This window comes from Haemaphysalis longicornis, unplaced genomic scaffold (genome assembly GCF_048455015.1).
Source record: "Haemaphysalis longicornis isolate Haplotype H1 unplaced genomic scaffold, Haemaphysalis longicornis Haplotype H1 scaffold_10, whole genome shotgun sequence".
Lineage (NCBI taxonomy): Eukaryota > Metazoa > Arthropoda > Arachnida > Ixodida > Ixodidae > Haemaphysalis > Haemaphysalis longicornis.
Window position 1 is genome coordinate 63,893,178 of NW_027526204.1, and position 72,089 is coordinate 63,965,266.

The 72,089-nt window shown below is 46.2% G+C and overlaps 1 protein-coding gene across 2 annotated transcripts; it reads left to right on the forward strand.

The window, feature by feature from the left end:
- The first annotated feature begins 626 nt into the window (after nucleotides 1–626).
- Nucleotides 627–35,659, forward strand: LOC144157765 (thiopurine S-methyltransferase-like). Of its 2 annotated transcripts, XM_077688530.1 has the most exons (8): nucleotides 627–761; nucleotides 6,890–6,982; nucleotides 9,880–10,009; nucleotides 12,034–12,086; nucleotides 20,278–20,352; nucleotides 22,284–22,369; nucleotides 32,180–32,224; nucleotides 35,476–35,659. In XM_077688530.1, the coding sequence occupies exons 1-8, from the start codon at nucleotides 667–669 to the stop codon at nucleotides 35,580–35,582; spliced, it is 684 nt and encodes a 227-aa protein (XP_077544656.1). In that variant the 5' UTR covers nucleotides 627–666; the 3' UTR covers nucleotides 35,583–35,659. The 2 variants fall into 2 exon arrangements, with proteins under 2 accessions (XP_077544656.1, XP_077544658.1); XM_077688532.1 differs by lacking the exon at nucleotides 6,890–6,982.
- Nucleotides 35,660–72,089: the final 36,430 nt, after the last annotated feature.

Below are 72,089 nucleotides of genomic sequence, written 5' to 3' on the forward strand. Positions count from 1 at the left end.
CCGCCCGAGCGGCACCATTTCTACGTTATTCGCAGCCAATCATTAACGGTTGAAACAGGGCGCAAAAAACCAGGACAGAAAGAAGAGGACAACAACACGAGCGCTCGAACACGAACAACATCAGCGCTCGTGTTGTCGTCCTCTTCTTTCTGTCCTGGTTTTTTGCGCGCTGTTTCACCACTATGAATCTGTACCAACTGGCCCAGTTCGCGACACTTTTGAATCATTAAGGGTTAGAGAGGACAGTGTCCTTCAAAAAGTTTTGGAAAAGGGATAAGATGTACCTCCTAGCGATCCGGTGTCCTTTTGGAAATAGTATGCCCCCAAGGGCGAATAAACCCACGGTCGCTGTTCACAAAAAATGGTTTTCAGGAAAACTGGCTGAAAGTGAAACACACGTGCAGAGAAGGACGACGCGTTTCCGTACCCATTTTTCCTCTCTGGAAGCCGGTCTGGCAGGCATCAGCAGCCACATCAAGGCTTCCGGACCAGTTTCGGAGAGGCGGGCGCGCGCTGTGTTCCGTACACGTGTTCTGACTTTGAAAAGCGTACGCAGGTACCGGATGCACACAGCTGGCTGGCAAGCAGGTGCATTTAAAACTCATACAAATAGTCTGTTTGCACACAGTTTGAAGTCGCTCCGAGCAGGAGGCACTACAAGCAATCATGTCACGCCCGCACGAGAAATGCAGCCAGGAATATTGGCGAGAACTATGGACGACAGAGGGAGCCGATATCTGGCAACAAGAAGGTGTTTATAAGTAAGTTGACGCCGCGTTTATGGGCAATTACGTAAATGCCCTCCATACGAAATGTTTGTTGCCGTCTAACGGCCTAAACCTCAGGTAATTATTTATGTCTCCGAAAACAGTGACTCACACAAATTCTTTGCCGAGCGTTAAAAGTATGTATTCTTCGGTGACACCACAGTAGCCTATTTTGTTGCGACGTGGTTGATGCTCTGTTTTTCAGTAGACACGTCCTGCCGAACAGCGTGGATGTTAGGTACCTAGCAGGTCAGGTCTAATCCACGCCGGATAGAGTAATGTGGTTCTACCGTCCGCAGGAAAGTGTATATGTCATCGTAGACAATCCATGTTTTTGTTGTATTTGAGTGAACCAAGTCGGTTTTAATGCGAAACGTTTTCAAGCATGTAACAGCGATACAACACGTGTTCCAAACATTTTCGCAGCGCTACTAAGTAAGTAGCGTCGATGCCGGAAATTTCCCATTCTAAGCAAGCAGGGGGTATGCAAGTCATATTGTAGCGTAGATAGTAGGACAATCCGCCTTCGTGGGTATGTACAAAAATCCTGTGCCATGGCCTCGTGCTAGAGTAAGTCAGCCATCTTGGATGAGACGCCGTCCGAACACCCTTGCTGCCTGGCTTTAACTAGTTAAAGGAGCCATGAAGACAAAATACAAGTTTGTGTTATTCGAAAGATTTCGTGTTTGTAGTGCCCCCGCGCGTGTTCGAATGCAAACGCTGCTTTATTCACTGAGAAATTAGTCAATTTATGTTAAAATTTTGATTTTCCCGCTAAATTGTGGGTTTTCGTAGCTGCAATGACATCACAGACCGCTCTGCAGCCTAGGATCCCTTGATTCGCGCGTCCGCCGTAGAGGGTAGAGACACGTACACGCTGGGGCCGCCATTTTGGATCGCTCGCTCGCCGCCGAAGCAAGTCATTGTATCAAAATCACGCTAAAAGTATCGCCGCAACGCCGTTAACTGGCAAAGTTTGAATCAACCGATCTGTTTCGCGTTGCTGGGTCGCGTGGGAAACGAAACGAACAAAGCGCTGAGCACGTTGACCCAATCGCAGCGGCATGGGACCGTTCAAAGGGTGTCTCCACCCTGTACGGCAATGTTGGTAACGAGGTATTCGCGCGTTTGTTTACGTTACTGAACCTAGGTGGCACCACCATACCCTGGCGTGTCGTTTTCTGCCTTTTTTTCGTTCTGGGAGAAAATCGTTTCGTGAAACATACTGCTCGCTCGACAAATATGTTCACGTAAGACACCGTCGCGTCAATCAATCGACCAGTGTCGCCTGAGACAACCCTAAAGCCCCGCAGTCCTGTGCAGCTAAACAAGAATAGTGCGCGCAGCACCAACAGCAGCAGCACGCAGCGGTACTTCTATGTTTACATGTGCTTTCGTAACTTACACTTACCACCATTCTTACGGCTTTAAAAAGAATGTGCCCTAAATTTAAGGCGAATAGCTCGTTAGGCAGGCTTATACTCTGCCTAATTTTCGTTTGCTTTTGCCGCCCTCCGCCAATCGCAGAGCTGTCTCGTGTGACATCATAGGTTCTGTTGCGGGAAATGAGCTAGTGGGTCGCATGGTCATTCCATTTTTTCCTAATTATGTGGCTTATTCGACCGAAGTTTACGTTAAAAGTGGTGTCAGTATGATTCTAACGAGGCAATCTTTTGTATGAACCAAACTTGTGTTTTCTCTTCATGGCTCCTTTAAGGGCTACGTCCAAGAAAAGCGTGCATCGCCATGTTATCTACATATCTACGCAGTCTACACCTGGGTGTACTAGAATGCAAGACTATTTCACGTTAAAATCTAGCAACGCGGATGCAGGCAAACTTTACGTTCAAAACGGGCACGGTGGATGCAGGCACATTTTACTATCAAACCGGACAGGATAGATGCAGGCAAATTTTACACAAACGGGGCAGGGTGTATGCAGGCAAATTTTACCTTCAAACTGGTCAGGGTGGAGCAGTGAAGGGGTGGTGATAAAGTATTGTGGACAGGACACGAGAAAAAGGGGCAATTTGACATAAGTGACGACGTGGGTGGAGGGAGTGGATAGTGAGAGGAACAAGGAGCAGGAGAGCAGGGAAATAAAAGTCGGGAAATGGGGAGGTAGCGGATAAGGATTCACTACGTCATCGGAAATCCGTCGCACATTTCTCGCTCTAAAACTATTTTCTCCCTAACGAAAATTCCCCTACTGAAAAACGGGCTACCTCGGCCGAGTTAGAAGACTATGCCCGCCGGGGCTGCTCGGAATGCTAGGCTACTATGATGCGTGATTCTCCCACCACCCCGCAAGAATGAGCGTGGGACGGAATATACGGGAACGGAGAGCCGCCCACGAACGAAAAGAACGGGGCGGCGTTCTGAAGTAGCATTACTGCGTCAACGAACAGCGGAACACTTCACCAACAATCCCTTCAGAAGACCTTGTAGTGGTCGTGACAGGCTCTCCTTTTTCCCCAGCGTCTACTAGAACCGTGATTCATGGTCTCTTTACCACCAGAGAGTGTTCCACATTACAGTGCCCTAAAATCAAAATGTACTTAAGGTACCTCTACCTTATTTGGTCCGCAAAACGATTCAGCGTTTTTGGTCCCACCTTGTCGGGGATAACTGGTGAGGAATTCGAGGGACAATAGCCATCTCTTGTGGAGAAAGTAAGTCAGAACAATTGATGTTTCGTAATTTATGAGGGATCCTCAGGTTCTAACAGCACGGATCAGGCAGCGGGGTGCTACCCTATGCCTTCATATATGTTCTAAGTATCTAGGACAAATTCGTAAAATCAGCACATAAAAATAAGCAAACCACAAAAATTCCTAGTTCTTTTTTGAACGCTGCAAGAGTACGCGAAATACTGCAGAGATGGTTCGGGAAATCTGAACCAAGAAGCCTTCCTTAGAGGACAATCAATCGCAGAAATCGTGCAGGTGGAAAAACAGAAAAAACCTCCCCTTAAGGGGTGAATAGTTGCCTGTATGTGATCGGCATTTTATTTTTGGAGGGTCGTATGGTATTGGTGATATGACTTATTGTTGGGGTACATGTTATGGTGTACGAGGGGCTCAACGTAGTGACGACTGAGTGGCTGTCACGTAGGACGGGGATGCTGGAAGTTGCGGTGTGAGTTAACATGCTTTCGCATATAGTACACAGAGCTGCTTCAATAGTCGCCCGAAAATGTGAAGTTTAAATTTCTCATTGGCGGGAGTAACTATGACTGTATTGTTACTACGTCATTCGTTGCTACAACCCCTCACGTCTCTTCGGAGTCTTTCGGCCGGAGGCAATTGCACACCCCTGTGACCCATGCGGGGGCTGATTTCGTGGGTGTTGGTGCCATACCCCTGGGGGATGTGGTATCCCCCTGTAACCCTACGTCGGGGGAGGGCGGGTGACGACTGACCGTTAATCCGCGCGGAAGCAGGGATACCAAACAGATTTACCCAATGGCCGGGAGCAGTAACGCGCTCCTGTAATCCAGCGTGGGAGGAGGCCGGGGTGTCAAAGTTGCCTGTAACTACGTCACTCGACGGTACGCACTTGGTGTCTCATCGAGTTCTCTTTTGATCGAGACACGGGCCGGAGGCTGCACACCTCTGTACCCATGCGGGGGCCTAAAGGGCGCTGGTCCATTTCGCTGGGGGAGCTGGCATGCCCCTGTAACCCTGCTTCTGGGGAGCGCGAGTGTCGAGTTACGGAGGGTGGTAGAACTGGCCCTCCTGGGGGGCCCCAACCTCCACGAGGTTCCCGCTGGGAAACGGCGGAACTGCCGAAAGGGGGTGAAGTCGGCTAATAGGGGTCACCCACTGGCTGCGCGGCTTTGGACGGCAGTCGCAGGGTGGAAAGAAAGGTATCGATCCTTAAGCAGCCCGGGCAATTACCGCGGGTCTGCACACCCCCCTGCCGGGAGAGACGGGCGGTTTCGCTTTTCCGTCTCTCCGTCACACCGCGAGAGGAGACTGGTTGTATCTCTGCGAGTGGGTTGGTGGGCTGCTTCGGCGCCCCCCCCCCCTGCGATCCACGGGTGAACCCTGCAAGTCGGTCGCGGGTCTTGCGGACCAATCACCCCGGGGGACCTTATCACCCCTCGGACCGATCACCCGCATGACCTTTGGGATGAGGCCTTCTTGTTCAAGCCCGTGCGCCTGATGCGTGAGGAGAGCTTAACCCGCAGGTGGGACTTTGGGATGCCCGGAGGGACTATGCCCCTCTCCGGGCGGTCCGTTGCCCTGCGTCTCTCGGTTGCCCTCGGGCCGGTGGACGATGTGCAGACTGCCCGTCTCAATGACGAAACGTGCCTCGGACCGTTGAGGCGGATGACCACTTTCCTTGGTGATATGACATATTGTTGGGGTACATGTTATGGTGTACGAGGGGCTCAACGTAGTGACGACTGAGTGGCTGTCACGTAGGATGGGGATGCTGGAAGTTGCGGTGTGAATTAACATGCTTTCGCATATAGTACACAGAGCTGCTTCACTAGTCGCCCGAAAATGTGAAGTTTAAATTTCTCATTTGATCATTGTTAAGCTTGTGGTATAGTGTAGAAGATGTGTGTCCACAGTACCTTTTGTCATGCAATTATTTTAACCAAGAGAAAATAAGGAATATTCGTGATGCTGGCACACCTGCTTGTGCCCTTCTGTGTATACTTAGCAGAGCAGTTTTTTTCATAGTGGCGGAACAGTACTTGTGATGCCTAATCTTTTGCAGCACTTCTCGGGGGTTTTTCGACGTGGACGCAACCGTTAGCATAGTATGCGCAATAGGCGATGGCATGCGCCATTATTTATACATACAGAAGAGCTAAATTGTCGGTACCATTTTAACAAACCCTGCTGTTCACGATGGGCCCGAGGACATCTCTATTTGTTGGTACATGGTGTTACCGGTCTACATTCCACCATTCTGCATTCCTTTCACATGCATTTGAATCTCCTGTCTGTTACGTCCACTGTTTAGCAGTTCATACGACACTCTATGATTCTCTGGATTCAAACGATCTTGGATGACCAGTGCTACCTTCCCGGTGTTCCTCCTGCAACGCGATGTCGATGCGACTTCAATGCACCTAGCGTCACTAAATAAAGTCTTCTAGAGTATCGGCACTCTTTTCTCTCATTGGTATGTGCCGCCAGGATTTTCATTGGTCGGTCGGCACCACGTGATATTTGTTTACATATGGGCGCCGCCATTGTGTTTCTGGGCGTCTCTCCCACCTCTCCTCTCTTTGCTGCGCGGACGCTAGATCGGGCGGTCACACTCTGCCCGCCACAATCGGCGGCGGTTTCGTTGGGAGAGATGGCAACACTGCAAGCCAGAAACAAAAAGGCCAGAAATGGCCAAATGGCCAGAAACGAGTACTGTTAGGCGTATCTTATATAGTGACGCTAAATGCGCCCATAGTGCGCTAAATGCGCTAAATGCCCCCATTCCTTGTACGACTGTTCCGCCTGCGGCATACCACTCGACCGCACTCTGCGTCCGTTTCATGTTTGTTTTTGGGCGTCGAAGTGTGCTCACATCGATCGGGGTGTGAGGCTTTACGGCTGATGCCTGATACGGCTGATACGACCGTGAGTTAGTACCCGACAGTCAAACGGCTCACTCCCTCACCGGTGACGGTGAGGAGTAGCTTAGGGACTTCCAACGTCCGTGCGCGTCCATCCGTACGCACACCACAATCAAGCGAAAATCAAGCGAAATTAGATTTGAGCCGTGAGTTGCGGTTTCACTTAGGGAATAATCAAGGTGCAACTCACAGCTCAAATCGAATGACCGTCGGGGCGCAAATCGGATGTCACTCGGGGCGCAACTTGGGTGTCATTTCGAGCCCTCGTACTCCGCACCCTCCCCATCATCCACGGAGTGGAGATGCTGCCATTTTTTTCCTTACCACGTATCTTTTTCCCGATCACGTCTTCTTTCACACCACAATGTGTGTGAATGGTGAATGGTGTAACAAGAAAACGATTAGCTTTGACAAATTTTGCATCAAAAGGACCCATTGTTGCGTACCGTAACAGGTTTGGAATAACGGCACAATTTGCTATTAGTTTCGTTACAGTGTGTTTCTTCATGTATTTCTTTTACACTTTATGCAGGCCTCTGCTCAAACACAAGGACTTAATTCTTGCCGGAAGAAAGGAGGCGCGTGTGTTCATTCCACTTTGCGGAAAAGCACACGAACTGAAGTGGTGAGTAGCACATGTTTTGCAACATCCCATGCAGGTAGGTCAATGACAATCCTGCCTATATTTTTTTTACAGCTGATTGTCAACCAAAATTGTCAATGTCGCTAATTGCGCGCTACTTCTCTTACACGTCTCTATTTATTTTTGTTTTGTACTTTTTTTCCTTTCCGGATTGATGATTGCGATACTAGGTAACGTTTGAAGCGGATGCCCTTGAGACGCACACGTGCCCTCGTGATTTTGCTTAGGTTTTTTTTGTGCGCAAGCATTTTGGCGCCCGCCACAGTGGTTCAGCGGCGGTGATGGCGACGGCGACGGCGACGGCGGTGTAATTGAGCTAGCGAAGGCAGAAAGAAAACGGCGGTGGAAAGTGCAGGGAAAGGGTGAGGGAAGGGTAGTATGCTGAGCCTGCACGAGACGCTGGTTGAAGCGTCGGACAAAGGTGGGGGGCGGAGGACAGCACCCGCTGCAATGGCGTAATCTCTCTCACTGTCTCCCCCTCCCAACGCTACTCCTCCCTCCGTGGCTCATGCCAGCCATCTGACATTTCCGCGGGAGGTTCAAACACGACGTGCAACAACACGCTCGCCGGCGGGGGCAACGCGCTGCGACATAACAGCACAGGCGCGCGCGCCACCGTGCGTTCACTGGTCACGCGATCTCTTTTCGAGACGCGGCAGATATTCGCCGAGACCGAGAAGACCGCAGCTCGCTCTGAGCACAAATTTCGCATTCGGGAGTATATTAGTTGGCAGTGCATCTTTTGTTTCCATTTTGACGTCGCGACTTGCGCGCATGTGTCCACCGTCATCAAATTCTCTCTCTTTGACTGCAACGGCTATGCACGAATTTTGGATTTTGAACCTTTACCTCGACTCAGGTTTTATGGGAGAAAGCTTTGTGTATTAACCATCTTTCTCTATGAAAGGAAGGACGGATGTAGAAGGAAGGCAGGAAAGGTAACCTGGCCAGATCGTAATTTGCTATCCTGCACGTGGGAATGGGAAAATAGGCAAAAAAAAGAGAGGAGAGAATGAATAAAAGTTGGAGTAGGCGGATATTCCCAGCACTGAAGCACTAAATGTTTAAGTTCAGTAATTGCCACTGGAGGCTTTTAGTCTAAAGTCTGGTATTTAACTTTGTGGCCCGTGGAAAGCGTAACAGTTCCTGAGTAGCCTTCTGAGCGGACGACAGAGAAGACCAGTGACACAGAATGGCCGCCGAGAGTCCAGGTTCCTCAAGTGCTGACGACCTTCTTTTTTTCAAGGGAGTAGCTACTCGCATAAAACGTGGCGTATAGTCTCCGGCGTGCCACATGTTTCTCAGTCCGCACTTGTTACCATTCCTATTAATGAGTAAGCATATGTACATACAACTCCCAGCTAGCGACTGCAAAGAAGAGTTTCGTCAGATCATGGGAGGCTTAGTGCAAGGGGACGTTGCAGGTGCAGGTCAAGGGCACCAATACGTGCAGATGTGAGTTGTTCTGTAGACTACTCCGAGATTGTTTTTTCCCGGGCAAGTATGCGAAGTGCCCTAGCTACGTCCGTTCTAGACAATAGAATGTGTACAGTCATCGCTGTTTGATGCTCCAACCGGGCAGCAGTGTCCGCAGTTTCGTTGCCGACAATCCCGCAGTGACTGGAAAGCCACTGCAGGGTGGCATCATGACCCGCCTGGGCAGCATGGTCGTACAACATTCTTATTTTTGTCAGTAGCTGTTCGTGAGGTCTCCGGCACAGGGCTGACTGGAGTGACAGAAGTGCAGAATTCGAATCACAGAAGATAGCTGATCTCCAGCATGAACTTTGCTCGATGGTGTGAAGAGCTCTACGGATGGCCGTATGTTCTGGAGCCGTGGAGGTTGTAGGATTGGTTATCTTGAATTCACTGGGCAGTGACATACTGAAAAACACCAAGCCCCTTAAGAAAGGGGATTTGTGTTTTCTAGTGAACCATTTCTGGACCTTCAAAAGAACTCTGCAAGGACACGTATCTTAACTGAGGAGAAATAGAGGGAGAGGATCCTCGAAGTAGCAGGAATATTATCCGGAAAGAGACTCCTTTCTTAACTGCGCCAATTTGCATAGATATAGAATGCTCAAAGAGCCGGAGTTCTATGGGTTCACTGTGCTCCTAAAACTCATATGAGACTTTGCAGCGCGCTGTTTGGCGGTAAGATTTAAGCAACACTTGAAAGTATCCTGATTATGCATAAATAAGTTAAACTGTGTCTTTTTTAAAGCTTTCAAGTTGTGAGCTGCCATTGTTTTCGTTTATTAGTTGCGTGGCAGACTAAAAACAAATCAGCTATAGCATTACCATGAAGAGATGGCAGTACCTCATATCTAGCCGCGATATGCATTCAAATTGTTAACTTAAATTGCTCACGATAACGATGTTGCTATTTGAGCTATGGCAAATGTTAAAGGGCTCTGCAACACTTACTATTAGCACTTGTACTCTTTATATTGCGTCTGGAAGCCGTACGAAAGCTATAGTTATCGACAGCAAGGAGCGGCAGTGTGTTATTTGCTCCTCACAGCAGACGCGCCTTCGGTTTCTGATTTGTTTCTGTTGCTTTCTTTTTAAAGTGGCTATCGAATGCCTTCATTAGTGCAACTGAAGCAAAGTCAGCCAGTAGCCGCGACACCGCCGTAATGACGTAATTCCGGTGGTTCAAGAACGCTAGGACCGGGAAAGAGAGAAGAGCAATTTGAGCCAGTTTTTAAGGTATCTGATGGGTGTAGAGGAGTTTTTATCTCAGGTACTTTGCAACAACCTAGACCAAGTACTGATGTGATGTTTTGATGCGCGCTGCAAGCGTTAGATTTACAAAAAAGTTGAGAAAGTCTTGGAAGGTCCCCTTAATTGCCGACTATGATCTCTGCTACGAGCAGGTTTCTTGACCTGGGTCACACCGTGGTTGGCGTAGAGTTTGTCGAGGAGTGCATGCGGGCCTATTTCTCGGAGAACAGCCTCCAGATGGAAGAGACCACGTGTCCGGTCACCAAATGCAAGATCTTACAGGTAACAGTTGCGTGGATGTAGCAGTTTTTTTTTTTGCTTTGTCGCTTCACTAAAGAATTCCTTATCTGGCTCATTGTGGCTGTTAACAAATGAGGCCTTGTGACAGTCACCTTATGTACCAAGCTTAAATAGTTTCCACCTTGTAGAATTACTTCGTAATGAGCGAGTTCCATCACGTTCGCTGAAAATGTCACCTTGAACAGAAAAAATCCGCATGGTAGAGAAAAACACGGACACGGAGGGCATTGTGTCTGTGTTTTGTTTTCAACCGTGGATGGCGTTTACGTTCAAGCTGAAATTTCCAGCCACCGTGAAGCCTGTAAGGTCCCTTTCTCTTTATCTTCATTAGCGAGTGCACAAGCGCGTTTGTGTGTGGTTGATCATTTTAATTATTCTTCTAAATTTGTGTGTAGCAAGAAATTTTGTAAGTTATCGTGCATTTGGGCCCAAATTCACACATTGACAATTCTGGCCCGTCTGTTTTAGAGCATAAGCTATGATCATGGTTTTCAATAATTGTATGCCAACCAGTACCCTATCGACACCTTTCTAAACAGTGATGAAGTGCAGCGCTGCTTGATGACCAGTAAAAACTTCACCATCACTTCCTAAGCAAAGGCGAGAGAAGCGCGAAAGCCTTTTCATACCAAAACTGCGTCCAAAGTGCGCCAAAATCGTCACTAAAAGTGCGTCCAGCCTTCGCTGGAAGTGCATCCAAATGGTCGTCTAAACATCAAACACCCAATTCGCAAACGAAGACCGAACACAGGCGATGATTTTTCGAGCACTATGTAAACGAATCTACGAACGAGGTAAATGTATAGAGATACGCAGTTTATGAGAAAAAGGTATACTGTGTTTCATTTCGGTGTGTTTTGCTTTGTTTAGAACCGTTAATTTTTCGTAATTTTCAAGTAACCGTTCTGGCACAATGGAAGCTCGGTTCCACGCACACGCCATGTGTCCAGGGATCTTAACAGCTTTTCGTTCAACCAACCGGTCTATCAGGAAAGGCATTCGTTTTTGTAGCGTAAGCTACACTGGCCGAGGTTGGGCAGTTTCGCGTGGGCCGTGAAGGGCCGTACTGCGCAAGCGCGAAGGGCATGAGATTAGATAGGATTGGATTTGGATTAGGTTGAATTGGCTTGGCTTGGCTTTGTCTGGATTTGAATTGAATTAAATTGGATTGTATTGGAAATCCAATTAAATTGTAGTACGGGTGGGTAGAGAATTGGGTCTCCAGATTCGCCAGTCTGCGCATTAAAGAGAAGTGACGTCAAAGCCGCGGCAGACGCACTGGCGCCCGCGCGTGCCCAGCTGTCGGCTCCGTTGCGCAGTAGCCAAGTCTGTCACTGCGCCGGAGCTGCTTTATAGCCGTTTTGCGTGGCTCCTGGATTGCCGTGCTTCTCATGCGCGAGGAGCAGTGACAGGACTGAACTGGATTGGGTTGGATTGGATTGGAAATCGTTTTAGCAGCAGTAAGCATGATAATCAGCTAATCCTAGAAAACCAGGAAACATAAGAATATACAGCTGAACATTAGCTGACGCTACGTATATCCTGGCATAGCCGAGCTAAGCCACTGCTAATTTTGACAGCACGCCATTCGTAACACTCAGAATGTTTCCCCGTATAAAATACTTTCATCATGAAGCGAACGGCCCCAATATAACCATTAAGGATGTTGCGTTATACGAGTACTGCCCTACATGTGGAGAACACTTGAACGATTTTAGAATTGGTGCACAGTCGTCATTCCACAAACAAATAAACCTTCCATTCGGTGCCTGACCTAGAGCAAAAAATGTCATACGGGACTGTATCGTGCATTCTAGACTGGTTCCTCTCTTCGTTATCTTTCCCCGCGAAAAAGAAACGCAGCTGGGACACCAGTAAATTTCCTTTTCTGACTGTGTGCAGGTATCAATGTAGCAGGCGCAAATATCCCCGGCCTTTAAAGCCTGAAGGCTTCATAATTAGTGGAAATTAATATTCTGCCAATTTTCTCATTCTCCTCTACTCAGACTCCTGACAAGCGACTGCGAATATTTATCTGCAGCATCTTCGATTTCCGAAGGTAAGGAACCCCGTCTGGTCGACCCATTCCTCGTCTTGCTGCTTTCTCCATCTCCCTATAACGCAACCTTTCGTACTAGAAAAAGAGAGGGAAAGTGAACTTCGTAAACTTACTGAGAGAAAGTGAACTTACGGAAAGTGAACTTATTGGGAGCATCAAAATGTAGGGACTCCTTCTGCAATGGCCCTTTGCACCGGCCGAAGCGGGGAGTCCTGACCGGAGCTGCAAAGCTCCTTCTCTTACTGCTCATGGCAGGGGTGCGGGAATCTAGGAATTTCGAAACACTCCTGCAACATATTGTGCAGGGTGCCGTGGCAGCGCTAAATTTGCAGAGAAGGAAGTACTGCGTAAGATAAAGGAATTGCATTTTGTCCAAATGAGGAAAAGTATTTGTATAGAGGAGCCGTAGGCAGTGTTCCCTTCTCTTGGTCAGGGATGCATGGGTAGGAGGACAGGTTATATGATTTTAATGCTTTGTTATTTCTGGGTAGGTAAGCAAAGCATAAGCACTCTCTAACCAAGGTCCTCGGGTTGCTTGGCGGCATATATCTCGCGCGATTTCATGTGCGGCCGTGTTGACCTGGAGGATCGAGTGGGGTGGTGTACAAACATTACTTTTCCTTCGGGTGGCTGCTCCAGCAGGATGTCCAGAGCTTCCTTGGAAATTCTACCAGAAAGTTTTGACAAGCCTGTTGCGAGCCCGTAATAACGGTCTTCACATTTGTCTGGAAGACGACCCGCGCAATGAACGTATCATGAGCCTGCGTATTGGTTGTGAAGGGCAAGGTTGTAATGTGCTTTCCGGTTGAACTGGCTCTTGGCATACTTCGCGGGGTCAATGTAAACAGTGCGATCCAGGTAGCTTGTCGAGAGTGCACATTCTAGCCTCTACCCTCATCGCGTTGTGAGCAAGGTCCGCCTTCCCTGTTATAGGGGCATTGCGGATGCTTGCTCATTATGCGAAGGTACGCCTCGTAGTTGCTGTTATGTTTCTTCGGGAGATTCCATGCCCAGTCCCTTAAGGGGACTCTTCGCGCAGGGCGTCGTGCGCATTGGTGTACGCTGGCTGGCGAGGCAGCAAGCTCGGCGGCAGTGTTATGGAGGTCCAATTCCAGAAGACTGTTGACCGAGATATTCATGGGGAACCTTAGAGCATCCTTCTAGACTTTCCCGATCACAGTGTCGAGACTGGCCAAGTCACCATTGCTTAAGGTAGGTTAGAGAATTGCGTGGGTAAAGCCCGAAAGTACAAAAGGCCCAACCAGGTAAAGGGTGTTCGCCTCATTGATTACCATTTAGTTATTCGTCAGAGCATACCGGTAATTCGCCCCATCGTGTGACCGCCGGTTAAAGAGAGTGTTGTTTCAGCACCCCTCCTGGAAAATAATACCGAGGATCTTGATGTGGAGAGATGGAAAGATACCACAGCTGTTTATGGTGGTATGAATGCCGGGTTCTTGGATATTCTTTCTTTTTTGTCTCACATAAGAAGTCCCGACTTCTGCGGTGTCCAGGATAGCCCGCACTTCCTGGCGTAGTCACTCCACGGCACCAGCAGCCAGTTGAAGACGGCAGTGCGTCTCACCTACCGAGCCCTTTCCGGTACACATTATGATGTCATCGGCATATATATTAGTCTTTGCCCACATTTCTGGCTATCGAGCACTCTGTAACATGCACATTTGAAGGTACTGGGGGAAAACTCTTAAGACACACTCAACACAAAATATGAAGAACGAGCAACCAGTTTGCGTTCACGAAGTTGCGTTCACCCCAAAATATGCAAAACGAGCAACCAGTTCTGCTTGTAAAGTGTTGTTTTATGTCACACTACCGGTATCTGCTACTCTGTATGTGTTACCCAGCACTACCAACTACCGTTGACACCCCGCAGTATACGCCTTAAGTTACACTGTGATATTTAACGATGTCCACCGGTACCCACAACCTAGAGAATGATGAGAGCAATGAGTATTTGAGAGCGAAAGCTCTAAATGTCACTCAATGTCAATCATCCCGTCGCAAGTTACCTTACCGCTAGCACGCAAGCTGCGTGTTTGTGAGTGTGTGCGTGTGTGTCTGTTTGTCTCTCTTTCACTCTCTTTCTCTCTCTGTGTGTGTGTGTGTGTGTCTTGCTGTTGTTGTAAACTTTATTACAAAGGAAGGCCAAAGGCCAGGGAGGGGGGTGGAAGGGAATCAGGAGGGCGGAGCACAGTCCTTATGGCGCCGTCTTCAAGGGATCTCTTGAGAAGTTGTGCAGACACTGCTAAACAGCCCGTGGTATCTTTTTGTGGCATAAATGTTCATTTTGAACAGTGTGTCGCGTGAGAGGGATGTTGGGTCGATGTAAGGTGAGGTGTCGTGGTGAGGGTGAGTGAATATACGAAAGCGAGAAAACTTGGGGCAGTGCCAGATGAGGTGGTTGGAGATTGGCTGAGATGGAATGGTGGCAGTAAGAACATCGGGGGGAGGGGGGGGGGGCATGCTGGGGATAATACCATTGTCGAATGGTCTCTGGTGCCGTACAGGTGTTGGTCAGGAACTTGTTCAAGAAGATTTCTTGTGTTCGGGTCAGGGTGGTGAAGGAGGTGAGGTGGCCTGAAGGCGTGAGTGCCTTGAGGCGTTGTTGTTTCAGTTGCCTGAACCTACGGAGCCTGATTGCGGTAGCGAGAGTGGGGTCATCGTCAGGGCATTTGGGCCTGGGGCGGGCCGAGAATGGCGGCGCCGGGGGTCCATCGGAGGCTATTGTGAGAAGGGCCTCCAGTACAGCCACGTGAACTGCTTGGTTTCTTTTTTTCTTGACCTACTTAGTTTCCCCCTTTACTTCCTTTTCTAGTGACTTGGGGATTGCAGTTACCTCCTGATAAGAACTTCTATAACCACCCGTTTTGCTTCCGGCGTTTCTGAGATTGGCGGTGAGCGCCACCACAGGCGGCGCTGCGAAGCGCGCCTCCGCCACATCGGCTTAGGGATTCTCGCGTTTGTCGTCTGCTTCACTCGGGCTCACTCTCCCTGCTGTTTCTTTGGCCTCGGTTGACATCTGATGCTTACTTTGCGTGTGCGTAACTTTTTATAATAATGATAGTCTTAAAATCACGTACACTAGCTCAAGGGGTGAGTTAAAATATAATTTTGGATACCGCGATGGAAGAAACATTGCCGGCGTCGCCCCATTTCTTGCGAAGTCGGTCCTGTGCGGAGCACGAAGAGTCGGAGCTAGGCGTCAGCTTCTGTACTAAGAAATCTTTCGAACAAGGGGAACAGCTTGCTGCTAGTAACCGACAAAAGCGAAAATACAAGACCAAAACAAATTACATGCCTTCGGGGTTGTCGGCTTTGGCAGAGGGCAGTACGATCCCCAGTAATTGTATAGATGTAAAACAGTTTTTACAACCTTGCCGAACGCTCTAAAGCATTGTATCACATCCATTTACGTTGTCATGGGATGAAAGTATGCCTACTTGCAATATGGGCTGCAACAACTGTAGGTTGAGCTCCCAATAACCCACTGTATACAAACGCGTGCTGGTTTTACACCAGGCGTCTAACTAGTATAGAGGTTTATTGAGCAAAACGAATCACGTCTATGGTAAAAGTACAGTTGCGCTATGTTTGTTCAGGAGTGGAGGGATGTTTTGCTACATTTCCCACAGCCATATCTTTCCAATGTTCACATATGCGTTAAAGGAAAACTGCACTCAAAAGGAGCATGAGGTGAGGAGCAGAAAACTTTATTTAAGAGTAAAATCAAGCTGATTAGTGGCCGGGTCCTCAGTCCTGGACAAGAGAGTAAAAGTAATCTTCTTCAATTCGTAGAACGGCATCCCGAGTAGACCAGGATTTGTTCTTTACGCCTGGAAGGGTTGGAAAACAATAAAGAGCTGGTTGGAAATATTCATCGGTTTCGATTCTCGTAATATACGCAGGCGTACTATTTATTCCATTCGCTAGCGAGCATACCAAGCCTTCAACACTGTTTTAATGTCATAATTTTTCGCGTTGAGATTCAGTTCTTTATGATAACGATGGTTACGATAGAAATTCAGAGCACAAAAGCCGCCTTCGAGTACTCTGGGCAGCGTTGTCTCAGGCACGATCGCCGTGCCGTACCACAACCCTTCTCAGGGTATTTGCATGTGAATAAACAACGAACGCGGCGGATATGCACCTTTGTGCACGCAGCCTAAACGAATTCCAATTTGTGAAGAAGGGAATGTATGTCGTACAGCCTGAAGAAAATATCCACACGACTTTTGTGAGCATCCCAAACATCCACAAACCTCCTAATAAGACGTTTGTGACAATGCAGAAAAATTAATACGTTGGGCACAAAAAAAAGAACAACATTCCTCTGGTACAAGTCAACAAGAACGAAGGAAATAGAAGACAGCCGCTTTATTTCCTGCTGTGCGATGCGTGTGTAGGGGCCCGCTGCTTGGTACGCAGCATTGAATATTGCCTCCATAAGAGCATCTTAAAATACTGTAGGGAAGCCTACGCATTTTGAATACTTATCGAGGAGCTCTGATCGCTGAACCTCGCAGATAAGCTAGAAAGGACGAGTTACACACGATCTTCTGACCGATGCTCTGAAGCAAGTTTTCTCTCTCCTCGCGTGTTGCAAACTTGTGCGAGATTCAGCTTGAAATTATTCAGATGTGTCAGAAGGGGGCAACAATAACTGAATTGCTAGGAATATGCTTTTTACTGCTCTAAAGCTTCAAAGCGCGTTACTTCTAGCACAGGCACTGCTGGTCATCACAAGAGGAGTGTACAGACGACAGCGGAACGAGTCCCTAAGCCGACGTCAGAGCCAGGGGGCGCAATTCAAACATCTCACTGCCAATAGGCCACCAATCCTGACAACAAACGCCCTCTCACGTTTCCCTCCAAAAATTTCACGGAATATCCACCACACTTGTCTTCCCTCTTACCGACTTCGCGGCTAAAACTATACTACCTTCCTTCCTCCTCAATATCTCTCCCTGCATACTCCCAAACCAATCCCGTTCCTACATTCCACTTCCTTCTCTCTTCTCTCCTGGGGACCTAGCCCTATATAAAGTGTGCCAGCCAGGCGAGGTTTGCCCTGACGAAGGCAAGTTTTTTGCTCAAATGTTGGCAACAACCATGGTTTATACCTTGTTGGAAGTTTTAGTTTCTTACATACATACATACATACATACATACATACATACATACATACATACATACATACATACATTCATACATTCATACATACATACATACATACATACATACATACATACATACATACATACATACATACATACATACAGACCAACAGACAGACAGATCGACATACAGACAGAAAAATCGAAATTTTCGGGTTTAAGTAGCCCAAGAAAGACTATTGTCTTTAACAAACACGCGGTTGTTTCTTGGGTATCTAACTTGCCAACGCATGCGAGTGTAGGATATCAGCAATCGCTACTCACTGCAACGGCTTATTTACGATGATGCTGATCTTGCACATAATTTACTGTAAATATTGTCTACTTGTTTTGTTTTACGTGCCTTCTAATCTGCGACTTCCGCTTCAACTTTTCTTTTTATTTTGTATTACGTTCACTGTCGGCAATGTACGTTTGGGGACCCACTCCGAGAAGTTTTGCTCCTATAGTTACAGTTCAAGGGCCTTGTAGACAGACCCTTTTAATGAGGATGGCATTCCCCATTCAGCAACTTGTTTAGCACGAACATTCGCGAAAGGTTTTAGAGCACTCCAGGGTTTTTATTTCATCGAAAAAAATGTTATCCCCATAGGGTTCCTAATGATTCTTCCCCTGTCGGCGTGGCTTGGCAGGATCTGCGTGCAAGGCAAAGTTTCCCCGTCAATAACGATACGTCAGAATAATCTTCAAAATAAAGTAATAGAGTAACCTTGTCAAGCCAGTAAGTTGTCACTTGATCCATCCCCCTATTTATCTCTAAACTGGAAGCTGAAAGATAGTAACGAAGTTTATGTTTCTAAGTAAAGCCGCTCGGTACTTACTTTAGCGCCATTAAACCAGTTTTGAAGTCTCTATTTGAAATTCAATCAGTCTGGCTGTTGTGTTTCAGCAGAGCCTTCACGGCGACGCTTGAAAATGAGTGCACATTTTGTGACTGAATCTGCCTATCACAAGGGTTGTAGTAACTGCCTTTCTTCTTCGGGTGTAGGTTGTTCACGAATAAAGGGAGTGAGAGAGTGACTTGACATACATACAGATCAACCTTAAGAGTCCTGAAACACCGTAAAGACGAATAATTTGAACTGTCTTCGCAGGATTTGAAGGCGTGCTTATTTGTGATTAGGCTGTCATTACTGTGCACAACACGATACTGCTTCACGTACCCATGTGTCTTTTTATAATGCCGGTTGTGGAAAGAAAAGGGCTGAATATTAAACCGAAGCTTTCCATACCTTAATGATGACGGCGTTGCCTGAGAACGCACTGCAAGAAAGCCGACTTTGATGAACGTCGGTGAAGCGAAAGATGGTTGAAGCGCCAGCGTTTCTCTGGTCGGAAGCCAATGTTTTCAAAGTCCAAGGTTAAACTCGTTATGCTAAGAACGCACTGGACATAAGCCATCCTACACAATGGGCTTCCACAAAGGCACATTAGGCACCTCACGGGAAGAACGCTCCCCGTGGTCGGAATGGGACTTCGGTCCCTCGTGTTGTGAAGCCGACGTCTATCCGATTTCGTCATTCCCACACGGTCGAAGTACTTTAAATTTTAGACTCTGGCTTTGACTCAGGTAGCATGGGAAAAAGCTTCGCGTTTTAAACAACTTTCGATTAAGAAATGGGCTCCCAGCCGAAAAAGGCGACAGGGGACGGAGAATAAGCTGTGGCTTAGCTCGGCTATGCCAGGATATACCTAGCGTGAGTTAAGGTTCAGCTGGTTATTCTTAGTTTTCCTGGTTGTCTGCGATTAACTTGATTTTCATGCTTACTGCTGCTTCAATGAAACACACACGGTATGCGCATTATGTGGCACATGTGTATTTATTAAGAAGCTCCGTCCCAGCGTCACCAATCGCCCAAGAGCTAAGCTGGTTCTACAGGCGCACGCCAGTGCTGTTGCGAGGCACAAGGCATCGGTTCCACCCCCGGCCACCCCTCGTATGATCATCAAGTGGACCGGGCCGACACATGCGCTCTTGCACAGCACGGCTCGCAAGGAGACACGCGGAACTGCTCAACCTCGGCCAGTGTAGCTCACGCTACAAAAGCTTCTCTAGTTTGTCGTATTTTTGCGTGTCGTACTATTGTCTTGTGGTATTCTTGTCACATCATGGTTCGGGTGTTCTGTCACGTCTCGTGTTCCTGCCCTGACTTTGATGTTGAGTCGTGCCGAATTTCTTTACTGTCGTTATCCTGATGTTACATCGGAAGTTGCGCATGTTTTGAATGGTATTGCCATTGTTAATAGCAGCGTAAATGGCAGTTCTGTTGTCACTTCAGGAATGTTCGTCGTTCAGAAAGTTGACTTTGTCGTTACGAAAGAAATGTGTGCCGTAACAACAAATGGCTGTGTCGTAACAAGACCTTTATTGTTACAACAAATTTTTTGTCGTACGACAGGAATTCTTGTTACGTTCTTTGCTGAAATCCTGTTGTAAGTCTAGACTGGGCGTTGGTTATTTTTTGCAGTTACTAACTGTACACACTATGTGGCCGTTTAGTACTATCGATGTTAAGGAATAATTGTAAGTCAAAAGTATGTTTAGTGCGAAAGGAGGAGATGTGGACGCCCGTACCGATTATTAAAGCACTTTGTTCCTTACCGAGCTGGTACGAAAACTGCCCCTTATGAAAATAATGTTGAATATGTATAAGCATATCAATTTTTTCCTTAAATTTCTGCCCGTGGACATGAACAAACGAAAAGAGGGCAGACGTCAATACAGCAACGAGAAGAGGGCAGTCGTCAATACAGCACACCACAAGTATCGCAGTAAGCAAGAACATTTTAATTTTTAGTTCAAATTTGCACTACGTCCAACCTAAAATACGTCAACTTCTTCATAGCCTGATTCGGCGACAAAATATTACAGAGCACTCCTACTAGACATCCTCTGTAATTTAAGCTCGCTTTGCGCACTCATATGAAGGCGCGCTACATTTGTAGTGCGCTACAATGGGCGCTACGTAAAACAAGTAATATTTCCTTTCACAAAGGGAATGTACCGGTCTCTTTGATATCGTCTGGGACAGATCTGGATTCACGGCCATCAACGAGGACGACCGAGCGAAGTGAGTCTCATTCGATATCCCTAACCATGTTGATGCCTATTACGCCTTACTTTGCATCAGTCTATAGGAATCATAACGGCGTAACTTTATGAAACTATTTTCACCAAAATTACTGTTGCGTCGGGCGGACCGGGCAGCCGAGCGCACGCACCACACTCCCGATCACAGACAATGGCGGAATTTTGAGTATTGTCAACTTCATGTCCGCTTCAAAGTGTCCACACTAAGCGAGCCCTCATTGGCCGAAAGTAGACGATCAGACATGACACACATGATCAAAAGGCGATGTCATTGGTCAGTGGACTCGCAGGTGCAATTACGTCACCACTGAAACTGATGCAAAATGGACGTTTTTGAAACGGATACAACTCCGAATTCTTCCCCAAAACTCTCTTTATGAAGGGTGGTTGCGCATATATATATATATATATATATATATATATATATATATATATATATATATATATATATATATATATATATATATATATATATATATATATATATATCTCCAAATGTTGACGTATACAGAAAGATCCCAGACACTACGAGGTGACTCCTGGTGCTACTGTACGGCGCTACAATTAACTTTCTTATAGCGGACAACGTCGCTTCGTTTTAGCTATTCGGGGCATGGCGAGTGTTAGCCCTGGCGATAAATTTTTAAATTAAATTTCTATTACTTGGTTTCGTAGGTTTGTCATTGTGTGCAGACTTTATCTGTAGAGCTTTGTTCCGTATGCCACGAACACAATCTAAATCAATAGCGGGGTACAGATAATGGTGTCAGGCTGTACTTCATTAATCTTTTGCGACAAGAAGCCCTCTTGTGCGCTCTTTGTAATCAGTGCAAATGGTGTTTCACAGGACCTGTTTACCGCCATGTTACATAATTAGCACACTATAGCATATTCCCAGAAAGCTATTGTTTATTCTTCAAAAAGAACGTCTGAAAATCTGAACTGTGTTATTCTTTTCACTTGTATGCTCAGAAGAAACGTTTTTTTCATTCAGATACCTTAAAGGCCCTTGCAGGGATTACGTAGGGGGGAGCGCGGTAGCAACAAGATATTTCAGACATTTAAACGCAATTCACAGATAAAGGCAACTTGTAACATATTAGAGGTTACCAAACAATTAAAAATAAAAATAAAATAGAAAAATAAAAGAGAAGAAGCAGGAAAAAGAAATGGAAACAAAAATAAAAGCCCTCAATACAAAACCTCAAAATTCAGTTCATGTTGTAAAAAAGCACAAATGTCTGTTTTTACTAGGAATGCGCATTCAGATTGTACTTCAATTGGACAACAAACGAGTGGGGATCACAAATAGGAGCAGTTTCTTTTGGCAGCTTGCTCCAGTGATAAATGGCCAGAAAAAGCGGTAACTGTCGAAGGACTATTGTGCGTGCAAATATGGGGCGGAGTTTGAAGGGATGGTCGAGGCGCGAAAGAATCAACTCCAATGAACAAAGAAATAACTCAAAGAATTAACTCCACATAACTCTAATGCACAAAGTGAGGCCATTTGTTCCGACATTTCCCTCGCATGCACGTGGCATTGCAATTATTTCTGACATGCTGTAGCCACAGTGACAGCTAATAACCAGACTAAATACCTAAATGACAGCAGTGTCGCTAGTTCGGTGAATCTTTCATGAGATCGTAAAGAACGAAAGGTTTCCTAACCAAGGTGGATCTAAAGAGTTCCCAAGCATCATATATGTAATTGGGCCACATTGACTACATCGCTTTAGAAAGACGAAAGTGTGTTCGTTACGGTGGCGAAGTTCCTTCAAGGTCCTTTTTCTTGTAATCGGTGAAGCGGCATAGCGCCTAAATGATTCTGGAAGTCGTGTGCTCGACCCCGGTGGAACGAAGAAACCATCCCTGATTGCATCGTGTTGGTGTTCCTCATTACACTGTTTTTAGGTACGCTTCCGTGCTCAAGTCCCTCCTGGCGCCCGGCTTTTCTTACGGCATGTGGACTGTTGTCTACGATGCTCCGTCGTACAAGCGTAAGTGCTTGGGTCAGGTTTCTGTTACTCCCTATACAAAAGTCAATTAGATCAAGCGTGTGATTCAAGTCAGCTGCAGTGTTTTATTGGGTTTATGTATATTTGGCTTGTTTCACAATGTCAGTCTTATGTCCATTCGATGTCGAGCCTCAACCTTCGTAAAGCTCTTCAGTGGCCCTCGGCGACAGCAACTTAATAGGAAGGCAGGTAGGAGCCCCCCGACTTCAGGCGACAGGCAGTTGAGCTTCATTTTCTCACCCTCGGCAGCTGTTAAGAACAGGTGGGCCAGGTTCCCGTCAGTCACAAAACACATCATGAGCCATTTTAAAAATTCAGTACATGTTGAGCTGAATGGAACCGCTTTAGGAGTGGTTTTTAAACACGCGCACTGCAGCTGGGGACACCCTCCTCATCTGGGCGCCCGCTCACGCTTCCATGGAGGGCAGCAAATACGACCACCAACAAGCATGCCCTCTCCGCTCCACCGATAGCGTTCCACCATTACTTGCCATGGCTCGCTATCAAGCTCAAACGTTGCGTGTATTTTATCAATATAAGTTGAGCTTTAAGCAATCATTCTTCAGGTTTTCTTTATAATCTTCATGCGAGAAAAAAGACAATGTAACCATTTTGTTGAGTTTGTCTTTGGGAGCGAAAAGAAGCCATGTGGCTATCCAAGCCAAGTAAGAGAGGAAAGCTGCACCCATGACAGCCCGCGACTTCAGTGACAAATTTTCTTTTTGTAGTATACATTGTTATGAAACTCAACAGGACACGCCGCTGACGAACACATCGAGAGTCTCACTGGCGCACCCACAACGTCAGCACACGTTGCTTCTGGCGGTGTGCCCAATCTACCTTCTTAGCATACGTGGCGTTTTCTAACGCAATTGTAAGAGACGAATTAATTAAAACAATACTGGCACAAAATTTTCAAGGCGAGATAACTTGTGAGATAGGTTGGTGGGAACAAACATGCATCATCTGCAATAGAGCCTAGAACATATTTTAAATCTATTTTAAAGTGCGAGTAACGCAACCGAGCACCCAGCGGATGTCCTCGCGAGATCGAGATCTACTTGAATGCAGAGTAAATAACATCCAAACACGTCACGAGTGTGGGTTGGCCGCTTCCGCACTGCCAGCTTTTCTCGCCGTCTCGTCGCTCTGATTGGAAGTCGGTGCTTTTGCTCTAGAGGTACAAACGATCCGACCGTTGGCGGCGGAGGAACCGGGATTTTGTTGGCTCATCGGGCTGCTGGCCGTGACCTAAGTTCTACAGCGATTCGAAAACGCGCCGGAACATTACAGGCGCACTGAGGGAGCCGCGTATACCATCACCAGGGTCGCTTTGCAGTCGTCGGCCGCGGCCACGGAGTGGCGCAGGCAGGTGCAGGTAGCTTGAGTGATAACTTGTTACCGCTCCACTAAGTGGGGCTCATGGCAAAAACAAAGTTGGGATACGAGGAAGGAGGTAATACAGTGACGTCAGATTGCACTAAAAATTGTCATCTACACCGGTTACGAGAGCGGCAATCAAATAAACGCTGCAGTGTTAAGAAAGACCTGTGGGCATACCGGCCGATTTCTCCCAGCGCGCGTCACCCCACCCACTGCCTCGCGTGTCGCGCGTCGTTCTCCAGCCTCGGCACCAATTTGTACTCGCATCGCCTGCATGACGTCGACGGTCGCTTTTTAATTAAGGGGGTGACGAGATCAGTACGTAGGGGAATCAGCAGAAACTGCCGCCGACGAGGAATCGACAGTGCTACGGCAGCCCTGCTCTGTGACATCTGTCTGAAAGTCACGTGGACAGCTTTATTTATACAAAATCTAAGCTTTCGCGGCAGCCGCTGAAACATAAACTGCGACGGGCTGCATAAAAAAACGTATCTAATTAAACAACCGTCGCACGCTGAAGTAAATGAGGTTTCCACATGCCATAAATGGGCCATTAGCTACTCATCGCAACAAATAAAACAAGATGCAAAATGTTTGTGTCAGTGCCCCTTTAAGCTAATGAGAACACATAATTTTCTCATCAAGAATCCCTCCTCCACTACGGCGATTGGGAATTCACCGAGGCGGTCTCTTGGGCGTACTTATGGACACGAGCGAATAACAGTGCGATCTTTCTACAACGCGGCTGCCACAGATGGTCCGGTTAACATGTGTGGCTCGACGAATAGCCACCAAAACTGAGGAGTCAGAGGAAGGGAAAGGGGGGGGGGGGGTGGGATCGCGAGGCCTTCTCTCTGGAGGCGTCTGTGTGGTCGATGATGGAGAATCGGTGTTTAAAGCGAAGCTTAGTCCTCTTACTAATGTAGCCCACGCAAAACCCTTGCACGAACGTCAACTTTCTTTGGAGATGACGATGATTGTGGGGAAAGTGAATGGAGACGAAAGTGCTTCCTGTGTTAGGAATATAATATGGCTCCCCCGCGTTACGACGCCAACGCCTAACTATTGCGCCATTCTGACAATTTTCTTTCTTTATTCGCACCATTCCGGCAGGGTCGAGCCACTTGGGATCATCAGGCGTGTAATTACGGCTGTAGAGTAAGTCACCCAATACGACGAAGTGGAAACCTTGGCCACTAAGGGCTCTAGGCTGATTAGCTGTGCATGGATTGAACAGAAACATGCTGATGGTACCAATTCATGGGTCATCTTACTGCTAAAAAGCTATTAATCTCGTCACCCCTGTTGATGCCAGGCGTAAAGTACCACCATCGACGCCATTATCGTCTGCGCTCTGAACAAGCGTGATCCGAATTTTCTCAGTCGTACAGGGAAGCATAAAGTTTAAGGATGGCCGTCCACCACAAATTAGATGATTCTACAATGCACGGAAACACTTCACTTTTAACTTCACGGGTATTGATAATTTCTTGCATGCGAATTACGAAAAATGCATAATAACCTGTTCTGATTTCGACATCACGTTCACCACAATTTCCTACTGCCGGTCGTAACGGGAATCGACTTCTACGTGGGCGAGCACCGCAGCAGGATGGGAACGCCAGAGCATACATTGGCTATGTCGAGAATCTCTGCCGGAGCGCCAGCGAGACAATTACTGATGCTGACCCGAATATGCACGTTATAAAGGGACCTAACGAATACGCGTTCTGTCTTCTCGTTTCAAGAACTCAAATTAGGGATCGGGGTGATTAACCCGGGCCAATGTTAGCATTACAGCGCCCACGACGGGAATCCTTTCGTCATTCATTGCGCTCAAGCGAAACACTCGATTCCCACGTTCGTTTCTGAGCATCTTTTACCTTAAACGAGAAACAAAGGCTTTGTCTGTGCAGAGTCAGCGCGTCCATTGCCGTTAGTGCCATTTGCAGGATGGAATTAATCACACCTGCCTCACTGCTGCAGGTACCACCAGAAAAAAGGTCACCGAAGCACTACCATGTCCTAACCTAAAAACCCGCTGCTGCAGCATTTCTGACGCATCTGCGAGGCAACCAATTTTAACGTGTTTTGATTGAGGCATAGCATGGTCTGCTCATCAGGGATCGAAATACAAGTTAATCAGCAAAGTTAACCAGCAAGGTTAACCTAACCAGCAAAGTTAACCAGTCGGTGCAGTCGTGCTGCGCGCTCATGCCGAGGCTATGATATAATTATGAGCCCAGCGTCACATACACACGGCCGCTGCACTTCCATAAACTCGATGCCGCCTTGTGTTATCTGTACCAACAGAATATCAACAGAATGTCAACGAAGTAGGTATGTAAATAACAGCACAATGATTTGGCGTCACTTACATATCTGTGTAAGGATCACGGTGCAGAACCGATATTCAGCTCAAACCGAGGAATCAAACCAATTGTCGCTCAGACCCAGCAAGCGAGCGACAATCTGACACGTATTATAACGAAGTGTGCAATACAAGTCGGAGGTAAGGTCGCTAGACAGGATACTGGTAAATTTTCGCGGGAGACGAAAGAATTAATTAGGAACCGCAAAGCATGACAACAACCATCGCAGCTGACACAATAGAACTAGCAGAGCTTTCGAAGTTAATCAATAAGCGTAAGACAGCTGACATACGGAAGTATAATATGGAGAGGCTTGAGCATGCTGTAATAAACGCAGGCAACCTGGAAGCAGTGAAGAGGTAGGCGTCTACGTTTGGGGAAAATCAAATGTATGCACCTAAAGACACGCAAGTCAATGTCATCACAAATAGGGATAAAATAATTTTAATATCCGAAGAGTTCTATAAAGATCTATGCAGTGGCCGCGACATGAAAAACAATACCGAACGAGGAAGTAGTTAAAATGAGGTAGACATCCCACGAGTAAAGACAGAAGGAGTAAAGAAGGCTTTGAGAGAAATGAACAGGGGAAAGCTGGTGAGGATCAGATAACAGAAGACATCTTGATACATGGCGGAGAAATCGTACTTGAAAAACTGGCAAACCTGTACACGCAATGCCTAACGACCGCAGGTGTACCGTAATCTTGGAAGAACGCGAACATCATCCTAATCTATAAGAAAGGTACATGATGCACTTGAAAAATTACAGGCCGATCAGCTTACTGTCAGTCGTATACAATGTACTTACCAAGGTAATCGCCAACAGAATCTCTGCAACCTTAGATTTTAGTCAACCTAAAGAACAAGCAGGGTTCCGTAAAGGTTATTCAACAATGGACCATATTCACACGATCAATCAGGTGATAGAGAAGTGCGCTGAGTATACTGAACCCCTATATATAGCTTTCATAGATCATGAGAAAGCATTTGACTCGGTCGAAACCCTAGCAGTCATTCAGGCATTACGGAACCAGGGGGTAGATGAGCATGATGTAAGAATACTAGACGATATTTACAATGGGTCCACAGCTACCATCATTCTCAGAGCAGTAAAATACTTATATGGAAGGGCGTAAGACAAGGAGACACAATCTCCCCAATGTTATTCAAAGCATGTTTACAAGAAGTATTCAGAAAATTGAATTGGGAACAGGTGGTAGTAAGGTTATTGGAGAATACCCCAGTAACCTCAGATTTGCTGATGACGTTGTCTTTCTGAGTAACTCGGGGGAGGAATTGCAAATCATGCTTACCGCACTGGACAAACGGAGTAGAACCGTGGGCCTGAAAATTAATATGCAGAAAACTAAAGTAATGATCAATAAACTCGGGACAGCAAATCGTTTTGAGATAGGTGGTGAGACAGTGGAAGTGGTAAGCGAATATATCTGCTAAGGCCAGGTACTGAATCGCTGGCCTAAAAATCAATATTCAGAAAACTAAAGTAATGCTTAATAGCCTCGGGATAACATAGCGGTTTGAGGTAGGTGGTGAGGCAGTGGAAGTGGCAAGCAAATACAGTAGATTCTTGATAAACGAAACTTCAAAGAACCGAAAAAATTAGTTCCGTTTAACGGGAGTTCCGTTTACTGAGATAGATCTGTGAAAGTGCAAATTTATGTTGGTACACACTCATAATACGATTTCATAGAATTTTAAGCCCTAGAAGGTGAATGTAGCTGATAGTTTTTCAAAAGGCAAGAAAACTACAAGAGGTTTAGGCACAGCATTCACAGATCTGATTTGAGAATAATGAGTCGCTGTGCACTAAAAAGGCATGATTCTTTTTTTGTTCGAGTTCTTGCAACTGCATCTTCACGGAGGGCAGAGGCCTCAACTTCGCAAGTGCTTACAAGCCACCGAATGTAGAAGACAGCAACGCGATAATGAAGCGCGAATAGCACCACGATGAACCCTGTAACATCGTCGTCTTGAATCGAGACCGAACGACGCGAACAAGAACTGCGATGTTGCCTTTGTTGGGCTAACATGGCTGACCACTAACGAGATGAGGCTTACGAAGACAATGAGGCTAAAAAATACGCAGAGGAAGAAAAAAAAACGAAACACCCGGAACAGTAAAACGCTCATTCTCATGACAATGGGTTTAACAAGGAAGAAGTTCCATTTCTGGTTCCGTTTACTCGGTGACGCGCAAATGTTAGTTCCAATTAACGAGAGTTTTTTACGTTATCTGAATACAACACCAACCAACTTACACGCTACTGTTCCGTTTAAGCGGCAATTTGGTTAAGCGATTTCCGTTTATCGAGATTTTACTGTATATCTACTTAGGCCAAGTACTGATCCCGGATACCAACTATGGGGAAGATTGCATTCGGCAAGGATTCTCCAAAAATGAATGGCACCCTACCAGTATCCTTGAAGAGGAAAGTGTATGGCAGCTGCATCTTACCGGTACTCCCCTACGGGGCAGAAACATGCCCAGGCAGCACAACAAGTCTGTCCCACGTGCCTATGGCCGCATTCTGGCATGTCCGGCCAGAATTCAGGTTCTGGCAGCCACTGCTGAACCGTTAAACAGCCAACATTTGGCGACCAGCACTTCCGTATTTCTCCGGCCGCCCGTGTTCAGACATACAGCGGCAGGTACGTGGCAGCCAGATGTCCAGTTTACTTTCGGTGGCCAACGTTTAGAAAAAGAACGGCCGACGGACGGCCGTAGGGCATCCGTTTTTCCTTCGGGAAACAGTGTTCAGACGAAGCGCGGCAAGCGTCCTGCCACAGAATATTCGTATTCGTGTGGCAGTTGTTATTCGGAAAAAAACTGGCCTGAGTGCGGCTGCCGTGCATTTGCTCTCTACAGTGAACCGCGAGCGTCCGGTGGCAGGATATTCGTTTTCTTCGGGCAACCGGTGTAATAAAGGAGACCGGCCTGCGTACCGCGCCAGAATGTAGGATTTTCATTCGGTTAGCGGTCTTCGGCCGGATCGCGACAAGCGAATTCTGCCGCAGAATAATTGGCAACCGGTGCTCAGCTGGAGATCAGCCGACGTAAAGTCTCAGGTTATCCGTCGTTACTTTGGTAAGCGGTGTACAGACGAGAAACGGCACGCGTCTGGGTGCCGAGGACCCATGGAATTTTGGAAACTGGCATTTCGAAAAAGCCGCCAGGGAGCCGAGCGATGCAGACGCGTTTTTCATCCGCTTGGTGTTTCTACTCTTTAAATGAACGAACTTCGTTTGTCAAGCAGTAATGAGCGGTACTAGGTGAACCGGCAAGTTGCATGGACTCACCGGAGATTACCAGTTAACCTTTTAGGCCATCGGAATACCATTTATTGCCAAAAGAAGACTGTTCCGCACCGACGGGTCAGCTAAGCCTCGCCAGTCGCAGCGCAACTACGCCTCGCCCGCCGGCCTCGTCGAAACATCACCTCGACGGCATTTACCCCAACGAGAAATGGACAGCATTGGAGACATCGACGCAGCATAGTTGTCCGACTCGAGATGACCCTGGTTCGCCGAAATAAACTGGCCTACAAGGGCGTCGAGCAAGCGGCCACTACGCAGGAGCTCCACTGGCGCCATATCAGGGACTCCCTACAAACGAAAGGCAAGGGCGCGCAAAAGCGCAAGTTGCCGCCAAATGTTCTGGTAATAATGCGGCAGAAAACATTTTTGTATTACGTTTTTCGTACTAAATATATAAGAGGCCACGCTTGTGCATTTGTAGGCTCAACTTCGTGCCCTGCACTGTTTTTTGATCTAATTTTATGGCTTCCTATTTAGAAACAAGTGTTAGCTTATATTAGCGATAACAACAGAGCCTTGTTTAATGACGAAGCATGGATTTTAAATTAGTTGCTGTGTGTGATGGTGAGCTCAGCTACACTTACGATACATATTGCTATGGTTGTAGAAAGTGCGCATGGGCGACCGGAAGACAAGACAATAAAAGTTGAACGTTTGCGCTAGTCCTGTCCTTTCTGCATGTGTTGTTTTTTCGCGCTAAGTCCGTGTTTATTCACCAAGATGAGCCAACTCGCCCAACAACAACTTCTTCCAAAATGGCGGGTTTGTGGTGTTCACAGTGCGACTGAGTCATCTGCTTGCGCTGCATGCAGTGGTCATCCACCGGCCTCAGTATCGTTACGTACTGTGGCTGAACTCCAATGCCCGTAGCATGGCCGAACTACCGGCAGCTTTTGTTCGGCTGGAGTCCGACGACCGCATCTCGGCTGACCTCCGGTAGCCGTACTTCGGCCGCACATGGGTGGCTTTCGAATGGCCGGAGCCCTACGGCGGGAATCTGGCCGTATGAACGTAAGCCGGTCGAACGGCCCCGACGGAGAGTGGCCGTTGGATAGCCTTGTGAGTACGATCGTGTACGGCAAAAAGGCCCATATTTGGACACGGGGCGGACACGTGTGCCGGAAAAAGGCCGGATAGAAAATCACTGGTCAAAGTATATCGCCTTGAGTTAGGCCAAACGGTACTGTGCCGCCTGAGTGGAGGCGCACTAAGAAATTTCAACTTAAATCAAAGACGACTCAACGAGCAATGGAACGGAAGATGATAGGTGTGACATGAAGGGGCAAGAATAGAGCCGAGTGGGTCAGGGATCAAACGCGTGGACATGTTAATAGAAATTAAGAAGAAGAAATGGGCGTCGGCAGGGCATGTAATGCTAATGAAAAAGAAAGCGCCCATCTCCCCGCGAGGGGGACTCGAGTAAATGCGTCGCATAGAGGGTGGGTGTATTGCGTTAACGTTTAGTGTTTGGGGAGTTGGTGGTAGTGAATGCGTAGGATCAGCAGCTTCTTGACGTAGTTTGAATGAGTCAAGGATATAAGGCGCGTTCGTAGCCTTTCATTCTGTGTTGGTTTTGTGGCGCAGTGGGAAGAGCACCACGTACCTCGCGTTCCGCCCACAGGTAGCAAATGCGTTGTATCAGCAGCTTCTTGACGTAGTTTGAATGAGTCAAGGATATAAGGCGCGTTCGTAGCCTTCCATTCTGTGTGGGCTTTGTGCCGCAGTGGGTAGAGCACCATGTACCTTGCGTTCCGCCCGCAGGGTCGTGGGATCGAAACCAGGCGCCGGTAAGTATTATTTTTTTATATAGTGTAGGGGGAGGGGTGCGGACCTGTTGTTGAGAGCGAGGAGGGTAGCGTGATGCGGGAGAGGAGGAGTGGGGGAGAGGGCGCACCTGGAACGGCACGCCGACAACGCCGGGTGACATCGTGAGCTAAAGAAATGCGCTGCATTTAAAATAGCCGTTGGTCATGAAGGGTTACAGTGCGGATCTTTAGGGAAGGCAAGTGTGGCAGTGGACGGCAGAACGTTAGTTGGGCAGATTAGATCAAGAAGTTTGCGGGTATAAATTGGTCGCAGTTAGCACAGGACCAGGATAACTGGAGATCTAGGGCAGGGGTCCTTGCCCTGTAGTGGCGTAGACAGGCTGATGATGATGAGGATGACAACGACGACGACGATGATGATGGTGGGGATTAGGATGATGGCATAACTATGTATCAAAGATCTCAATCTGGCGGTGTTACGTCCGACTGTTTTGCATGTTGGATAGCCGGATACACGTAATCGTTTTTCAAAGCAAAGCTTTCTATGTCTCACTGATGGCGTTCGTTGTCACTTTAAAACTCACTGCAGAGAAGCCAAGATTGCACAGCGAGTTTCCCAAAACGATGATGATGATAAGCGAAGCCGCACCAAGCGCCCCAAGAATAAAAACGCGTCCCGTGGTTGTTGTGGAACCTGGGTCCTTAATGTTATGAAGGCTACGTCTATCAGATTGCTCCCCTCCGACACGGTCAAACCCGTTCAGCTTCGCGTTTCAACTGCTCTTTCCTTAAGAAAGGGGCTTTGAATGTTGTTCGGTTGATTCATCACACTTTTTATGTTAGGATGTGTGTGTGACGACTTTTGAGATTTCTTATATCAGGAGTTGAAAGACGTCGTGTATACAAGGATTGACCTCTCAATATTTTTTTCAGTGTCCCCACGGAGTACAGATGAAGCCACGCTGCGGGAGTACTTCGGTAAGCTTTGCGTGCATATTCCCGTTTCCGGGGGCTTTCAAAATTCACCCAAGCAGCTACACCCTAGCTGTGAACAAACATCGACGTGTGTTTACCGAAGCCAGCTATCCTGATGCAGACTGAATTGTAGACCATTTTCGCATAGTGGGAGTGGGAAGAATTTCTGGAGCACAGTCGTGTCAAGTCGAGCTCTTGTTGATATTCCGGCGGGTGTCCGCTTTATGGACGTTTCAAAATATTTAAATTTCCCCCGTTTTACTCCCGCAACGTGAAGCATTTATTCACTCAATTGTCTGAAAATGCCCACCGTGGCTCACTGTCTGTATGGACTGCCAGGGTGTGGTTTGTACGGTATGATTGTACAGTATGATTTGACGGTATGAAACGATATGATTTGTACGGGTTTACATGATTAACCTAAACTTGCGTACAGCAATCCTTGGACCAAGAAAATGGGAGCGCACAGGTAAACGAGAAAGGAAAAAAGAGCGAACCAGGCTAGGTGAAAGTCGGGCGCAGCTATAAGGCACTCTGCAATAGACCCCGTAACAATGCCAATTCCCATACGATGGGGACGGAGCGCCATATTTAGCATAGTGACGCATCCACCGCGTAGGCGGGGATATTGCAACTCAGTCAAAACCGGCGACCGGAGTCAATGGCGGCACGCCATCGACCAAGCAATGGGCGCAAGTGTGGTAGCTTGAGCATTGTTGTCCGTGTCCTTTCATTTTTCCTTTCATTTGCCGAGTTATCAACGCTTCCTATGCGTCAATTGCACCGCAGATCGTACCCCCAACACGCACTGCAGGGAACCCAACTTTACATGCTGTGTTTCCGCAAAGGTCACACGATGATAAGGGTGACGATGATGACACGAGAAAAAACGCCTTCTGTAGTGGAAATCCTACATCGGTCCCTCGCGTTACGACTGCAGCCTCTATCTGGTACGCCAGTCCGACATGATGAAAGCAGTTTGAATTTTGGACTTCGCCTTTTTCTCAGGCTTCATGAGGGAGAGCTTCATCTTTTAACCGTCTTTCTCTTAAGAAAGGCGCGTTTCGCTTTTTCAATAAAGAGCCTTCTCACTCTCTCTCCACGCGCATTTCGTTTGATGCTTGATAACTATTTGCTCAAGTGCCAAACGATACCGCGCCCTACTACTCTGAAGCCTTTGTGAATTGATGCAACGTTCGCAAACCACCTCTGTCACGTTACAATTTGTCGACCTAAAGACACACATCAGACGACAGCTTCGTAGCACATGGCAATTACACTGGAGTCAACAAAGAGACAACAAACTACATGTAATAAAACCACAATATGGACGCTATACAACTGACTCACACAATAGATACACTGAGGTCGCCCTGGCTAGGCTGCGGATAGGCCACACACATGTAACGCACTCCCACCTGCTCCCTGGATCTTCGGGACCCATGTGTAGCAGGTGTAGAGAGGGCCTATCCCTACTCCACACACTAATCACATGCAAGGCACTTGACACAACATAACACAAACATTTCCCTGAATTATACAGACGACACATTCCACTGCACCCATCACACTTTTTACCCGACGCACCAATGTTTTCTGGTCAACGTGTTCTTAAGTTTTCAGCTGAGGTAAAATTTTTCAGCTCTTCTCACATCCCGTGTAATCATCATCGGGGCCCTATACACCAGCTATCTTCATTGTCTTTTGTTTTGCGCCACTTTTACTTTTACTCACGGGCTTGAGCATTTACGGTCTCATCAACCACTAAATGACTTCTTCTGTGGCACGTTTTGCCCTTGTTGGCCTTGCGCCATTAAACACCAACCATCATCCTCATCATCATCATCATGTTAAAATTTGCCGAGCCTCTGAATACATTCCACAGTGGCCACAAAGCCACAATGTCCAAGTGCAAATCTCTCGATGGTTTATGTGACATGTAAAATGTAGGCACGCATCTTCTCATACTAAAAAGTACCTGAACTTTAAACAAATCGAACTCAAACCAATCGATCGCAAACAAACACGTGATTTCGTGCAGAGAAAACTCCTAATTTCAACCGTCTGCCTAGTTAGGTCAAAACAGCTCTGATTTTTTTATCCATTTGTGGAAGGTACCAGTGAAATTGATTTTGTGACAGACAACTGAATACGGAAGTTTGAATAAAACGCATCAACGATTGCTTTTTTATTTCGTTTCCTGTTGAGCCCCATGTTTCGTTAGGTGTTAACAAATATATTGTTCATGAACAGTGCTCCCACTGTAAATAAATGCAAAATTGGTTCGTCTGTATACACGTATCAACAGTTCTTTATAGACGGTGAGTTACGCAACGAAAAAAAAAACCACTAAAGCTGATGTGCAATGATGAGATAACAAACTGTGGTCAGTTCCACATGTTTACTAGGCCCTTTGCGGAGTATCCCATAATAGTTTCCACAAACGTGCAAAAAACGACACGATCATTGCAGGTGGTCTGCTTCGTTCGTGGCAGTAGTAACAGACGCCTGAAGGCATGCCGTATGCCTTAAAACCTTAACGTTTTTGTGTTGCAAAAATGTTCATACGATAGTCAGGCCACATGGAAATATGTGGTTATAAACTCTAAGTCCTCTATTTATCCAAAATGGTAGTCGTGAAACAGGAAGTCTTCCGATGCCCGCACATGCTAACATTATCATCACTAGAAGACTGTCATTCCAACCATCACCATAATAATTCAGCCTATCTACGCCCGCTGCAGGGCAACGGCCTCTCCCGTAGATCTTCAATTACCCCGTTCCTGTGCTAATTGTGTTGCGAGCTGTTACAATCTGTTCCGTTACACGGTTACAAAACTGTAACCGTGCAGGAGTCTGCGAATAGAATCGTCATCGACGGTACAAACAACGCTGGAAGATTAGGCTGTCACAAAAGAGAACGGGATAAAATTAGAAGAAGTCAGTGTCAGTGAAATGGATAACATTGCTCGTCCAACTAGTTGCTGACCCTGTCGGGGCGGGGAGGACGTTGTGAAAGAAGGAATCCTATGGTTATCACGCATGCTAACAGTATTGTCATCAATATGTAAATAGAATTCATAGTTTTCGCTTCACGTAGCGGTCCCTCACCTTCTGTTTCACCACAAAAATTGTCTCGTTACCTGTTCAGAAATCTTGCCACGCCAATACTAAATGCGAGAACGAGAAAACTAAACTATTGAGACTTATTTTCTGTGTTCTGCTCCTTACGCTAAGTGTTGCTTTTTCTTCAGGGGATGTCGCGAAGATTGCCAAGATTGACAGCTACGTTAATGAGAAAGCGGTATTTTTCAACGGAACCGGGCCGGCCGAATACTACCTCTGGATTATGTCCGCATAACCAACTCCGGCACTCGAGATATTTGCTCGAAGAGTTCACAGTGGTGACTCCCTTTTGACGTAGCAAAATAAAAAATACAGAGGAAAGGTTTGCAACTGTTAATACGTTGTATGTTTACGTTCCCACAGATCCGCTACGATGCGGACAAGATGGTGCGGCCCACAAAACCAGGATGTCAATTTTGAGGCACCCATTTTTAAAGGCAGTCTTTCTTGGGGTACTTGAACCAGAAAATTTTGGTTGGTCTGTCTGCCTGTAACGCGAATCAATCACACGGCACAAAGTGAAGCTTAAGCTGCACAATAGGTTTGTGTATCCACAGCCAAATCTGAACGTCTAAGTCCGGTTGCAATGTTCATACTTGTGATCATTGCTGATCAAGAACAAAACATTACACAAATATGAGGCAGAAAATCAAAAACATGAGCTGTATTTGCAGTTTTCCTTTTCAACAAATTCATGCAATATTGAATCAAATGAAATACTGCCCCTACTTCATAAAAACATTTTACTCATTTGCCTGCTGTTTCCCGCGCCACTATAGCTTCTAGTGGCATTTTAAGAATTCCAACGGAAACAGTTACTAGAGGTTCCACTACATAGGGTCCATCGACATTCCGCTTGGGACGCACGTGACTGTGCAATTCGAGCCATGCATTCTGGGTTTGCCAGAAGGTCTGCACTGCTTCGTGAATGGCTCGTCACCGCCAGTCTCTGTGGGTGGTTGAATGCGCACATCACTCTGTTCGAATGAGCTGGACGACAGGGCCCGGGCGCTGTTCCTCTTGGGCCACGAGAGTGGAAACTCAATCCTCACGAGCTTGAAGTAAACACGACCGCTTGTTGCCCGAGGCAGAAACTCGGAGGGAGATTGAAAAAAGGGCCTGCGGGAGTCGGAGACAACAAAAAACTGCACAAAGCTCTGTTTAGGTGGTTATGAAGTTTGCACGTGCTCGTCTGCTCTCGTAGCACGTACTTACACAGTGTGCTGATGTGGTGAAGGTCTCTTTATGCGTAAAACTCTGTAGTTGTAGCAAAATATTGAAAATGTTGAGTAGCCGAGGTCGGGTTAATCTGTCATGGCATGTTTAACGTGAACGGCAAAACAAACATTTTTGCATTTAAGTGATGCCGAATTGGTGGTATAGAAGAGGCAAAATGTCTTCATAAATTACTGTATAGGCGGAGTACACAGAAATCAATGCCTGCTGGTATCAAAACCCATGAGCTACACCGAAAATAGTTGTAGCGCGAAACTTGAAGTTTAAAGTTTGAAGATTATTAGGAACTGTGCAGATAATACAGCACATAAATTGGTAAGCAATACAGAAAGAGGTCCCATAGTTTATCGGGGACTTCTAATTAAAAAGTACATAAAAACTGGCAAAACATGAGCGTCAGAGAAAATAAGCGAAAATATAATGTAGGTTTATACATAAATCAATTAGACATGAACATGGTGTGATGACGATCGTTCATTACAGATTAAGCCATAATTTCAGAGACGTGGTTAAAAACACAAGAAAACAACATACGTCACTGGGCATCAACAAACAGAACAAAAAGAATAATTGCGCCAAACTTTACGGAAGGTTGAAGAATGAGTACTGTTAGCCCGTAAATTCAGAGGATGACTGGGCGACCGATGCCCCTGGAGGCCACAACCTGTTGGACGTCCCCTACGCTGGCGATCAGGTTCGCCCACAGATCCTTGCGGGGAACGAGAAAGGAAAGAGTGGGTTATGTGTGCTCTAACAAAATGTGAGCTTGTGTGCCTTCCTTATACCAGAAAATTCATGGGGCGGGAACGTGAGCCGGAAACGTGGGATGCCCGTGAATTGGACGGATAAAGGTATTCGTTTGGATGCGACGAAGACTCGTTTCTTTCGATTTCCAGAGCATGGGGTGAGGTTGCGGGGGAAACGTTTACTATGCTTTCGTAAAGAGAGCTGAGAGAAGCTCGAAATATTGTTCCCATCAAAACTGCGTCAAGAGTGCGTCAAAACCTCCGCTAAAACTGCGTCCACGCTTTGCCGAAAGCGCGTCGAGTCGATCGTCAGAACTTCTATGTGCAATATTGCAAAGAATAACGAACTGATTCGACGAATTTTCACGCACTAAAGAAACGCACATACGTGTCATTTAAATCTATACCGACAAGTGGTTGGTCAGAAGTAAGTATATAATTGTGCTCCTTCATGATCGATGCGTGTATTGTCTTACCTAAAACAATTTCTTTTCCTGTTTCTTAAAGGAGCCATCAAGACAAAATACAAGTTGGGTTTATAAGAAAGACTGCTTAGTCCCGATAACAATGATATCAATATCATCACAATCTTCGAAAAAATAACGGAGATATGAAAGAAAACGTGTGAATCAGTCGCGACCCCCTAGCCAATTTCCCGCAACTTTTCTACGACTTCACAGAACCATATTTGTGCGATTGACGGCCGCCTAACTCACCTGCCGCGACGACACATAACTGAACGTCTGTAATGGGGCCTCTAGTTCCATTTCACCGCATCACGTGAATGCTAACGTGCAGTTAACGCACGGAAAATTATGTTTTATTGTTGGCCCGTATGACGTCATTCTTGCTCATAACACGTCACTGTGGCGCAAAATTTGAAAGTTTTTAAAGACTTCTTGCTTTTTTTTTTGTTACAAACATCTTTTGTGGCTGTAATGGAGCTGAGTGAGATACTGAATCCTAGTTCTTTCAAATTAAATGAAGTTGTTGTATTTTCTCTTCATGGCTCTTTAAGAAGCGGTTTTGACACAGTGGAAGCCCGGTTTCGTTTCACGCAGGCACCGTGTCTTCATAGATCTCATAGCTTTCCGGTCGATTAACCGGTCTATGGGAGAACGCAGTACTTCGGCCCATTACGAAAGCTTTCGCCTTAATATTGTCTCTACAGTCGATAGCCCTGTGTAATTTTCTGAAACGTGACCCATGTTGTGGACTCCACTATTCTTCTGGGGCCTGCGACGAGAGTGCAAAAGCTTGCAGGTGGGCTGCCCGTCAGTGTAGAGTAGGCGGGTGTTCAGACGAGGCAGACGTTTCTTCGAGTCTAATGTTCCGAGAGGAGATGGAAAGTTGGTGGGGCCACCTTCCCCGTCAAGAAGGTACGAAAGGTAGCTTGGAAATTTGTAAATATGACCGAGCTCTTAGTTTAAATGAGTGGGAGTCCTATCGGCAACTTTTAAGCAATCTTCATTGATGTTTCATACTGTGTTGTTTTGTGAGCTGTGTTAATTGAACCACAGGCAATAGGGCTTATTTAGTGGTCACGTTTTCAGCTTTGTGATGCCCGCCGTGTCATGAGCTAGCGTCTGTACTTCTCCTAGATGTTTTCGTTGCCTTGACTACGTGCTTGTCTTCCTGCCCCCCTCCCCCCTCACCCGTTAGAGAGTAGGGCGAATCTTTTTGGGCATAGGGCGAACCCGTGTAGCAGACCTGAAATCCTAGTGGAACCCGCCGCGGGGGCTCAGTGGCTAAGGCGTTGCGCTGGTGAGCACGAGGTCGCGGGTTTGTTTTTAGAACTGATCGTTGAAGCAGCCGTCATTTACACTTCGTTTTTTTCAGAACTGATCGGCGAAACGCCCATTTGGCTCACACCATTTTGTTACGTAATTTTGATGAATGAAGCAAAAATAAACTTTTTTTCGACCTTTCACGGCAGCTTGAGACCTTTATTGCAGCATATAAAATTAACGAGTAGACCTAATTGCGCTGCTGAGCACAAAGTCGCGGTTCGATTCCCGGCCGCGGCTGCCGCTTTTCTGATGGAGGGGAAAAGCAAAAACGCCCGTGTGTATGAGATTTTGGAGCACGTTAAAGATCCCCAGGTGGTAAAAATCAATCCGGAGCCTTCCACTGCGGCGCGCCTCATCACCTGCGTTGCGTCGGCGCGTTAAACCTTACAATCAATCAAATTCTAGTGGAGGACAAGAAGAGCAGCAGGACATTCTGGGTACGCAAGTCGCAGATGTTTGACTAAGACAAGGCCCGTAGTTGGTTGAGTGAGCCGGACTCGTTGAGCGGGAAGGCGTCCTCCAATAAATTGCGACAACTGCGACATCTGAGATTAGAGGATATTTAATATGTCTTCTCCTATATTTACAACGTATTTACAAGTGTTATAGTTCTTCTTAACACGAAACGCTATTCGCAGTTCAATCAAAGAACAGCAATTTTCGTCTCATAAACTTCTGATTGGCTTCAGTCGAAGTGTCCCCCGTTCTATCCTTCTATCTCCAGTTCTCATTTACTTGGTGGACGCTGTGGAATGCTTGGTTAATTCAGAAAACTTGTCTTGGATTTGAAGGGGGGGGGGGGATGCTGTGTTTTAATCAAACGTGAAGATGGAGGGGCCTGCCTCTGTTATGGGCGGATCCAGTTTGTTGCGTTCCTTATTGTGCGTTACGTGTGTTTTCTCAGTTATATCTAAGCGAGAGCCCCGGGTGACGCATAGAATTTGCAGCGTTTCCTTGCAACCGGCATGCCATAACGTGGCTCGACCAACCATTCTATGTCCCCTATCGGGTAGGAAGTAACAAATGTTCCCTCGTACTTGAACGTCACTACAGCAACTAACAAGTAGGAGTAAAAACTTTTTACGCACTACCACCGCTTTTACATACAAACAAGGCATGGCTCATGAACCCTGGAAAACCTGGTCCATCGGCGGCCGTTATTTAGAAGACATATCCTGGGCCACTGGTCCTATCCCTCCTCGGCGCATAGGTGACGAAAATTCGCACACCCTTCCTCCGAACAATGAACTTGCACAAGACGTTGCGTAGTTATGCTTGCTTCATTTGTATATCCGGTATTTTAACACCGCCCGCATTTATTTTTGCTCCATTTTAAAGGAGTACTGACACGAATTTCCGGCGTTAATATGATTGCAGAGTTCACTTCCTTTATTCAACCGAATACCCTGGGTGAAATATGAGCGGCCTGCGACGCTAAGAACATACTTCAATTAGACCTCATTTATCGCGCCGACGGAGCAGCGCGCGGAGCGGCACTCAGCAAATGGACATCAGCGTGACATGATCCCGTGAAAGCCAAAAGAAGTGATGCGGCAGCACTCGTCAAAAAATGGGCCCATCTCCCCGCGAGGGGGACTCGAGTAAATGCGTCGCATTTACTCGAGTCCCCCTCGGGTGTATTGCGTTAACGTTTGGTGTTTGGGGAGTTGGTGGTAGTGAATGCGTTGTATCAGCAGCTTCTTGGCGTAGTTTGAATGAGTCAAGGATATAAGGCGCGTTCGTAGCCTCCCATTCTGTGTCGGCTTTGTGGCGCAGTGGGTAGAGCACCATGTACATTGCGTTCCGCACGCAGGGTCGAGGGATCGAAACCAGGCGCCGGATAGTATTTTTTTTTATATTGTGTAGGGGGAGGGGTGCGGACTACGACTACGGACGTCAACGCGGGTGACATCGTGAGTTACTGAAATGCTCTGCATTTAAAACTCGTGACATCACTTCGCGCGCGCGGCCCCGCGAGCGGCGGTGAGGTCGAAACAAGGCCCCGCCGCCCTCTGCAGTGTTTTGACATCCGCACAAAGCGGTGAGGTCATGCCGGGGCTCTGCCACATGCGCCTTTCGGGATGAAAGCGCGGGACTTTGAAACAAACGATTTTGAGGCCGTTCAATGTAATTAATTATCGCGCGCTGAATTATTTAAAGTGCTGTTCCAGGTTCGCCAGACCATTAAGCATCGATAAAAGCAATAAAAGTGGAACATTAAATTTTCGTGTCAGTACTCCTTTAAGCTTTCGTCTTTCCCTTTTTGCTACCTCCACCTTGCCATTTTGCCTTCCCCAAATTCTGGATTACAAACTTGGCTACAGCCTGTTTAACATTCCCACGTTTTCCTACCTGCTTCCTTCTCCTCATATAAAAAGTGCGTATGAGTATTAAAACTATTCGTTGTATGTCACCACCATCGCTTATATGGAACTCCCAAGCGCCCATCTTGCCTCTTGACATGTCAGAAACTGTCAGTTTAAGTCTGACTCTTGCCAAGCTAAACGAAATCAGAACAAATAAAAACACACGCTTATCAACGAACCCAGAATGTACACGTTTGAAAATATTGTTGCACACAAAAAAAAACCGAACAAAATCCAACTAACGCCTTTTTCGAACGTCATTTACGGGTGCATAAACCATAACCGGCGTATAAACCATCTGCTACAATTTTCGCGGCGACTAATTCCCGCTCAGTCAAGATTGTCTGAAAGCGGTTGACGTATGTACTGCTACTGAAAAAAAGAGCCGGGAGGCGTGCTCTCCTTGCTACAAGCTAGCGTATCTACATTATGGGTTTATACATATGTGAATGCGTCATTTTCCCACTTGCTTTTGTTGAAGCACAGCTGTCGTAGCCTGAGCAAAGGGGCCGAAATTTGAGTTCCCAAGCAAAGCGACAAAAGCGAAGCAAGTTTCGACGATTTCGGTGAGCTAGCAGACTTTGTAAAGCATAGTCAAGAAAGAAAATCCAAGAAGACGCTTAAGAATCTGAAAAACATCCCAAGCCAGCAGCTGTGCCTTCCCATAACTCCCCACGCCGATATATATTCCCAGGCGCAGTTTCCTCTGGTATACTTACTGAGAACCTCTATGCCTTCAACCGTTCCTTCCTTAAAGGGACAGAACCGATGTCCGTGAAGTGCATGTCCTCTAGCTCATATGAAAGCCAGCATTTTATATAGCGGGGAAGTCAGAAAATATTGTCAGTACATTTGCGAAAATAACTTTAATATGTTTAATATGGCGCTAAACTTTCTGAAGTTTTAAAGGTGGCTCCGCGTCGAAACGTCACACTACCGAACGTGTCCGAACAATTTCGTTGGTTTCAATGTGTGATTCAAAAACCGCATAAAGAAATAGGAAGGACTGCACATTACTGTTGTTCAAGCTGGGGACCAGATTTAAATAACACTTTTCACCTCACGTGCAGTTAAAAAGTCAGTTACTTTAAGGATCGCTGCCATGGTTGCCAGCCTTCCTTTTGGCGGGCCGCGTATGGCAGGCGAATCTAAAAATTCGGATTTCCAAATTTCATGGGCGCTATCAGAGAAAAAACGTGTTGTCGGTGATTACCGTTCGTTTAGAATAGAGAAAATATACTGGACCAAAATCAGTTGCCTGTCTGCTTATACTACACGCGGTAACGCGAAAACGCATACCCGCTATACCTGATTTGAAAAGCGCACAAGAACCATCGCAATGGCACTTTTTCTATAGCGTGATCCCGGCGCACCTACAGAAGGGGATTGGCTTAAATGTTTTAGCTGCCACGTGTTTCAAGCACTTGAAATGACCTGTTTTCGCTGAGATTGCATTGCGCGGACAATAGTGGGCACCTATCGACACGATAGTTCTGATTACCTTGATGTTTTCAACGATGGATTCGTTGTATGGCACGTCCTTGCTGGTGGACACTTCGACATCTTTGTGGGCTTCATCAGAGGTGTCGATTTGAACGGTTGCACCAGCACTTATACAAAGTGCTGCGGCGACGAAACGCAGCATTTTGCCTGCGGCCGTCTCGCAAGGAGAGGGGCGGGGTCTGCGAGTTGCTGCGCTGCAGTCGTGGGAGCAGCTGCAAGCGCAAAGGACGTGCGTGAGAAGAAAACATTATTCGTAATTGTGAACCTGCGCGGATTCTTACTATTTATGTCAAGTTTCTGCATTCTGTATTTTTTTTTTTGCATATGCATGCAAATTGTATTGCGTACCGCGGAAAAATAGCGAACGACTGTATGAATTTCTCCTAACGTTCACATGGAAAGTTCAAAGAACGATTTGGTGAAAAGTTGCCCACCGGCAGAAACACTTTCATTAAAGTTGCAATGTATCGTATATTCGCGAACCCTGTACGATGTGTATTGTCACGTAACATGTGCTGCCCATACATACGCGGAAAACGAGAGTTTGTCGAGCTGTCCACAACAGCTTTCTCTCTCGCCCTCTCATTTGTTGTCGAGAACATGGAATAAACCGCTGTTCTATTCTATTCCGTTTATTTGGGATTTAATAAGTTATGCAGAAAGAAGTCTTGTAGATGTTACTGCGATTACAAGTACAATTATGTTTTGTAAATCTGTGAATAGTAACCAGTTTCAATCGCGTAATCGAAATCGGTTACTATTTACAGATTTACAGATTACAGGCTAAAGAAACCCGTCAAAACTTACTCTAGACTAAACTACTTCTGCCTCCATTGCTGGTCGTACAACTTATACAAAGCGATATTACTATATCGATATATAAGGGGGCACAAAAAAGAGAGGCCGCCGGTAAATCGAGTAAAAAAATCAGTTTCAAATGAGCTTAGTGGCCGGAATTAAAAAAACGAAAGCATTGACCGTTCTTGCCCAGAGCTGAGTGTCTCCACGACATCTAACGTACCACTCGCAAACAGAAAAAGTCGGGGGATATTGTAATCGGTAATTTTGTCAACGATTGCAGGAAAAAAAGCAATTCAATTACAGAGATTTTTACTCCTAAAGGAAGTAATTGGGAAGATGCAAATGAAAGTAAAATATAGTCGATTAAGACCAATTCAACACGCTACGTACAAGGCTGGAAAAAAGTAATCCCAGCCACTCCTGCATCATTTTTTTCTCGGCGAATTAGAGGTCATGAAGCACATTCATTATTTACAGAATTTTATTTGGGCACTGCCAATCTTGGACAGCCGCTGACCCGAATTCACCTGATAAAACTTTTGTTACACCTGCGATCTGTATCAAAACAGCATGACGTAAATTGCCGGCTTCGTTCGAATAGGTTGAAACGTTTAGTTGCACAAAACAAAAGGTAGTACAATAACTTTACCGCCAGACGAAAAGCAGGATGCATGAAATTGCAAGCTCGTACATATACGACCTTTACTGATTGATTGCTTGATTGTGGGGTTTAACGCGCCGACGCAACGCCGGTGATGAGGCGCGCCGTAGTGGAGGGCTCCTGATTAAATTTGGCCAACTGGGGATCTTTAACGGAGCCGAAATCTCGTACACACGGGCGTTCTCGCTTTTCGCCTCCATCAGAAAAGCGGCCGCCGCGGCAGGAAATCAAACCCGCGACCTCGTGCTCAGCAGCACAACGCCTTAGCCACTGAGCCACCGCGGCGGGTAAATGGAACGTTTCCACAGTATAAGAATTCGCCGCAAGTGGCTTCAGCACAGCGCTCCAGAACGACCAATCAGCGTGACCAAGTCTGCAAGTTTGACTAATGGCGAGGTCCAGCATGTGATTAGAGTAAAAAATATTATGCGCCTTTACAACAGCCCGAGCGCGAGTGTGTTCTGTTGGCCCAGGGCAGATTAATATTTTCAGTCTGGTCGCAGGCTGTGCCTCGTCCTTCGCTCAATTCGCACACTTGGTCACGCTGATTGGCCATTTAGAGAGTTCTGCGGCCATTCCTTAGTGCGCACATCGACTGGAAAATATCTTTGAATAGAGTGGGTGCAGAGAACAGCCGCCTTTGCTGGAAGCAGTGACACTGCGGCGACGTTTCTCCGTTGCAACAAATTTGAATTAAACATACTAGCGCCACTTTAAGGAAAATAATTTAAACGAGTAATCAGAACGTACTTGCGGCAGTTTTGAGGTGTAACTTGCCTCGGTTGCACGGGTTAGGTAATATTCTTTTTTCATTTATTTGTGGACTAGAGGCCATTTGTAGTGCCTATCATTTCTTGAAGAAAAAGTAGACATCTGCGTTCTGTGCGGATTGGCAAGGAAATGATCCTTGCAAGTAATCGGTGCTGTGGAATGGCCAGCAATGGCCTTGCGGCTACGCAAATTGAGCGTTTTGCTTAAAAACATTACTGCCAAAATGGTCGCGCTCAATAAATGCAACTCTGCAAAATGAAAGGCATCTCTAATCTAATTAGGGTTCGGAAAAAATGACGTGTTTCTTAATCATGAAACCAGGCCCCTCGCTCTACCCAGTCGCCTCCATATTATGTGTTAAAATTATCATATCTAAAATTTATTATTACACCAAGGGGAGTATTTTAATTTTAAAAATAAAGTGACGAAACTAAATTATGTAAATGCATTTTGACAGCCGCTCTGGACAAGACATCAATATTACAGCTCTCATCCTTACGGTTCAATATCGCAGGTCTTAATACCACTCACAGTGACTTAGTACCTGTCACGAAGTCACGGCAACAAAGGCTTACAGTTGACCCCCTGAAAAATTGTCGGCATTGTTGAAGACAAGAATAACGTGAATTGTTGATACGTTAGCCTAAGATTCACATAAACGGGGCCGTATGTTCAGCATCGTAGCTTGTAACGCAGAATACGATCAGGGCAGGGTCTCTCAAGGGTCGCCCAAAATTTCGAAGCACACCAGACACCCATGTCTCACTGTGGCACCACTGCCTGACTTTATCTACCCAGGACCACCTCACTACTTAAATATCGGGTAGTGTCTATTATCCCCGCAACCGTGAGAATTACCGTCAGACATTTCTCACGGCAGTCGCCTCTCATTGGGTAAGCCCGCTATGCGGAGATTCTATGGGATAAATATTCCCTAAAAAGCTGTGTTTGCAGCCGCCCCTGTAGCGCTGTGGTAGAGTACTTGGTTTTAAACTGGAAGGCTCAGGTTCAAGTCCGCCATTGGTCGGCTTTTTTTCGCTTTCAAAATTTTTCGGTCATCGTGATTTTGTTGATACTTTACTGTGTTTTTTTACTATGTCAAGAGATCGACGCACAGGACTTCTAGAATGGGTTTAATTAAGTTTAATATAGGTTGTGTTCCGTGGCGTTGGGCTGTGCAAGATTAGGCTTGTTGCAGTTGGGATGGATTTGGGTAGGTTATCACGCGTTCGGTTAGGTTCCGCTAGGTTCGGTGAGGTTATGTTATGTTAGGTTAGGTTGGGACGTGATGTTATTCAGCACATGTTAGACCAGCCAGCTTTTATGGAAACTCCCGCGAGAATTTCCAGGAGGTAATTCTCACGGCTGCCGTGAGACTAGACGCCGCCTAGATATTTTGTCGGCATTAGTGGGTAGTCGTCGGAACTGCGTTGCAACAATGAGAGAGACGGAGAACACGGAGACGAAAATTTATCGGATCGAGACGAGTTAACGAGAGGGACTTTACGGGCGACAGCAAAAATGCGCTGTCACAGCCAAATGCAGCCAAAAAACTAGGGAGGACTGACAAAATTATAAGTTACCAGTTCACTTTAGAAATATACCGGAGACAGATAAACGCTCACATGCCTCGGTTGCAGTCGGCGCTAAAGCGATGAAGGCGTTCTCCGGGTGGTTGGCACCTGGACACCGAGGGTCCCACGTCGCACTGCCGAGGCCGCTGATTCGATGGGGCGGCCACCGAGAAGCTGCCGGATGCGGCTGCCACTGCAGCCTGGCTGGATTTCCTCTCGACGTCCTCGGGAGACCACGCCTATCGCAGAGCGGTTGTCTTGTCGGCAGCTTTCCGAAGCCCTGCTCTTCTGATTCTTCTTCTTCCTTTCCTTTATACAATGGAGCATAATCACTGAGCGCGATTACAGAAGGCTTGCAGTTGGTCTAATCAATAGAAAATGTGTGCTTTATAATCGGAAAACAATGATTGACTATAGAAACATAACACCGGACACGCCGGGTTAGGGGTGGAGGAAGACAAATGATTTTGCGTATACGCATACGAGTCTTCGGTGGCCACAATAAATTCATTCATGTAGGACGGAGTAAATTAAAATGACTTTTCTTGCTTTGCCTAGGCCACTAGTGCTGAATGATAAAAGTGCGGAGGTTTTTAATTCAAGTCGAAGTTGTTCGAATGGGACCCTTGGGTAATGTTTCCTGGGCTCTGCCGCGCCTCATTTTCCTATCGCCTTCTTCTTCGGGCGTCACTTCAACACCCCCGACTATTTTACCGCGATACGAATGGAATTGTTGTTCTTGTTTGTGGTTTGAGGGAAAGAGAGGAAGGGCAGTGGGGACATTTTTGAGCTCGGCAGGGAGCGCACCTGCATCAAACCCAGTGCAGGGGAGCTGTAGCAGAGGGGAGCGAAAGATTATATGAGAGTGTTAAAAAGGTGGAGAAAGCGAGAAGAAAGAATAAAAGATAATGAAAGTCAGTCCGGGAAGAGAGAGAGAGAGAGACTCTTCATTACAGAGAAAGCAGAGAGGTTTGCAGCATGAATTCGCCGGCATGCTACTCTGCGGGGAAGGGGGAGAAGGAAACAAAAAAAGTAGATGGAAGAAGAAGAGTAGGAGACAAGAAGAAACCAATAAAAAGAAAAGAATAAAAATTAAAAATGAATAGAGTCCTGGTTAAGGGCGCTGAGTAAATAAAAACTTGACTGTACACGTTAGGGAGGTGGCTACAATGTTGTAGCGACGCCAATGTCCTCGAGGTACTCAAATAATGCAGACAGGGCTTTGCGCTGGGAGGATGGTGAGTGGAATGGTCCAAGCATCAAGCTTAGTGTTAATGGTCCAGGTTGGAGACATTCAGTTCTTTGCTGTAAACGGCCCCTTGATTCAGCATATGCTGAGCACTCTAGTAATATATGTTCGACGGTTTCGGGTGAGCCACAGTTGTCACAGTATGGGGACATAAGTGATGATCACAGCAGTCGGGGCTAGAGCCGCTTTGTGAGGTCGGTCATCCCCACGTAATGTAGCAGATGGCTGAAGACTTGCCGTTGGGTTGCCCGAGGCCCTTTGGGAATATAAAGTCCTCGGACTTTTGGGGGCAAGCGATGAGCTAACGTCGTTAGCTGTGACAAATTGTTGCCGATTAGTACGGATACTTTCAAGCCACCTTAATACGTTAGTTTCAATTCCAGTATTTCAGAGTTTTAGTAGAAGTGACCACATCAAAAGCGATCGCAAAATTAAAAAAGATGCAGTCTGAGATAGCTAAGAATAGCATGAATTTTGTGAGTGAACAGGAGCAACTGCGTCTCACAAGAGAATGTTTCGCGGAATCCATGCTGCGATGGGTGGAAAAATGAATTGGACTCGAGGAATTTGGAGATGTGCGGATGAATTATATACTTAAGAATTTTGCACGGCATGCTAGCATGAAAATTGGTCTGTAATTTAAGGGTCAATGTTTATCTCCAGATTTGAACACTGGTACCACATTCCCGATTTTGAAATCATCTGGTAATTCACCGGTGTCCAGTGATTGCTGAAAGATTTTAGCGAACGGAATGGAACAACACACATTGGCGTTTTTTTATAAATTTAGCACTTATGCCATCGATTCCAAACGCTCCCGATCTTTTAATAGAGTTAATAATCTTACAAATACCAGTGTCAATCATGATTGGATACATAGGCACCTAAGTATTGCGGGGAAACTCTGGTAGTCGCGAGAATGACGGCTTTGTAAACGAATCAGAAAACACACTGTTTAATTGTCACCAATTGGTTCTCCTTTAGGGCTTGAATGAACTATTCTATTGCTTTCAGAGGGGTTGAGAAGATTGCACCCTTTTTGGGGGTTATTAAGCAACATGCCTGGCAAGGTGTTTTTCAAAAAAAAAAAAAAATAGAAGCACCCTCCAGCCTAAAAGAAAAAGAAGACAAGAAAAAAGGAGTTAACTACACATTATTTTCAGGTTATCCAAAAATAAGTCTCCATGCAGAAGGTTGAAGAAAGGCTGTTGTTTCTTACACTTTCAAGAGGACATCAACACTGCCATTGTTTTACAATATAAAGTAAATTTTTATTACACCATATCCTCAGCTTCAGTTGGTGTTGTCCTTTCTGGGTGACCTGTAAAACCAAAGGTTGTGGCGATCCTGGCGCCCGAGCCATTGCGCGATCGCTAGGTTTCTGTCATTGCGCGGCGTTTTTCCCCCTCTCCCCTCTGAGTTGCCAGCTCCTCTTGGCGCCACTGTGTACAGCCGAGCCGTCTTCTAAAAAAGGGCCCATCTCCCCGCGAGGGGGACTCGAGTAAATGCGTCGCATAGGGGGTGGGTGTATCGCGTTAACGTTTAGTGTTTGGGGAGTTGGTGGTAGTGAATGCGTTGTATCAGCAACTTCTTGACGTAGTTTGAATGAGTCAAGGATATAAGGCGCGTTCGTATCCTTTCATTCTGTGTCGGTTTTGTGGCGCAGTGGGAAGAGCACCATGTGTCTCGCATTCAGCCCACAGGTAGTGAATGCGTTGTATCAGCAGCTTCTTGACGTAGTTTGAATGAGTCAAGGATATAAGGCGCGTTCGTAGCCTTCCATTCTGTGTCGGCTTTGTGGCGCAGTGGGTAGAGCACCATGTACCTTGCGTTCCGCCCGCAGGGTCGTGGGATCGAAACCAGGCGCCGGTAAGTGTTATTTTTTTATATAGTGTAGGGGAAGGGGTGCGGACCTGTTGTTGAGAGCGAGGAGGGTAGCGTGATGCGGGAGAGGAGGAGTGGTGGAGAGGGCGCACCTGGAATGGCTGTTGCGGACGCCGACAACGCCGGGTGACATCGTGAGCTAAAGAAATGCTCTGCATTTAAAAATCTTTTTTACGGTTTGAACTGCTGGAACATACGCTTCTGCGACTACACGGTACAGAGTCCGCGGTGTTGGCGTCGAGATTTTTTCGCCAGGCGATACAAGCTTTTTTTTTGTTCGAAAGCGGTTGAATATGAAATCAGTCGAATATGGGCGTTGTACCAGGGCGCTTTAGGGTTGCACGAGATTACGCGTGCAGGAACGAAACGGTAGGTCAGCTCAGAATTTTGTTTTTGACTAAAGAGCAATGATATTATACAGAGTGGCCCTGAAAACCTGCCAGAAACGTCGACAGAAATATGTGTAGCTCCTCATGGATTTTGGTGAAATGCGCGTCTCCATAATCACTTAAAATTTGGTTGTTCTAGTCAGCCTTTTTACTGGTATTTGAAAAGAAAAATTCAGCAATGAATGACCACTCAATCTAAGCATGAACGTTATCGGAGAGCACAAGTTTGGGCAAGTTGTAAGAACTAGATCTAGTATATTTGCGCTTATGGGGGTTATCCGAGTAGGTTGGTCTACTACTTGTGTTAGGTTAAACGTAGTGCATACATTTATAAATTCCTCACAAATGAAAGAGAATGGATTTGAATGTGGCGTCGGTTCGGTCCACGTAATCCCAGGGAACTTAAAATCGCCCAATTGAAAGAGGGGGACTGAAGGATACCGTGTTATTACAGAGTTTATGGCGTCGTGAAGCTATGTGGCAAAAGTGGACGAGACACTTGGCGGCCGATAGCATACGGCCAAGATAATGCGGCGTTGGGATAGTTTTTGTGGATACCAAGACTATTTCTAGATTGGGCAGAATATTGAGGGCCAAGGACTCAAACTGTTTACTTATGGCCACAAGCACGCCCCCACCTTGCCTTGCTTCTCTATCACAGCGATAAATGTGAAACGTTTTGGGAGTCTCGAAGATTTCAGAGTCACGTATATTCTGTTGAAGCCACGTTTCTGTTAAAGCAACGATATTTGCAGAACATCAATTGGTCGCAGCGGAAAGTTCTGTACGCTTTTTTATTACACTTGTAATGTTCGTAAACCGAACAGAAACATCCTGAACTAAGAATTGTATAGCCACATCCTTCGGCAACCGTTATGGCGATGTCGTTTTAGTGTTAGAAGCGCTGGCCAGTGGAACCCTATGCAGGGTGGAGAACATGTTGTACATGTCCTCCACCCTGATCAATTTTGTTTTCTTCATCGCTGTTTTTCTCGTTTTCGATCACATTTTTAGCTTACAGAGCATCCCGTTGTTGTACTTAGAAGACAACGGGTGGAGTCAATCAGCTAACACGAGAAACCAAACGGGCGAGAGGGGGGAGTGCACTCACACATAGGTTAAATGGGGCCCCTTGATATCGCTCCTCCAACATTGGACATCGGCAGAAGAAGAGGAAAAAAACATGGCTGTGGCTTAGCTTAGCTAACACTGGATATGCAAAGCAAAAAAAAAATCACGCCAGATCCACGGAATGAATGATAATAAGTGGGGCGAAGCTCGAGAGGGGGAGATCATCGGTAACCGTAACTCTCCCGTGAAAGTTCGCCCATTACATCAGTAAGAAAGACCTAAGACTGTGTGCGTACATTGTACAAATCAACTTTTATTTTCGGAGTCAATGCTCCCAGGCCCAGACCTGGTGAAAGACCCCGCGCCATCGAGGACTACCCCGCACCTCCACCACAATTTGTCACGTAGGATGGGACACAACGGTAAAGGAAGAACTTTTATTGAGGGCGAACTTGTGCCCGAACAAGACGAGAGGAAACGAGCAAAGGTCCTTGCGTCTCGTTCGATCTCCGAGAACGACTGCCTGCGTTCGTGGCGTGATCTCTTGCGTGATCTCCCCCTCGCAGTGCACGTGCGCTCGCGCCTCCGTTGGCGAACACAGACAAGCTCGCGCTCCCGGTGCCGAGTTCGCGCTGCCGGTTGCAGCCGGTTCTTGCGAGTGCAACGCGGCCCACTTTGCGACATCTCCGAAAGCATGCGGCGGTCACGTACCACGAGACACAAGGGATGGACAGACCCATGGCTTTAGGAGCTTCGCCCCTAAAACTTGGCTTAGCCTGGTTGAGTCTTGGTTTCGCTGGGTTAACCTTTGGTGTAGCTGCATTCCCCACCACGTCTCAAGGCCGTTTGATCCCGTGCAACGCTCACAAAAGGAGGCCCGGCGAAGGCGGCGAACACGGCGTTCATTCACGGCGAACGCGCCGTTCCTCTTCGCCAGGCGCGAGGCGACTCACGTAGCAAGACACGACCCAGCGGTGCATGCATGGGAGGCTCCGGGAGTGGTCGGCTACGGATCAGCTGATCGGCCACCCGTCGTTGCTGAGCAGAACAACTGAAAAGGGGGCCTAGTGTGCAGTGCCGAAAGCGGGCACGGCAAATCACGCGATGCGCTGCGACGTCAGTGTCGCCGGGGGTGTGTATCCGGTCAAACGGTGAAATTTAGCATCCGCCGCCAAACCGCTGGACGAAAGTATAAGCATTTGCTTTAAAACCTTGCGCGTTCTCATCCCATCAAATTGTTCTTATGAAATCACTCCAACTTTCCGACAAATGTGACATTAACAAATTTCCGTTAGCTGAAAATTCAGATCCAGGTTAAACAAACCTGCACGAACATAATTACGACGCGTTTCTTTATATAAGGCAGGCGAGAATGGCGAATGACGTATTTAGACCATTTAACGTTTCTTTATAACGTGGCTGTCGTACTCCGTAACTAAACTCGGAACGTAGCAGGCGTGAGAACACACCGCCATTGAAGGGGGCACTGAAATAAATTAGGCGTACTTTGGTTCGCGTATGTATGGCATGCACCGGCTCTAATAAACATCCCTTCCTTGGTTTATTCGGACGCTCAAGCGGTATTGCATTTGTAAATGCGGAAAAAAGTACAAATTTACCGTCTGCGATGGCCTCAACTAACGCAGTGACAAAAACCTGTGCGCAAAATATTTGCACTGCCATTGCGAGATGTTTATTTTTTAACGTAATGCATACGTACTTCTTCTTCCCTCAATGTTATTTTTTAGAAAAAAGAAATTGGCGTATCCTACGCAACCGTGGGAACGGACGTAAAGCGAAGCTTTCATCGCGGCATACCTGGATTGAAAGTGTACTTGGGTGTGGCATCTTCTTCACTTCAAGGGCTCGCCTTGTCGTAGCTCGCTCGCTGGACACAAGTAGAGCCCCACGGGGTTCCGTCGTAGCGGTTGTCGGGGCTGCGTAACCCAGATGCTTCGAAAGCCAAGCGGTTTAGCGGTTTATATAGTCATAAGCGTTAGAAATTCGTGAACCGCTGGCGCTTGTCATACATCTCCCCGTTGTTTAGCGGAAAAAAAATTGCAGGTACATTTGACGCAAAATATATGTAATTAACCGGCAGCACCCGCGTTCATTTAGTTAGGAACGCGTTGGGTTGGTTTTTACGATTAAGCGAGAAAAAGTGGCAGTGAAACACCGGCACGTGCGGGAGGAAAAGCAAGCACAAAAAGAACAGAACTCCCGCTGGCGCACTTTTATGCAGGGGGCGCACGAGCAGTGCGAAGGCGGGAAATTGAAATTGTATTGGTTGGTAGCAGTAAGCGGTTGTTGTTGTTAAATCTTTTATTCAAAAAGGGAAGGCCGGAGGCCCTGTGGGGGAGTTGGGAGGGGAGGATTCATGGTTGAAGGGGGCTCGTATGAGTTCGTGGTCTTCGGGAGGCGGCATCAGTTTTTCACAGGACAATTGTTCAGCATTGAATGGTCCATTCACTGGTGTAGGCCATCGCTATATAACTCGCGCTAGACCGCTCTTAGTGGCGAACCGTATTATAAGGTTAAGGGTGTGTTCATCTAATGTGAGGGGATCGATACGGGTTGAGGGATCTGGGTTTGGGGAAGTGAAATTCCGGTATCGAGAGAATTTGCGGCATATCCAGACCAGGTGGTGCAAATCAGCTGTGACGGCTTGCTGACAGTATGGACATTTTGGGTTGATGTGGGGGTAGTACCATTTGCGAATTGTTTCCGGTGAAAATGATGCATCTGTATAGAATTTGTTAATAAATATTTCTTGGGTTCTTGTTAGGGAAGGTCTGTTGGAAACGTGATCCTTCGGTGTAAGTTGCTTGAGTCGGAGTTTCTTTTCGTGTTTGTACCGGTGTATGCGAATGGCGGGGGGTAAGCTGATATTTTCGGTCGTGTCCAAGCATTCAGGAAGGTCTGAAGGCTGGGCGACGGCGAGGTCAGCGGAGGATAGGAAAGAGCAAGCCTCCTGCGCAGCTTCGTGGGCTGCCTGATTCCCCGGTGCCGCCAAATCATGGCCAGGAGTCCAGTCTATGCGGACTTGAATGCCATGCAGTTGTAGGGTCATTGTTTGCCGGATAATTTGGTTTACGGAAGGGTGCGTTGAAAATGGCCGTCGAAGTTCTTGAAATGCTTCGTAGCAATCGGTTAATATTCGGATCTTTTTTGGTATAGGTTGATGGTGGTCGTACATCAAGTAGTCAAGAGCATGGGTAATGGGGAGTAGTTCCGCTTCCGTGGGTGTTACAGGAATTTTGGAGTGTCGGGTTCCTATAATGGTTCGGTCATCTGGGGAAACCCAGGCAGTTCCAACATTTGGTGGTGTCAGGCTGGCATCAGTATAAATGTCGATTTCGTCGGGTTGTTTTGCGCTGAATAGCCTCTGACAACGTTTTTGTCTAGGAATGGCCGTTGCGCGGGTGATGGGGTGAGTTGTTGTTGGTTCGGTCAGGAGAGGTCGTTGCCACGGAGGAATAGGTATCGGGAAATCAGGTAAGGGGATGTGATCTTGCTTATCCCAGACCGTGAGTATGGCACCTTGATGGGTAAGTTTCCGTTTGAAGTTGTATTGGTCGGTTTGCTCTTGAATAATTTTTTCAATTGGTGGAAGGGCAGCCGCAGATTGGAGGTTAGAGATTTTGGTATGGCGTAGTAAGCCAGTGATTGTACGAAGAGTCGCATTGTGAAGGACATTAAGAGCGCGTCGTTGGGTACAATTCAATGTGTAAGATTGGGCTCCATATGTAAGAATACCCACTGCAACGGCGCGGGCAAGTGTCTGCACTGCTTTTTGCTTTGCTCCTCCATGCTTATTAGATAGTCTTCGTATGGCATGTTGAGTCGAATTCCATTTCTGTTTTAATTGGTTCAGCCATATAGTCGGGCTACTTTTGTAACCGACGGGGATGCCTAGTAGGCGAATGTGGTCGAGTTTGGCGGTGACAGGTGTGGTGCCAACGATGATGCAAGGCGGACTAAAGTCAGGAGCTGGGTTGCGGCCGAAAACTGACAGAAATTCGGTTTTATTAGGGGCTAAGGAAAGCCCGAGATCCGGTAGGGTAGATTCAATGCTTTCTACTGCATTTTGCAGGGCCGTAATCATAGTTCGTTCATTCGGGTAGTCCCTTGACTCGGTCCATATTGTGATATCGTCCGCATAAACAGTAAACCTCGCACTAGTGTCTCTTTGAAGGTTCCGGGCGATCCTGGTCATGGCTAGATTAAAGAGTGTGGGACTGAGGATCGAGCCTTGAGGAACTCCTCTGTCGAGGTAGAAGGTACGAGGGGTCCAACCTGGAAACGTTCCTTGAAGCTTGATGGGGCGGGCTTCTAGGAAGTTTCGGACCCATGTCTGTGCTCGTTGGCTAGGAAAGGCCTTAGCAAGTTCATCGAGGATGGCTCTCTGACTGACACAGTCAAAGGCCTTTCGGAGGTCCAGTGCGAGTACATAGTCCGGGAGTCTCGAACAGCTTGAGCGATTAATGACGCGTCGCAGCAGCCATAGGCTGTCGGTAGTGCCGAGATTCGGGCGGAAACCAGTTTGCGCTGGGTGGAGGTATGGTTTGACATACTCGAGGTAGTGCACTATTCGATTGTTAATGAGTCGTTCGATGAGTTTGCATAGGACAGGTGTGAGGGAGATTGGCCGAAGATGGGAAAAATCGTTAGGAGAGGTCTGTTTTTTGTTAGGTTTAGGTATGGGATAGATGAGAGATAGCTTGAGATGTGGAGGTACCTGCCCGGTTTCCCAGGAATCATTGATTTGTTCCAAGAGTTTATATCGTGCTGGTTCTGGAAGGTTGCGGAGGTGGGTCCATTGTATGCCGTCGTGTCCGGGGGCAGACTTCGGTCTACCTTGATGAATAGCTGTAGAAAGTTCAGCGATTGTGAAGGGGCTTTCAAGGTCGGAGCACGGTTCCGGGATCGGGAATTCGGGTAAAGGGGGTGGGAGAGTTAGTGATACGTGTGGAAAGAAGCTTTTGAGCAGCAACACTTCGGTATCCACGGGATTCATGCTGCTCAGCATGATAGTGCTAATTATTGGTGTCTTACTGCGTTTTTTGTCCCCAAGGCTGCGGTAAAGTTTCCATAAAAAAACATAACCTGGTGTTTTCCCGAGGTTGTGACACAGATTTACCCAGTTGTCGCTTGATAGTTCTTTTTGGTATTGGTTAATGACCTTGTAGTGATGTCGGATACGTCGGAGTATGTTGTGCCTTTTTCCAGTAGAGCGGTAGAGCTGGGTGAGGTACTCCATTCGTTTCCAAAGGTTGGCGAGGTGATTGTCGAAGGTAGGGGAATCTTCATCGCATGTAATAGTTTCCAATGCAGCAGCAGAGGATTTCCGTATAATTTCAGCCATTGCTGCAAGTGATGTAGGGGGATCGTATTGAAGCAGATGATCTCGGAAGGAAGACCAATTAAGGTGGGTGCACTGTTTCTTGTTCCGCCCGTCCCGGATTCGTTTACCACGAAATGTGATGATAATAGGGAAGTGATCACTGCCCCACGTTGTAGAGCAGGGTACCCATGAATTTGTAAGACCTGGCGAAGCCCACGTAAGGTCTGGTGTGGTATCCTTTTGAGACGGATGTAGACCGATGCGGGTAGGGTATATTGTATCATTGATTAGTTGAAGATTTAGCATTTCAGTAAATTCAACTAACTTTGTTCCACGAGCCGAATTTGTTGAGTATCCCCATGCCGTATGATGTGCATTGAAGTCACCCCCTACGAGAATGGGGGTATTTGGATGTGCATTGATAAGGTATTGAAGCCATGTGAAGGGGCCAGTGCCGGTGGAGGCCGTATATGGCTGATAGTAGGCGGACACCAAGACTAACTTTTTAGCGTGGGGTGGCTGGGCGACAATCGCCACAACTTCGTGCATCTTCGAGTTCGAGGCGGGAACCTGTAGTTGTACAGCCGGAATCGACGCGTCGACCAATATTGCTGCATACCCGGGGGTGGCTCCTTTTCGTGATATGGAAGGATTTACGAAAGCGTTGTAGCCAGAAATTTTCGGGGTATCCAAAGTTTCTTGAAGGAGGAGGAAAGCTGGTCTGAGTTGCTTTACTTTACTGGTCAGAATTGTTTTCGCTGAAGAGAAGGTTCGGCAGTTCCATTGTAGGGCTGTGAGTGATGTGGGAGTCATGGTTTGGATCGAGGTTGAACTTTCCTTGGGGGTTCGGGGATGGGTTCCGGGGGGTGCATTGATTTGAGGACTTGCTGGAGAAGGTCTCTGATTTGGTTGAGTTGACCTTCAAAATATTCTTGCATGCGACGGCCGTCGTCCAACCGTGCAAGCCGTTCTTGGTGGATCTCCGTGCGAATTGTTTGCAACGTCTGGGTCATCTGGGTATCATTTTTGGCCTGAGAGGTAGGGGTTCGCTTAGAGCTGGGGCTGCGGCCGCGAACTGTGAGCGGCGCCACAGTTTGTTTTGACGGAGGGTTATTTGGGGGGTTCCGCTTGGGGACATGCGCTCGCTTGAGCTCAGCGATTTCAGCTTTAAGTTGCTGATTTTCAGTTCGAAGAGCATTCAACTGAGCAAGGATGGCGGCGAGTTGTGGATTTTGGTCGGTTGTCCTGGCTGCATTTCTTGTTTCGTTTAAAGGGGCTGTAAGTGAAGGAAAGTCTATTTCTTTGTTGCTGTTCTTGACACGGTCTACCCACGAAATTCCTTGAGCTTTATCTTTGGATGGGGAGCTCTGGGTGGTTTGGGGTACGCGTCCAGGGCAAGTTGGGTTCAGCGAAATGTGACCGAACTCATCACAGACCACGCAGTAAATCGTCGGGCCACAGTCCTCTGATTCTGGGTGCTTTTTTCCGCATAAGCGGCACATAACGGCGCTACAGCCCATTATGGCGAATCACTGCTCTGCACTTTCGACAGCTTTCACATTGAGTGTAACGGCTTTAATTGTTAAGAGTGTATCGATAAATGCCCTACGCGAAAAGAGAATTTTTATGGCCGTGCTATTTTTGTTTATTTTACGAATGCAAGGAATATGGAACGCGTGAAGTCAAAGGCATGCTGAATAAAAGCTAAAGGCAATTAAGTGTGCGATGACAAATTTAGTGTCTTAGCCGTGCGCGCCCTTTCGCAAACCTAGACGCGTAAGCATTTATGTTTAAAAAACACCGATATTTTGTGTTTTTTTAAAAGGCGCTGTCACCGGGCCGCCTCTAAAAGTAATTACAAATCAATTTTAATGAATTAACTTAACAGGCCGCTGCTACTTCAACAACCCCCGCTTTATTGGTACGAGCAAATATAAATAATTTGGATACGTAAACAAAGAAGTATACATCAGCGTCATGTCTGGTGTGTAAGCACCGCACCGATCGGTTAATATTTCAAGTGATTGAAATGCATTTAATAGCGCGTTAGCCTGATCCCGTGTAATAGAAACGGCAAAAAAGAAAAGGGGCCCAAGGAAAAGCGGGAGACCTTGCATAAATGTTAGGGGTATTTTTGGTCGGAAATTTTCCAGAGTGAGTGATTGAAAAAAAAATAATAATTATTGTCATCTCCAAAAAGCGTTGATAATAATTAATTCACCCAATATTCGGAATGTTCCTTCCAAGCAAGAGCGCTAGAGGAGTCGTTTTAGGGAGGCGATGATCGGTCAACTGTTCCACAAAGATGGTAGGCTGTTTGAAATAAAAGAAAAACGTACTGGATCAAAATGAACTTAAGCACAGTGATGTGAAAATAAAAAAAAAATAAGAAGGATATCTTGTGATAACAGTGGACGAAAAGCAGTGTACAGAGTTGTGCTGAAAAAATGCTGTTGAAACTTTTTTCAAGAACAAAAACATCAATTTACATGTAATGTTCGTATTTTCCCGTAATGATTTCTATAATTAGCTCAAGTACCGCTCAAGTTGAAAAAACAAACCCTGTAATGTGTTTTTTTTACTGCTACCAATGCTCTAGCAAGTAATCTAGTGGCAGCGCGAGCTTTGTTTTAGAAGCTGGTGCAGAAGCTTTGGCCTCGTGGTTCATTAAGGGAAAGTTGCATAACAAATATCGCACAAGACACGGGAAGCTACGCGTGCTCTAATATAATTACCACAGGTTCGAGAAACGGGGCCTTCTGTGCGGTATCAAAATGCCGGCGGCAGGCTAATGAAAATCCCACGCGACGTTGTTTGCAGAGACACGAGCACACACAGAGAAAACGATGTGGTCCTTCATTATAGGCAGATACCCGTTTCTTCTCCAGGAATGTTGGTACTGATCTTCGTGTAGACAAATATTTTCCATTGCAGGCTACAGACAACTTTCCGGCAATACAGCTAACGGTATCGTCGAAGAAAAAGCAGATGTAAAACAAACTTGACCGTGACAATACAAAAAAAAAACAATTATCGTTAGGTGGAAGGTGAGGTTCTTCTCTCTTCATAGTCCCGAAGGGCGACTAAATACAAGAAGGCAGGCGCAGAGGCTCGGAGGATTCGTTTAATGGCTCCTCGGGAGAGCCGTCAGGGCCGTCAAGAATGGCGTAGGGTTCAGTGAGCACATAAATAAAGTCTCACTGCTGGACGTGCACAGGATTACCTTTGGTTTCCCGCCTCACTGCGTAACGAAAAGTCATACCGGAGGTAAAAAATTACCATGGATAGCCTCGCTGTTCAACCTGTGTGTATGGTTACAGCGAGGACCGCAAGCAAAGGCTATATGCATGAGTAAAGCATTATGTACACGATATGCGGCAGTTGCACGCAAAAACTGCCGTCTTTGTAAGCTTGTTACAGTAGAACCTCGTTAACCTCGTTGATACGTTAAAAAACCGCCAGAAAGAAACATACTATCCGGGAGAACTTATGATCCGCCACAGTAAAAAAAAAAGAAAAAGTAACCGAGAGAAGAACATATTTATTGGCAGAACTTGTTGTTGGGCGAGTTGGTTCTTCTTGGTGAATAAACACGGGCTTTGCGCGAAAGAGACCCCACACACAGGAAGGACGGGACGAGCGCAAACTCTCAACAAAACTTTATTGGACAGATCAGACAAATATAAGTACACTATTATCTGGTCACACATGGGGCCTTCCTACCATTATTGCAATCTTTACAGGCAGCTCTATCACAACGCTACAGACACGTGTCAAAATATACAATCTGTGGTTTATGAAGAAACACCGATGTGTCCCTCACGCAACCTTAAGTCTCCATTTTTTGTAATGTGGTAGGCTCCTAAAATTTCCCGCGCCTTCGTGTGGCTGGACCTGCGCTTCTTTTAACAGCGGTTCACACACGCCCCTCGTCCAGATCAGACAGTTGGCCTTTTATCTGGCCCTTTTCTCTTGTACATGTTTGTCAACGTCTGCTGGCGCATGCTGCTGCCCTTTAAGAGCAAGAGCTCCGTTTCCAAACGCTTTCCACGTTCCAAAAGTTCTCCAGGACTGGCAGGACCGGATCGTTTCGTCCGAAGACTTTCACATCTCTCCCAAAGTGGGCCACGTTAGTACGCGCTAGAACCCGCGGCCAAGTCGAAAGTCGACGCCCGCGCTACCAACCCAAAGGAAATGATCTGCGCCCCGTATGCGATGATAGCTCAATCATGGTGTACGCCGGCTTCGTGACGCGAGGGGCCCAAGTTCGATTCAATCAATCAATCAATCAATCAATCAATCAATCAATCAATCAATCAATCAATCAATCAATCAATCAATCAATCAATCAATCAATCAATCAATCAATCAATCAATCAATCAATCAATCAATCAATCAATCAATCTGTATTTGGTATCAACAACAAGAACAGAACAGATACCCGGGACACAGACAAAAAGCCAAAAAAAAAGCTTTGACGGAGTTTGTGCCCCTTTCGTAACAATTTACAGAAAAAAATATACATACATGTGAAACGGTAACAACCTTATATACACAGTTCAAACTTTCTACAGCAAGTATTCTTGATCAGCACCTGCGCGAAGACACACTTCAGGCAGAAAAATGAGGACTCCTCTATAATAATAGCTTCACACAAAGGATATCTACGGGCCCAACGAGTTCAGTAGTGACGGCAGTGTAAAGGAGAGCAACTGGCGACCATAATTTGTGCGTGTATGCGAAATTACTCGTTTCAGCATGGCGAGTATGATGAACAGGACAGTTTCATTTTATAATTGATAATTGATCGATGACAATGTTGTTACGCTTCATTCCTGCGTAGTAACCCTTGATGAGCGTGTCGTTGTACAAATGTAGAAAAGCGCGGATACAAAGTTCTTTATAAATGGGCGCAGTGCAATTCAGCATCATGCGGCAAGTTTGAAATAGCTCTCACAGCTTTCTTTCGTAAGGTATGAAGTTTTGTTATGTTTAAAATTGTTATATTTCCCCAGACAAACTGGCAATAATTAAGTTTGGATACAAAAGGTGAATTATAAGTTATTAGCTTAACACTTTTTGGGAGATAGAAACGCAGCCTTGTAAGAACACCGGTGCAAAGTTTCTTGAAGTCGATGCGATGTGCTTAACTCCACAGCAGGTATTCCTCAAATATTACTCCCAGGAATTTTGCTTGACCTAATATTTCTTTTCTAGAGGTACCAAGCATACGATCACCATCAACATTATCTTTTTGGTTGTTTCCTCTGAAAAGAAAAGCACAGCCTTCGTTTAAGTGGTTTTAATGTTTAACGAATTGCATACGCTCCAACTATGCAGTGCACTTAATGCACGATTTGCTTCCACCAATATCTTTGTACCATCTTTACAGGTCTTTAGTGAAAGAAAGAGGCAGGGCGTTTCTTAGCCTGATAACGACGAGATACATCAGTATTAAAATACACAGCATTCGCCATGTTTGTCCTGTACAATAAGGGCAACGCTGAGTCGCTTTGAAGGCCCTTTTTGAATCTCTTCTAGGTCTTGTGAGCGGGTAACGTGCAGCACGCGTGACTAGTCACTCTTGCGGGCAAATACTTTTCCATCCCGCATCCATGCGTGCTTCCGTCCTTTTTCGTTTTTCCCTCCAACATTTTCAGTTTTGTGCACAGATGGTCATTCACGAATACCGGGAAGGTGCACAAAGTCAGAGGTGCTACGACACTTTTTCCGTGATTTTTCGATAACCACGCCTCGTTTCGCTCGGGAACGAAATTGCACCATAACGTTAGGGCAGCCCTCATCCTTCGTATAGGCACACGGTGACAGGCATCGATGTCCTGTTCAGTTATTTCCTGTGCGATGACATCACCGATCTGCTTGAGAAAGCGGCGAGAGGCCTTCATTTTCTGACAAGGGCATTCCTTTTATTTCTATGTTCTTCTCTAGGGAATATTGTTCAAGATCAGTTATGCCTTGCTCAGAGCTGCTTGCTAGCTCTCTCACCGATTGACACTCAGTCAAAAGAGAAGCGTTTTCTTTTTTCAGCGCAGCATTTTCCTTTTCTTGTTTGCTATCACGCTTCGCCATTGCATCAAACTATCGACTGAAGAAGATGATTGAGGACTAGTGATCTTTACATTCTTTACCCATTTCCTCTTTCAGGGCGAAATGCATTATGCATTTCGCTCATCTCCTGCCTAAAACCTTTCAGAATTTTTCTATGTAACCTGGAAAATGACGCAACGACATGTATTGTTACACTTTCGCTTTCACTTTTTGGCAGCAGCGGCAAAACGCCAAATGCGCAGTACACTAATGAAGAGCGTGTGAACCAATTTGGGTTTAAAATTACATGCGTGAAGACAGGCGCCGATTTCGACCGCTGCTGCAAAATGAGCTTCAGGCAGGTGCCAGCTGAACTTTTCAAGCCGGCGCGATGGTCATTCTACCAATCGCAGATTTCCTGGCGACTGACGTCACAGTGCAGGCCCAAACAGGCTGCCACCTCGCGAGTTGCGAGAGCAGTCCACGAAATGCCGACGTCACCACCACGTAGGACACATTACGGCCCGGGCGATGCACGTGCGATGCAGCGGTGAAGTGGCAGCGGATGATACCAGCCGAAACACAGCAGGCGGCAACGGAGGAGGACCTGAATTTAAAATGACGTTAGTAAAGACGGACGTCAATTTTGGGCGCTGCCGCCAAAACTCCGACCTCGGGAAGTTTTCATAATGGAACAGTTTGATCTGCTGTACGTACTACGATTTTCATCAGCCAGTCGTTGCGCCTAGGCCACGACATTGTAATATCGAGGTGTCCAAAACAGACAAGCAGCGCTTCATCAAGTTTACCATGGAAGAGTTTGAACTGCAGTACTTTGATTCCCATAACCTACAACTGTACATAGGTCACGTATAAAATTATCAACTTAACTTGGTCGGAATACAACACGCCTTGATTTGCAAGACGACAAACGCAATGACTGTGGGGGTGTCTGTGCCGTTTGGGGCGGCCCAGAACCACAATAGCGGCGGCGATGGCCTCAGCGACGGCGTTGTAACCGAGTAAGCTAAGACACAATAAAAACTGTGGAGGAACGAATGGCGAAAGTGTGAGGGGGAGGGCAGTATGCTGAGCCTGCACGAAACGCTTGTCGGAGCCCCTGGCGAAGGGGTGAGGGCAGCCAGCGCTGCTATGACGTCATCTCCCTCGCTGCCTCCCGCTCACACTTTCGCCAGCCACTGCTACTCCGTTTGTGGCTCTTTAGACCCACGTGTCGTTTGCGTGGGAGGTTCAAACACGATTTACAACATGCTCGTCGGCGGTGGGCACACTCTGTGAGAGAAGCGCGCGCCGCCGTGCGTTTGCAGATCACGCGATCACATCTCAAGACACAGCATATACAGGGTGTCCCAGCTATCATGCACCAATGTTTAAAAAAAGAGTAATGGCGTAACTCGAAGAAAACCTAATGCATAATGTTTGCAGTACTGTGGAGAAGCGGGCAGCATTTTTTTCGTTAATGAGACTTAACTAATTATTTGTAATTAATTATCTAACTCGAGAAGTACTGTCCTAATCAGTAAAGTGTCAATGAGGCACTTGTAGGTACCCACAAGGGCATCTAACTGCAGTATTTTCAGCGACGAACTAATTGCGTACTCATTTATTCTGACTGATAAAGAAAACCCGCGAAATATGAAAAATACCACGTGACGGCGCCTCCGCGCGCATTAGCGCGCACCGTAAAGCAATGCCCTCAAACAGGCTGCCTCTGAGTTAGCCAGAATGAAATAAACAAAAGAAAGAAAGAATAAATCGCGACCGAGTTTGTGCCTTATCTGCACACGCACCCCGCGAACCTTGCTGCTGCTGCTCCTTCCATGCATGCTATTATCAAGGTGATGCGCTGTCTCTTCGGGCGGTTAACACGCGAAGCAGTTGCTTTCAATCAGCTTTGTTTGGGGACGCTGCTTTACAATGCGCGCGTAAGCGTCGTCACGTGGTATTTTTCATATTTCGCGGGTTTCCTTTATCAGTCAGAATAAATGAGTACGCAATTAGTTCGTCGCTGAAAATACCGCAGTTAGATGCCCCTCGTGGGTACCTACAAGCGCCTCATTGACACTTCAGTGATTAGAACAGTAGTTCTCGAGTTAGATAATTAATTACAATTAATTAGTTAAGCATCATTAACGAAAAAATTACTATCCGCTTCTCCACAGTACTGCAAACATTACGCACTAGGTTTTGTTCGCGTAAAGCCATTGCTCTTTTTTTAAATCTTGGTGCATGATAGGTGGGACACCCTGTATGTGTCGTGACCGAGAAGACTGCAATTCACGTGCTCACAAATTCCGTATTAGGGAGTATATTAACCATCAGTGCATTTTTTGGTGCGACGGACGGAGAAAGCTTGGTCTAAACTGCTCTGCTGTTAAAGAGACCCAGAAAAGCTTTGTGAAGGTGGCAATAAAATGCATTCAGGTGGTAGAACATATCACGGGGGATTTTTGAGCCAAGTGGGAGCCCCATACGTTGTACGGATAATTTGTAAGCAATTTTTGAAGATCGCCTTTCTGAGCCGATGAGCGCGCCGCCGTAGTGAGCCGACCGCGGCTGACGCAACAGCAATCGCGGCTGACGCTACGGCGAGGCGCCCCCTTGATTCGGCCGATCGTCGGTCGCCGGCAACTTCACTGCCATTGGCTTCCGGTTGCTCTTCCTCTTTCCTGCGCGATCCCGAGGCAAAGGCGGGTCTGCAGCGATTGACGCGTGCCTAGGCGCAGGAATGTAGCTAGCGGAGAACGGAAGTCGAACGTCGCGATGTCACATGGCTAATCCCAGTGTTTACAGCTGCTTTGAAAGAAGCGGAGAGGGAGGAGGAACCTATCGGCAAAGGGGGAGAGGTGCATTTAATTGCTTCTGGCGCAGCTAATACTGAATGTAGATCAATAATTCCAACGGCATTGGATCGCTCTATTGGTACTACGCGGCAATAAAGGCCTTTTGTAACTTTTACAGAAGGCTTTTCTGAGTACTTTTAAAACAACTGTGTAGATTCACCACCATGCGCACGCGGAGCCCGAGGAAGACATTTCCCGCGAGTTATTAGATTGCCCATTATGCTCCTGGCAAAGACGTGAACTGTACCACAAACTACCAGTAGCTAACCATCGTATAGTGTGTCTCGAAACTATTAGGTCAATGGCCGGAAGCGGGCCGTCGAAATAAGGGTGTCGTCTCCTTAAATGCTTTCTTTATTCAACAGATGTCACGTCAAAATAATAACGGGCAGTGTGAGCCTTGGTCCGCGAATCCGTGAATATGAACAAGGGAGGACATTGTATGGGCACCAGCCTAAGGAACTTTGTCGAATTTGTAGTGCACTTGCGGTTGCTTTACCGGGCCTATGACACTTAATTCCGTGAAATGGAGTAGCCGGGGGTTTATTGGCTTCCAAGACCTCCGCTGAGTAAACTAATTAACCTACCCACCTACCTATTTTCTAAAAGACCTAGATGGATATCCTAGGCAAAAAGCTGTAAATATAGCTGAAGTGTGGCCCAGGAACCAATACGTGGCGTTGCTTACAGCGCATAAACATACAGGGTCGATATGTTTACAATATAAACAGTACAATGCTTCCGAAAATGTGTACCTTGTAAAAAATAGAAAAATTCCAATTTGCTATATAAGAGATTACAGAAAGCAACAAATACGCTAAATTTGAATATTATAGCGGACACTCTTTGCGAAAAGAAGAAAACAACATCAACCAAGCACACGTAACATAGTACGATGAAGTAGTTACTGATGATTGGCTAAATAGAGAGTACAGTGATTGAATAGAAAACAGAAACCGGCCTTTAGCTCCAACATAACAAAAATGACATTCAGTGTATCATGTTGCAATATAAACGGTATAAACGCCGACACTACACGGGAAACAATGTAGTCATTCAGTGTAACGCAACTTTTTCTTCTGCAGCTGATGTTCGAGGCGAACGCTCGCATTGTGCACAGTTTCAAGTTTAGAGCGTTGTTCTGCGAGGTTCCATGGCCATGGGAACTATCAGCTTTACACTAATGGACAGTAACATTTCACAGAGAATTATACAAAAACTAGTGCCAAGTATTTTTGCAGTGTTCAGGTCGGCTGCCTAGGTGTTATGTGCGAAACATCGGCTTTCGCCAGTTGTTTTATTGAGTTTCTGGACTAGACGGTCAGTTTTTCGAGGGAGAGATTTGAAGATATTCCTGCAAAGGCTCATGCGTAAATGTACAGTGGCGTTAAAAGCAGGCTACTACTGCACAAATGAGACTTAAAAAAACACAGAGGGCTGCCTCTGTATTCTTTCGTTCGTACCAATCGCTATTGAGCCTTAAAACAAAAGATTCATTACCAACTCTCACGAACTTACACTTTACTGGAACGTGTAAATACAGGATTCTTTCCTAATCACCCAAAGTAGAAGGAATTGAGTCGAAGGAAAATACTGTTCACATTGCCAGAACTAACTGGGGGAGGATGCGTGAACCGATCCAGACATACTACGCGAAACGTAGTGCATAGAACCCATCTGCTGGTAGCGTTTTGTTTTAACTAGTACGTTCTACTGCCTCCGCATCTCCACAGCGGTTTATGTAGGTCATGTCAATATGGAAGCAATAGCTGTTTATGCATGCGATATCGAGGCGAATGCGATGTCAGCGCTACCAAATTACAAAGAACAACAACAATATGTTATTCTCATTCACTGATCGTGTTGTCCACAGTGCTGCGTATTCAAAATGTTTCTATACACCTTAAATCACACCTGACTGCCTTTCTGAGTGGGCCTGTGCGTTGAATCAGAATCGACAAATTTCGGTGTAGCACATCACGGCGTGCGGGTATCGTCACCAAGTGTTCTGGGTATTTTTACTTTTGATAGTGTGATTTTCACGTTTGACACGTTTGAGTCGATTGTGATGCGTGTGACCAAAAGATAAACCGTCGTGCGGTTCGGCGTGTAAAACATCGCAGGAGAATAGATGTGAACAAACACTGTTGAGTTATTCCTGTAAGGGTCATCCTGATTTCGTTATTAGAGACAGTTGAACATATTTTCAAAGTTAACTAATACCTCTGCTACACTGGGGTCCAAATGTCATTTGAACCAAATGTCATTTGACTCAAATGGGTTGCTTCAAATGCCATTCGGAATCCGCCGTGCTACACTACAATTTCGATGGAATTTGAAAGCTTTCACAACTGTTTGCTGTGCTGTAGTGGCGCTGTTGTTGCCCCGTTCCGTTTTCGTACACTCATACAACAATCAAACTTAGGAGCAGTCCGAGGCAGTAAAATGATATAAAATTAGAAGAGACACCAGTTTTTACTCTAAATATGGCTGTCTTGCGTTGCTTTTGTTTGTGTTTTTTGCAACTGACCCACTGGTTTTGAGAGTATGAAAATTAAATATGTTGATTTCGTATTTTAAGTAAATAAACAGTGAACAAAGTTTCACAAACAACAATATTTTGTTTGTTTTACGTACGAAAGTATTATATTTTTTATTGCCGATCGAAGACGCTGCGTTCGAGAGTGCTGGAAATGGCATTTGAAATCTTAAATGTCTCTCTCGGTGCTCATTTGGCTCAAATGTCATTTGAGCCAGTTGGCATTTAAAAACTTAGTGTAGCAGCACAACTTGGCATTTGAGCCAAATGACATTTGGTTCAAATGACATTTAGATCCCAGTGTAGCAGGGGTTTAAGATTTATGTCAAAAAGTTTTCTAGAACGTCGATTGAAGCTCAAATTATGGACTTCTAAGAAAGAGTGATCAAATATCTGGGTAGGGTGAACATGAAAGCTAGTGAAATATGGCTGATGCAGGGCTCCAATAACAAAATCATGATATTTCAAACAACGCTGCGAGGGGCTGCTGTAAATAAGAAAAATATAAAACAAATCAAAGTTTTACAAAAACAGCCTGGTGAAATCCAAAATACGCATCTTCTACATGTCCTCCGAAGAACGAAGACAAAACTAAAAATCACTGAGAAGAACGTTTCAAGAGTGCATAAACGATAGCAAAAACACACCAACCCTGAACTATGCCTTGCATCTGCGGGAGGATACATAACTGGCGAAGTAAAGGCTATAATGGTGGAAGTTAACATCATTGGCAAAAAGAAACAAAATATAACCACAAAACAATAGAATAGCCAACGCCTCCGGCTACTAATAAACACACCTGGTTGTAAACAACTCACTCTCTAGGCAACTGGCTTAAGAATGCTACGCATTGGCAGAATATTCTTGAAATTTCCGTAGACTTTTTTTTCCTAACTGGGAGTAGCAACCATTTGTTCTCGAACCATTTTTTCCTACATCCAAAATTTAGAACTGTTCTCGCGGCGTTTACTGCTGTGTGTTCTTACTTTAGGAGCACCAACATGTGCTGCTTCGGCTGATGCCGAAAAAAAAAAAACAACACAACGCCCGGGTGCATGCACTCCGCAACATATCCGCTATACATGGATTCAATCAGTGCAGTAAATACTCTTGCACAACCTTCGACCGTGTAAATGGAACTGTAGCGATGTTTTCAAACAAATAAGCATAAATTCAGTTCGCGCGCCGAAAATACCGCCCTCACAAAAGCCTTTTCCCCAAACGCCGTTTGGTAGAAGAGGATTGTGTCGAGACGCTTTGTCAAATTAAGTCGTACACAGTGGTTCAGAGTCCTCGGCGTGTATGGGCGAATGATAACCGAGTTTGTTGTATTGGGCCTTGCTTATATATCTTCCGGCTGAACGTCCTTAAAGTTGGTACTTCCGCAGCAATCTTGCGTGTTCTTATTCTACTGTTTAGTGTATAGCTACCCATGCAGCTAATTTGTATCTTTCAAAACCAATTTTTACATATGAACGGCTAATGTCTTTAGGCTTCTGCGGGATAGTTGCATGCCTTTCCTGAGCGTGACAAAATACGTAGCTTGTGTCATTTGGTGCGTTTCAAATGCTTTGTAGAAAGGCGGCTGCAGAAAACAAAAACATAATCAAAGCCCCTGTCATCTAATGAGGAAGATGGTTGGCGCATGAAGCGTCCTATGGTTGAAATTAAGAAAGTTGGCGCTTACGATAGATTTGTTTGAATTCAATTATTTCAGAGGTTAGAGTAGCTTAGAGTGTGAGTATGTGCGAGGTTGCAAGCACGCAATTCGTAACAATTTAATACGGATGTTTTTGCTCGCAATTCTGCGTTATTTTATGCCAGAGGATAGTGATGCAGCCTTGCCAAATATATCTGTTTGTGGAATGTTAGCCGGAATATATTTGTAGCTTTTAGTCAATCCTAATGCATAGTTTTTTGTTTTTTTCCCGGGGACTTATTATCACTAGTATTTTATAGAACAAAACAGTGATAGTGATATCATGTTTTTACTCGTTTTTTGTTATAATTGACTTATTACCATAATTTTTCTGAGAGAACCGAGGCATTAACGTTTTATTTTTTCACTTCGAGGAACCTGTGAGAACAGCTGAGTAATGCAGCTCCAATTCACATGCGTAATTGAAGTCAGTGCGTATGAAAGGAAAGTTGAAAAGAAAGGTAAATATATAATTGTGCATCGACGAAAGATCCTCAATAACTAATTACAGGAGATATGGTTTCACAAATTGGCGCAATTATAAGCACCGTGCAGTGAACAGAGGACGATACTGAGAGGGGACACCCAGCACCGCCATCAAGGAATAATTAAGAGTGGGTCGGCCATCGCTCGCCAGCGCGCTCCGGTTTCGGGTGTGCTTCTGCTTGGCGGCACCGGATGAAATGTATTATGCGCAAGTTGTAAGTTTTAAAATAATTAAAACATATTGCAGTAATTATGTCGCACCGTACTAGGAATAGACACAAGTAATGAACTGTTGGCTGCGCGTACGGAGGAGGAGGGCAGTCGAAATTGACCTCCCAGTGCCACGGCAAGCAGGAAGGCAGGTGCAGCATTTCTTAGGCGCGTTTTCACGTTTCCAGATAGTCTTTTCAGTGCGTTTGTGTTTCACTGAAAAGCTCACATTAATTACCTGTTCACAGCATTGGAAAGAGGCCGTTTTGTTCGCGTACTTGGAATCGGACTGCCGGGGTTTCCGAGAGTACTGTGCTCCGCCTCACACGATCGATTATTTGGGCGCTGTGCGCTTTGTACACTGCGCTACCTGTAGTGGAATTGACTTCAAAGCAAGTATAATGACCCTAAATGCACGAGCTCCAAAGCGGATCAGGCGAGTGGGAAGCATCGAGAACTGCGCACCAACTGACGACGATTTTCGATTTCATGGCTTGAATTATCGCAAACGCACCACGGCAGCATCGCGAGGTGTGTCTTTGAAGTTTCATAAAGTCTTTTCATCCGCTCTGCTTTGTAGAATACAGCGGTAACTCTATTACGTTGGGCCACAACATAGAGAAAGAAATCAAGCGCTGAATGTATGCACAGTGACTGACCATTCTTAGGGCTCGCACCGTGAACATTCGCCATCGTGGCGGGGCTACAGAACGTATGTGGATAATAAGATTCAAGCTTGTCGGCATTTCATTATCGCAACAGTTTTAAGACCCTTGAATCCGGTTTAAATCCCTCATATTTAGGTGAAAACTGGCTATGACCTCTTTATCAACTCTTGCAAAAGCGAGATCGGTAAATTCCGTTTCGTCCATCTGTATGCCCTTTCAGGAGGCCTCTTCTTTTTCTTTTTTTTCTGAGTGCGCCTTTCGGGGAAAAGTTTGCACGTTAGGGACTCTTTATGGCTGTAGTTAAGGTGCATGCTGCCATGTTATTGAATGCAGCCTTGAGAAATTAGGAACAATGGATGTGAAAAATAACAGCGCGGCATGTACTCTACAGGCACAAGTATATCATGTGTGCAAGAATAAAAATATAATAAGCTTCTACTAATGAGTACAATTTCCCACAATATAACCTTACGCACACACACACACCCACGCACGCACGCACACGCACGCACACACACACGCACTAGCACACACACACACACACACACACACACACACACACACACACACACACACACACACACGCACACGCACACACACGCACACACACACGCACCTGGGGATTTATTTTTTGTCCATTCCGCAAACTATTTACCTGCTTTATTATTTACCCGAGGGAGTATTTACCTGCCCCCTTGTGAATAATGCAGCTAAGCTTAATTTTAATAGAAAAGTTACTTTTATATATATATATTATTTGCTGCGTAAAATGCGCGTTTGTTTTCTGACAAAAGTCTCTTCCTAATATTGTCCGTGTTCCGTGTACCTCATCAACATATGCA

Excerpts from the sequence above, each read along its gene's own strand:
- LOC144157765 (XM_077688530.1), top strand. The coding sequence starts at position 667 with ATGTCACGCCCGCACGAGAAATGCAGCCAGGAATATTGGCGAGAACTA. Across the intron at positions 762-6,889 it reads CAACAAGAAGGTGTTTATAA|GCCTCTGCTCAAACACAAGG; the intron begins GTAAGTTGACGC and ends CACTTTATGCAG. Across the intron at positions 32,225-35,475 it reads CACGCTGCGGGAGTACTTCG|GGGATGTCGCGAAGATTGCC; the intron begins GTAAGCTTTGCG and ends CTTTTTCTTCAG.